Source organism: Pelecanus crispus, chromosome 1 (genome assembly GCF_030463565.1).
Source record: "Pelecanus crispus isolate bPelCri1 chromosome 1, bPelCri1.pri, whole genome shotgun sequence".
In the NCBI taxonomy this organism is placed as follows: Eukaryota; Metazoa; Chordata; class Aves; order Pelecaniformes; family Pelecanidae; genus Pelecanus; species Pelecanus crispus.
The window spans coordinates 69581622-69651991 of NC_134643.1; the positions used below are offsets into that span (position 1 = coordinate 69581622).

The following is a 70370-nucleotide window of genomic DNA, read 5'->3' on the forward strand; positions in this document are numbered from 1 at the left end:
AACCCCATGCCCCGGTACAGGCAGCTTTGCAGGAAAGGACCTTGGGATCCTGGTGGACAAGTTGAACGTGAGCCAGCAACATGCCCTTGCAGCAAAGACCAGCAGCCTCCTGGGGTGCATTAGGTCAGATTGAGGGAGATGATCCTTCCACTCTGCTCAGCCCATGTGAGGCATCTGTAGCACCATGTCCAGTTCTGCGCTCCCCAGATGAGAGACATGGACATGCTGGAGTGAGTCCTGGCAAGGGCCATGAAAATGATTACAGGACTGGAGCATCTGACATAAAAGGAGAGGCTGAGAGAGCTGGGGCTGTTCAGCATGGAGAGAAGGCTCAGGGAGATCTTATCCATGTGTATAAATACCTGACGGGAGCGAGTAAGGAATAAGGAGACAGACTCTTCTCAGTGGCATCTAGGGAAAGGACAGGAGGCAACTGGGCACAAACCAAGCCAGAGGAAATTCCATTTAAACACAAAAACTTTTTTTACTGTAAAGGTGGTCAGACATTGGAACAGGTTGCCCAAAGAAGTTGTGGAGTCTCTGGATAAGGTCCTGTGCAACCTCCTCCAGGTGATGGTGACCCTGCTCTGAGCAGGAGTTCAGATTAGATGATTTCCAGAGGTGCCTTCCAACTTCAGCAATTCTGTGGCTTTGTATTTACATGCAGAAAAAAATAGATTAAAAGAGTAATCAAGAATGGACTGCCCTGGGCTATTTGTGGAGCCTGGGAAGTCACAGGCACACACAGTCCTCATCTCCATCCCAGGAGACACCATGTTAGGAACTTCTCCCATAAAACAGTGTGTAGCAAATTAACTGTACTGTAGTGTTTCAGGGCACCAGAGCTGAGGTTTGATGCTCTTCTAGCAATGTAAAACCTGGAGCTTTGTGAGTTACCGGGGTCAGAGGCACACAGAGGACAAACAGCTAGTCCTTTCGCAAAATGCGGTAAGAGAGGCCGGTTGCTTTCATTCGCCTTCAGTTTTGGCAGAACATGCTAGAAATGGGTATTTTGATATATGTGGTTAAGTTGTATAAGGCAGTATGCTCATACCATCACGGAAAGGCAATGAAATTGAAGAGTCAGTGGAGCTCAGTAGGAATCACACCAGGAGCCTATGGAAAAGGTCAGTAAAACTTTGCAAAGAGGCTGAGAACAGAGTTTGGATGAAATCTCAGGTCAGCATGTAAATAACCAAGGTCAGATGGCATTTTCACGGGATATTTATTCTGGAGCTGGTGCAGGAATTACTGTGTGAGTTTCCTGTACTGAATTACCCAAGAGACGGATTGGACAGTCATTATGGTTCATTTGTCCTTAAGTTCATTAGGCGCTTGCTGGATGTGTGCTGAGCAGTAGGAACCCCTCTTCCTTGACTTATGGAAATTTCCAGTGTGATGGAAAGAAAACGATAATTTTGCGACCAGTCCTTGCAAGCCACATTAAGCAGTTGGCAGGGCGGCTTTAATGTTCTGGTAGAAAGCTGTAGCACGGTTAAATATTGCACTGAAACAGGATAGCTCTGTAAGGCATGTTGGCCCAGCTCCAAGGCGACTAACCCAGCCCTCTCCTTCTGGGTGAGGGATCACCTCCTGGAAGCCCTCAGGAATGCCTGCTGGTGGCAAGGATTGCTTGCGGAGGATGGGGGCCCCGCAGCAGTGTTTGGCTGGCCCCTGCAGTCTGGGCTCCAAAAAGTTCAGCTGTGTCTCAGCTTGCAAATGGCTCCAGGTTTGTTCTCTCTGAGAAAGAGTGGTTTCTGTGAATTCCTCCTGGTTCCCACTTTCTTAGTGATTTTTGTCAAGTGCATTGTGCAGGCTGGTTTGACACCCAAAGTAGGACATTGACGTGGGATTTAGTCAAGAAAGACAAGAAACAATATTTCAGAAGTTGGTATTTTGGAATTAGGTCATTGGGTAGGAGCTCTATAAAGAGAGTTTACACAACCCTGATTCTTCCCCATAGCAACCCATGTTGTGTAAATAAAGCCGGCCCAGAAGCAAGTGTCTGTGCTTTGCAGCCCTTCCCATTGCGCAGTGTACATTTGCCTGGAGGCAGGATGACCAAAGGGAGGACTGGCAGCTTGTTTTGTCCATGTGAATTTTGAGCCTGTGTTGTGGAGGAGCTTGAGTGTTGCTTTTGCCCCCTTTGCACTCTGAGGCTTGATACGGTTTTTAAGACATAGGTATATAGAATTTTCTGTAACATAGCAAACGGTTAGTCCATCTTGCATGTTTGTCTGCCCTGACTAGCAGTTGGTATTTGATGATGAGTCAGAGGAAATCAACGTTACAGATAGCACTTTTGCTGAATAGAGATGGTGGTGTTGGGTTGAGAGCCGCATGCACAGTTGCTCCACAAAGAGAGTTGAAGGCTGGTATTTAGGGTTGGAGGCCAAATGAAGATTTTGGCTTAGACTTGGTGTTGTCAGCATCTGAGGAGAAATTTCAGACGTTCTTGAAGAATAACCTGAAATTCCAGTGCTTTTTGCTGCCATTTTAATCAACATTTGATCATCTGTAAACCTGAACCAGACGCTGTAGTTTTGAATTTTGAATCAGCATCGTGGAAGTAAACTTCTACGCAGGGATCGCATCCAAGTTCCTGAAATTCCTGGAGTAGTTTTAGAGCCTCATCCAAAACCCGTTAACATTAATAGAAGGACTTAATCTGACTCAAAATTCAATCATCAAATTGTTTCTAATCTGACGTACCTAGAAAGCAATACCAAAGCAGTACCTCAACCACTGCGCTGTCAGTTTGTTATTTAGAAGACTTGTTATGTTTCTCTGGTTTTGATATTCATCAGCATGCCTGCTTTTGTTTCTTCCTCAGCATAGCTGTTAGAGAACTGTTGTGTTGTCGCACATTTAGGGGTGTCTCTGTCTTCAGGGCTTTGTTCTGTGTCAGAGCAGGGCATGCTATGCAGAGCCCTGGGAAGACCAGTCGTTCTGCTACCCTCAAGAACATAGGCAAATGAAAATAATTTAAAGAAATCGTAAGACATTTCTGGAGTGGCCATCACAAGTGTTGGTTTAGCTTGCTTCTTTGCCTCGAGGTCGGGTCAACCCTACCTGCACCATTTCTGGCTGATGTTTGTCCAGCCTGTTCTTTATCTTAATTCCTCTCTTCCTTTAGTCTTGTCCCTAGATTGCCTCCAGTCACCACTGAAACTGATAGCGTAGGGTAATAATTTTGTCGCAATGCTCACAGAGACCATGGAAACAATACATTTCAGCAGGAGTGGATTACTGCCTTTGAGGTGAATTCAGGGAAACAAAATGGCTCCAGCAGCTTTGAGCAAAATGGCAAATAGAAATGGCAAGTAGAGAAATAAGGTGTGGGGTTTTTTTTCATGGAAGCAGTGGATGACATTTTTTACAGCACAGAGTTCTACAGAACTTGACTGAAAATCAAGCTGCAAGCAGATATTTTGGGAATGCTGCATCCACATGGAAGTGGCAAGCTGCTGAGTCTTTAGGAAAATCCCCATCCAGGATAAAAGAAATAATGCTTTAGCTGTGTTTGGTAAAGCAACAACAAATGCTGACTTGAAGGTCTGTTGCACAGTTGATGTTCAGCTTCACATCCTAGACAGCTCCTGTATAAAAGAAATCTCTTGGAAAGCTCTTTGAGCAGTCTGTGTGCTGCAGTGTTTGGATCAGTTGAGAAAAATGCACTTACCAAAGCTTTCTGAAAGCTGCATGGATGACCTTGTTGAACTTTCTTGGGCACAGTCTTGTTGCAAAAAGGAAAACAGATGGCAAAGACTGCTGAACACAGAATTGCCATTTTCTTTCTTTATTTATTTTTGCAGGTACCTCCTTGTGCTCAGGGGAGGGAAGCCGCATACATATGTTGCTTCTTATTCTTTGCATTTATCAGATACCACGGACATCAAAGCAACAGATCAGTTCATGGTTGAAAGCATTTAGAAACATGCTGCTTCTTGCAAGAAGTCCTTTACTGCTGTTAATGATGAAGCTGTACATAGGAATGAAAGTGAGCAGGAAGCCTCCCAGGTCTGTCTCCGAGTGCAGCGCGTATGATTTGCTGCACTGAGCTGGTGATATATGGAGGCAAATGTTAGCTTTAATTAACTTATTACCACAGTAGAACAGGCCTTTATTGCCTCTCCTGTCTCTAAGGGCATGGCTTCACCGGTGCCTCCAGATGAAGGGGAGAGTGCCAGGAATACCACTTCCAGTGATCATAACCAGGTGGAACATGTGCTTTTCATGCTAGTCACCTTGAGGGCCAAATAGGAATTTTTTTTAAGTTGTTATTATTTTTTGGGGGGGAGGGGAGAAAGCAGACTTTACGCAAAACTGCAGAGTGTGAGTCAGCAGTTGAAGATGAGGTCACTGCGAGTGAATTGGTAGAAACCTGTGTAGATGTTCCAGGATTAAAGGTATTTTTGTCCAAAAATAATGTGAGATGTTACCATTTACCAAAAAAAAAAAAAGGGGGGGGGGAGAAAAGCATGAAACTGCAGTCCATGAAGTAGCAAATTATTTTGATCTTAAAAGCAGGAATAAAACCCAAAACTTAGACTTGTATCAAAACACCTGATTCTGTGCTCTTCTGTCAACCTGCCAATTTTTCCAAGCACTGCAAGTATTGTAGCTCAAGCAAGCCAAACATCGTGATTTCCCGTCAGTAAATGGTTTGGTGCAAATCCCATGCTTTGAAGACAATGACTGGCAAAAGCCTGGCTTGGTAAGTGCGATACGGTGATGTGAAGTACTCAAATACCCTTAATGACTGGAAGCAGCTCTTTTTCACGCCGGCTGTGGCTGTTTTGAGAAATCTGTTGCTGTGCATGAAGAATGTAAAAAGTGAGAGACTGCTTTTGAGGGTAGTATCTTACAAGGAGGCAGGTACAGAGTCAGCCTGCGTGTAGCACAGTATCTTGGGGACAGGCACACCATAATTGCAGGACAACTGCCACGCGTTCTGTAAATTAGAGAGTTTAACTTGCCAGCAGTTAATGATTTTAGTTGCACGGCTATTATGGCCGTAATTTTGAAAACATGTTTTATTATTTAAAAGCTTCTACATGTGTTTTGTGTGGTTAAGATGACCCGTGGATTACTGCGAAACAGTAGCAGAATAGAAAGCATTTCTCTCCTGTTGGCTGCGGAAGTTAGTAGTGCCAAAATCATGGGCTTTGTCTTGTGTTCCTAAAAGCAGCAGTAGGTGGTCTTCTCAGGCTTCATTTGAGTCAATGTTGCTCCCTCCCCTGAAAAACAAAACGCCCTGCTCTTTCCCCTTTCCCAGTCTAATCCTTCAGGGCTCCTTAGGGCGTCTTTGCAGAGGCAGAAGAGAGGAAGGTGAGGAGGGATTAAGTTGCATGGTTGGGGAGGTGAGGATGGGCAGGAGAGGACACTGTCTCCATTGCTCGGGGCCCCTCTTGGCTGTAATCGCCCTGGGCAGGGGATTGCAGCTGCGCAGGCAAAGCTGGGCCTCGGTGGCTGGGCACCTCAGCTGCCTGCAGGTCGTGGCTGCCCTTCCACGCCGGCATGGGCTCCTGAACCTCCTCTGCCTTCAGCTGGGCAAGTGCAGATAAGCAATAGTTTGCAATTGTTTTACTCTAGCACACACTAGGTTGAAATATAGAGGCATTTCTGGAGCTGACTTAACGAGCTCAGCCCCGTTATTTTGAAGGATAGTGCAACTGGCAGCAACATCATGGGCTTGCTCACTCAAACCAACAACACATCTCCACGTGCGTATCCTCGCTGAGCTTTCAGGAGGCAGGCAATATTTGCCAGATAACCTTGTAGCATAGGTGGATTTCATGATTTAACTAGGGCAATGGACAATTTTAGTGACAGAAGCAAGATTTGAATATTATCTTCCACAAACCAGGTTAATGCCCCAGCCATTGCTTATCAGTCCCTCCCTTCCTGTATGAAATACACTTCCTATACCTAGAAGGTAACAGCAGCAAGGTGTTAGTTGGTGGGTGAGCCTGGAAGTTAGACTGCATGAGTGCCCTGGGTAGTTACGTCTGCTCATTTTCCTCTCGTTCCTGAGCGCAGTGCTCTGCCTTTCCCTCCGTCATACTTCATGTACTTTCAGTGTTCTGCAGCTTATTGTCCGAGTTTGCAAACTCGCAGACAGCAAAGCCATGCAGTTTCACAAAGCAGCGAATCAGAGTTGTAACCGGAGGAAGAATGGAGTAATTTGTGTGTGCACTCACGGTCTCTAACTTGTGATTTATCTCTGGAGGAGGTCAGCAATCATATTTGCAGGGTTCTGTGCTAACCAGAAAAGGAAAGGTTTGCAAGGCTCCGTCTGTAACACTGGGTTTTGAATCCTCTGAACTCCAAGAGTGTTGTTCTGATCTTGATCTGAGGGCAAGGAGTTCACTCTTTCTGCCTATGCCTTTTATTGACTTAAATAAGTAACCAGAGAGACTCTCTTGGCCCGGCTCTACCCTTGAATGATTTTTTTTGATAGTTTCTCTGTCCCCTTGTCTGTGATTCACAACTTGACCTAACCTTCACTCACCACTATGGCCAGAAACCATTGGCTGTTCCTTTTCACTTTATCCTTCCCCCACATCTTTGTTTTTAGGACGTCAGTTTACGCCTCATCTTTATGTTTTTGTATGCTTGATGTTGTGGGGCTGCATACGTGTGTGTGTGGTAGACCAGGAGGTGGGTGCTGCTTCCCCTGCAGCATGGCACTAGCAGTAGGGGTTTGCTCTCTGGTCAGGGTGCATGAAAGGCACATCAAACTACCTAAATACCCTCTTCCCCAGAGCATGATCCAGCGCTGCCTTGGCGAGGTGACAAGGAGATGGCCACTGTCAGGCTGCAGCCACGAAACCATGCTGCCTGGGGCGCACAGCCCTGGTCAGAAATAATTTGGTTGCTGGACCACAACCTCACTAACCTGTGACACCTGGTGTCATGTCATGGGGTGAAGGCACTCCCAGTGCACTGCCTGTGTGAGTGGGGTGTAATCTAAATGAGAGGAACTGGGGCAGGAAGTAGAGTTGAGGTTCGTGTTCACGGCAGGCGGCTTGATGCGTATGCATGTGAGAGACTGCAAATAGTTCCCTGAGTTGAGCTCCTATGTCATGTTCAGTTTTAAGCAACCTTCCCTAGCATCTTTTGGACTAGCATGTTTGGAAGGCACCTACTGGTAATATTTGGGGGTATTGGACACTGCACCTGCATATCTGTTCAGCCAGGAATAATACTGGGAAAGACCTCAAATCGCATTGAAGTCCCAGGATAACAGGAAGTTGAAAAAATTCAACCAGGTTAAGAGGAGAAATCAGACCATCCAAAAGAGCGTTAAAACATCATGCCACACTGAGAAGTCTGTGGGTGCTGTGGGTAATGAAGAACAAAACCATGCTTCATGCCTACCACTTTTTTCTTGCCCTGTCCCTGCAACAAAAGAGGACAAGGATGGTCTCGGATCAGAAGGAAAATGCTTTTTGTGCAAACCAGCCTGTGGACCTCCTGTTTCCTGAGGCTGCTGAGTGAAATCATTTAGCAGAGTTACAAAAGGGCTGGATAGCATGTGGGCGTTAATAGCATTTGCAGCTATGTAAGCAGCAGTAACAACAGCAGAGTAATCAAATCTCATCCTTCAGAGGGGAAGCTGATCACCTGAGTGGGTCTGGGATTTCCCCCTTGCACAATTGCCAGGTACCTTCACAGGGTAATTGAAACATTGAGTGCCGGCTGGGGCCAGGGGCATGACAGTGGCTTAATGGATCTAATCTCCAAGCAGACAGAGCAGCTCTGGTCACGCTCCTGCCCAAGGCCTGATAGCTCCCCGGGTGCTGCTATCTGTTATCTCTGTCTGCGGCTTTCTGCTTTTTAAATTTTTTTTCTTTTTTTTTTTTCCTCTTGAGTCAGGCTTCAAGCGCATTGCTCTGGCAGTCTCATAACTGCTGGGTGAGATCTCCGCATCTCCACTTGCTGTTCCTGCAGCTTCCTTCACTGACTTTTAACCTGAGAGCAGTAAAAAGCATAGCTGAGAAGAGGCAGACATGGCCCTGGGCCCTGACCAGACCCAAGGCAAGAAACATCTTCATCTTATTTCCTCTTGTTACAGCTTTTCTGTCCCTTAACATTGGTCCGCTGACTCTGCGGGCAGCTGGCTCCAGACTGGCTGCCTCTTGCGGGAGTTTCTGCTGTAGGATGCAGCATCTGTCACAGCCTTCTCTTCAGCTTCTTTTCCTTTTCTTTGTGTCCACCTGCCTCTATTTCCAGAAACAAGCTCAAGTCCTGAGGGCTTCCCATCTCAAATCTAGAGGGGCAGCTGAGGCTCAGCCCTGGTGGGCATTTCAGTCCTCAGCAGGCAGCTGCCAGCCTGCCTGATGGAAACAGGGAGAAAAAGGACCCCTTTTTTTCCAAAGAACTACCCTCACTTTCCTGGGTGGTAGCTGGTCCCTGTGAGGCTTGAACCTTGGACCACTAGTGTGCAAAAGTAAAATGAAAGGTGGATCTCTGCTTGTAGAAAGGGGGTCAGCCAAGTGTCTGGTTATAGACACACAGGGAAGATGCCCTGGATGTCAGAGTGAGGATAAAAACTGCAGTTTGGGTGGGCTCTGCAGAAAACCCCTGGCATTGCCATGAATTTAGCTGTTCTTCTGTCCCTCCACAGTGCCTTTGAGAACATCTTGCTCCTCAGGTCCCTCTCAGCACAAAATCATACCAAAAAAAAAAAAAAAGAGGTTGTACTGGATGATCTGTTAGGGTCCCTTCCAACCCAAACCATTCTATAATTCTATGAAATCTCCCTGTCCATGATGCTCTGGCACCAGGCATGCCACTGCAGGCAGGGATGGCAGAGGGGCGGGTTTGATGTCACACCGTGTGCGGTGTAACAGCAGGTTGCTGGGAGCGTGGATGCTGCTCTACCTTGGCTACTGGGGTCTGCTGTGGTGCTTTTGTGGCCATCAGCCAGCTCAGCTGGGTAAGCTGGTCCAGCAGAAAGCCATGTGCCTTTCTTTGCTCTGGGCTGGATTTTGGATGAATCACTGCCCTGAACCGTCCCCTGTGGCCGTGGGCAGGCTGGTCCTGATGCTGAGGAGGGGGACTATGTGGCAGCAAGGCTGGCTGCCTCTTCTGGCAAGCTGCGCTTGCACCATAGTTGCCTGCCTTGGAGGTGTTTGGGGTGAAAAAATAGTGTTGGAAAACAACCGTTGTGCTTTGGGAAATGATGGGAGGTAAATGCCCAGAAGAGAGAGAGAAAGGCCAGGAGTTGGCTGGTACATCTGTCTGAAAGGCTAATGGCAACAAAGCCTGGGCCAACATCTTCAGCTTTTCACCTGGCTGTGGGACAGGCTCTTCCCAAGCCTTTGATTTCTGCCTTTACAGTTTTTTGCCTTTTCCCATCCTAACCAGAAACAGTTTTGTGGAGAGGCTGGAGCAAAACCATCAAAGCAAATAGTGCTGACATTCCCTCTTAGTAATACTGAAGTGTTTGCTGAGGTATTTTAGTTCCTGCCTACTGCTTTTTTTCCAGGCGTATTCTTGTTGACTTTAGCCATCAAGAAAGTACTCCAGCAGCTGGGCTGCGGTGCACAGCTGATGGAGACCTCAAGAACAGTGTGGTGGACCACGTCACTCTGGTGCTCTTGAGGCAGAGCACTGGATGTAGCTGCCCGGCTCTGCTCTCCACCTTTCACGCAGGAGAGGATACCTGCAAGGCGATGTCTTGAATCCTGTGGCGTGTGCTGGGGAGAAAACCTTTGCTGTGTCCTCAATCAGCAGTTGGTCTTGGCAGGCTTCTGGCTACAGGAAGCTGAAGGAGCTCTGTCTCTTTTCTATAGCTCCTTCCCTCCTCCTAGTGAGGAACACATGGGCAAAGCCAGGTTCTTCTCCAGGAGTGCCCCATGGAGATGCCCAGGGAAGAGCCAATCTTTTGAGAGGACCTGGAGTGCCAAGGACTTTCTCTGAGGGGAGTGTTTATCCAACTATTTTTCTGAAAATCATTTCCTCCCATGTTGGGGAATTAGCCTGCCAAAGTACAAATTACCCAGCAAGGAAATCACTACCTCCAGATTCGTAGCTGGTTTGTCACTTCTGTGTTTGGCTGATATAAGTGTTAGGTAAATATTTGTACAACACAGAGATTTGCCCCCCTTTCTTCTCTTTTCCAAGGGTCAGAGAAGTGTCAGCCATTGGCACTGGTACGCAGTCAGGCTTCTGTGTTTGCTGCGAGGCGGGCTCCGTGCCAGCCGTGTGCAGGAACCGAAGCGCAGACGAGCCCGGGAGTTGCCACGGTGGAGCAGCCGGGACAGCCGGCTGTGGTGGCCGGCATCCTCATCCCAGGAGAGGCTGGTTCCTGACGCTTTGTCCTGAGCTTATTTCTCATGAGCAGTGAACTGAGTTTCACAAGGAAATAATCTCTCTCTTCCACACAAAAGACAAAAAACTGCTTCTGTTGGTGCCCTCCGTAGGGGAGTGAACCAACTTTTATTCCTGGTTTGTTTTTTTGTGTGGGTTTTTTTTTTTATTTTATTCCTGTTTTACTTCATTCCTCTTTTATTTAGCCAGTCCCACTCTTCTGGCTCTCTCCTCTGGAAAAAAGTTTGCTCCCTTCTCCCACGAGTACAATGAGCCCTCGAAGTAGTGAGTGCTGAACTTCATGCGAACTACAAAGTCTGTTCCAGCCCCATTGCAAGTGGGGCCATGTGTCCAGCTGCAGGACACTCAGAAACAGTGGTTCCTCTCTTGTTGCTCTGAATGAGGTGGAAGCTCACCAGTTATACGTTATTCTTTGTGAAGACAGGAATTTCTCCTTCTTTCCCATGACAGTCAGTGCCTGAAGCATGCGATGTTCTTAGCTGCATTAATCAGTAGATTACTCACCCGGAGTGTCTGACTGAAAAATATTGTGCAGAAGATAAATATTGATGTTGAATATTTTTAGTCATAGACTTAAACCCATAGCTTCAGATCAGAATCTTGGGGTGGGAAGACCTAGATCAGAAATTTGTGGCATCTAACAAGGCCTGGATCTAAGCCAACACTCCTGTCAGGAAAGCAGGACACCCAAGTTGCCTCTGAGTCTTGTCTCTCACATCTCTGACTACTTTCATGTTTTCCACATTTCTTGCACTTTCTTTTCATTAATTGTCCCCTTTTTTTCGCCACATCATAGGAGGCAGCCTCAACATATTCGTTCTCTGCTCACCTCTGTCAGACCCCGCAGCACCCAGATTCAGGAGCAAGTAGAGACAGAGTTTTGCAACCCTGTTTGTAGGTGCAGTAACAGGCCAAGAGTTTAGCACAGCCAGGGAAGGGGATCTGTCAAAGGGTCGCTTGTGAATTCTAGTGTTTTGGGTTTGCCTTGGCCTCTACATAACTTGGAGATGTTTTGGAGCTGATCTAAGTCATGTGGCTTGTAAATGGCCCCCTCCAAAGCAAAGTGATGGAGCATGCTTGTACTTAAGCCGCAGTGAGCCTCCCATGCTGCTGGGTTGGGCGGGCAGCGTGAAGATGGGTGTGCTGGCTCCGAAACAGTAGAGGTTTCCCCAGCAGTGGGCCACTTCTGGCTGCGGGAGCAGTGCAGAGGGCTCAGACCATTCGTCTCAATGCTCAGACTTGAAGCTGGCGGGATGGTTCCCTTTATATACCAAGGCAGCCAGCTTCTCTGGACCTCCTAGAGCTTAGGGCATGATTTCCATTTTTAAAGAAAACGGGCAGAAAATGGCTCTGCTCCCTGATATGTGGATATTGAGCTGATCCGCCACCAGCCTGGGAGAAGCAAGTGCTCGTGGAGGTTTTGGCAGTTGCGCTCTTCACGATTAAGCTACCATGCGGTGTGGGCACAGTGCTGCACTGCTGGCAGGTTGGTTAGTTGCTGGCTCGATGCCAAAATGTCTAGCAGATCTGAAAAACGCATAGCGTGAGCCACCGTAACAGTGCTTGGGAGGCATGAGCTGTGCTCACCAGCACTGTCTTACTAGTGATACAGACGGTGGTTATGGAAAGCTACAAGGTTATGCTGCATCTGCTCGTCTTTGTCCCTCCTAAGCCCAGGAGGCCAATGGAGTTGTAGAAGGAAAGCAAAATTGATCCTGGCTCCTGGATTGAGCAGACTGGGAGGGGAGGGGATGTCAAATGAAGCTGCTGTGAACCTGGAAGCTGACTTCACTTAAATAGCGACATCCTTAACAGCATCACTACTAATATTTTAGGCATTACAGCTGAATGTCCCATCAGGTGCATTCTTTGCCATCGCTTCCTTCAAGAAAAGAAGATTGAAAACTTTTAGTGTGCAAATAGGTGCATATTCAGAATAATATTCTTTTGATGGTTAAACTAATTAGTCATCTGGTTATTGTCTTATTTATTTTTCTTTAGGATTGCTAGTGGAAAAAAACAAGATGTTCTTTAGTTTGACCAATGGGATTATCAAGGATCTACACAGAGGTTCCCAGTCCTGTGGTGATTAATGAAATCTCTGACATGTATTTTAGAACTATGATGAATCTTTAATATAATAAATTAATAAGAAGGAGGGAAGAGCTTTTAAGGAAGGCAAAGGCAATTTCTCTCTCTGTGTCAGTCTGCCAACTCCAAGTAACATAAACAACTCCTGGTCTCTGCTTGACCGTTCCAGAGTGTTAGAGGTCTCTCAGCCTGGTAAAGGACCAGTTTATTCTGGTGACTGCTGCGGCTTCTTTTTTTAGCCTGTGCTCTAACATCTCTTTCTGTTTCCTCTGTGCAGGATACGAAAGCTGGAGGGAGCTGGCTAAGGCTCTGGCAGACAGAAATGTCCCAGGTGGGGACGCAAGCCTTCAGTTTTACTATCCACAGAAGCTGGAACACCAGGTGAGGAGTCTTGGGATGTCTTCTGAATGTTTAGAAGGGCAGACCTCCCTTTCTGATGGTGGCCCCAAGAGACAGGTCTCTCTTCATGCAGGAGAGCATGCCATAGGGCAAAAGCTGAGCTGACTCACAGCGATGTGAATGTACAATGACTCTACTGTAGTCAGTTAAGTTATTTTAGATGTACTAAGCCACAGCGGTGGGCTGAAGCTGGCTGGGTATGTGGCACAGGAAGGCAGCGCTAAGCAAGATGGAAGCAGAAATGAAAGGTCAGGAGAGAGTTTGTAGCTCTCTAGTGAAGCACATGTTGGTGCTGTTGCCTAAAGGAAGTATTGGAAGAACTGTTGCTTGGACCTTTTTGAAACAAGGATGGGGAAAAAAATAGGGAGAATGACCTAAGTTTTAACTCTGTGCTAGCAAACAGGGGGAAAAAAATAGGGAGAATGACCTAAGTTTTAACTCTGTGCTAGCAAACAGTTCTAAAGTGCTGGTATCCTTCCCCCTCGGTAGCTCACCATGGAAATTTGCTGTCAAAAAAGCCAGGGAGCATTTTCACCCTAGTATGGCCATGATAGCTGGCCTGTCCTTTGGAAAGGGAGCTTGGGAACTTGCTTTTTTCTCACATGTTCTTGTGACCAGCTTTGAGCCCTCTTGTGTAGGTGTCAGTGCCAGGTCATTTATTGGGTTATTTTGACTTTCCTCTACTTGTATTTCAGAACCAAGAGCTGCAAAGAGGTGGGAGGAATAAATCAAATTATGCAGCTGTGGACAACCCTATCCCGTGGATGCCAGAGGTGGGTGCCTTTCTCTGTTGTCTTGTGTGAGGGAGCTGTAGCTAAAGACCCATGCAGCAAGAACGGAAGGCAGGGACCTCTGCCTGAAAATTCATTTGCTTCACTCTAAGTCCATTTCCTGTCACCCCCTCCTGGCATGATGACACTTACAGACCTGAGTAATCATCTGGAAAGACAGGAGTGTCCAGATTCCTGATAATTTGGGTCTCCACCAGTCATCAAGGCACCAAGGACCCACCCACAATTCCCTGAGAGCAGGCAGCCCACTACCTTCCTGAAAGGTGAAGTTTACTCAGGGCTGGGAGTGCGTAGGGCCAACCATTCAACAAGCAAATACATGACTGTAGCATACGGAAGCGTCATGCTCTGCTCTTGCTCTGGCATTTGTTTGCTGTCCAGCCCTTGCGTGTCACACGTAGATATTTCTCCACTTCAGTGATACTCTGATGAACTGAGACCTTCTCTGGTGACCTTTGAACACTGGGGTAAACATTTCCTTTATTTCCTTCATGCCTCGTTTATTCTTTCCTCCCCTGTTCTCTTATCTCACCATTCCCCTTCAGATAAGGGAGCAATGCAGCCTGCTGATAATAAGAGGGACACTAGCCAGGGGGCATTTAGGTAATGAACTCAGCTCACTAAATTCCTCAAAGTGATTAGAGACCTCAACAAATTAGAAGGACCTCTGTGGCTCCCCTGGGGAGGGAGCAGGCTGTTGTCCCTGTGCTCAGGGCACAAGATGATCACCGGCCAGCGGAGGGAAAGCAGCTCCCTCCAGCCATTGCACTGAGCAGTTCAGGTCCCTGCAGCACATGCTAAAGCTTTCCTGGAAGCAGCCAGCACCCGTCACCCTCCAGTGCCCAGAACCAGACCAGACCATTGATCTGTTCTGCTGCATCAGCTCTGGTGAGTGCCAGTCCCAGCTGGAGCCTGGGGACTGCTTCTTGCTGCAGAGCCTTGCAGGCAGCATGCAGGCAGGGCTGCCTCCCAGATGAGCAGCTGCTGGCAAAGAGCCAGCGGGACATCAGGGCCAGGACTGCTGTTGTGCACAGGGACGACACAGGGCATCTACTTCTCCCCTCTCCCACAGCACCGGGTGATACAGGCTCTGCGTGGCATCCCCCAGCTTCTCTGAGGCTTTGCCCAATGTCTCTGATCCCCTCCCTGGTGATGTCTCAAAAGCATGTTAGTCTTGAAACCTGCCGGCTGCAGTGTGCAATGAGCCTTTACTGGGTTAAAAATGCAACTGGCAGGCTACGTGCTGTGGCTTGGGTAAAGGTATGTGTTTAGCACAGGGCTGATCTGCAACACCTTCTGCTTTGCTGGTGGGGCGACTTCACGCCCTTGCGTGCGGCGGTGCTGGGCAGGACACCCACCAGCCTGCAAAAGAGCTGCCCCAGCATGGCGCTGCCAAAGGGGGAGGAACAGGAGAGGTGTGCTGCCCAAGGGGAAGGGGCAGGACTTGGGGCCACTGTGCAGGATGGCCCTGTGCCTGGAAAGGTGTTGCGTGCCGCCTGCCTTGTCCTGCACTGCTCCCTGTTGGGGAGGAGAGCTCTGCCAGGTAGCAGGGCTGTTGCCTCAGACCAACTGGGTTGGGAATTTGTGGGTGCCTCAGCCATGCTCTGTGGCAGGTGGCGTGCAGCAGATATGCCATGAGAAGACTTCGAGGCCCGGGGCATATGGATACCAGACTGGGCAGCTTGTTTGGGTGGCCTTGTCCTGCTCACACACCCTGCTGTTCTTCCCCATCAGCCCTCTAACGCTGCTCCTGTGAAGCACCTGCCTCCTTCACCAGTTTTCCCTTTGTAAGGCAAAAGTTCCTGCCCTTGCTGTGGCACTGCGTCTGTACCCAGAGGCAACCTGACTGCAGAGGCCAGCGGTTCACCAATACCAGCTGCAGATGACGGAGAGGGATCTATGGGCACAGCTCTATGTAGAGCTGCTTGCTGTCCTCTTAATCACTGGCTGAAATTTTTCCTAGCCTGAGGATTAAGTTTTTCTGTAACTCTGCCCAAATTAATTACCCAGGTTCTATGATCCCATTGTGCCCTCCCAGCAGCATCTCTAAGAACTTAATTGCAGCCTGATTCCTGGGGTGAGGGGCAGCAGGTTGCCTCCCACAGGTTGGGGAGCTGGGGTTAGTTTGAATAGAGAGGTATATTCCTGACAAACATGAATAATTAATGAGGTTCCAGGGTGAGCTGGTAGCCAGCATGGCCAAAAAAGGACAGGTTTCAATTTTCCACTTTCAGTTTCAGGAGATGAAATCGGCGGCTTAAGTCTTCAGCCTTGGATAGTGTGGTGGGAAAGTGCGTGCGTAGGAAATCCTGAAGGAAGTTATACCCGGCGTATGAGGGAAAGCAGGGTTCAGCCTCACTCCTGGCCTCCCTGAGGTGCATCCCCACTGCCACTGTCCCTTCCAGGCACCAGGACAAAGTCTGCCAGTTCCCAGTATCACCCACTGCCTCCTCAGGCTGGAGAAATGTGGGGCATTTTGTTTCATTAATTCAGAGAGGTGCCAGGCTATCGCCAGGGCAAACCTGCGCTGTGGGACTGCGAGTGCCACTGTTTGGCACTGCCGTAGGGATGGGGGAGGATTGTCAGACATGCGCCTCATCAGCCTGATCCTTCTCGTTTACCTCTGCAGGAGCCTCTGTTCAGCTCTGGGAGGAGAAAGGTCTGGGCAGCACTGGGGGACATTTTAAACATCCCCCCCCCCCCCCCCTTTCTGTCTGCGCAGCCTCAGGACCTCCTTCTTACTGGAAGGAGGTGTGAGGGGTGTCCAGGAGCACAGCCCCTTGCAGGCAGAGCCTGTGTAGGTGCATAGATGCTGCATGAAACCAGAGTGTTGTGCCAGGGCGTCCCCTTACCCCTAACCAGCCCTAAGAGGAAGCATCCTTTCCTTAAGAGGACTAAAACACAAAGCTATTCCTGCTTGCTCTGTCCCTGCCCATGTCCCTTCCTCGCCCACTCATGCCTGTCAGGTGTCAGGGCTCGGCGGGACAGGGGGACTTTGTTGCTAACTTGTCTTGATGGATTCCCGCAAGTGCCCGGCACAGAGCTTGCAGCGAAGACCAGCTGCTGGCTGCTGAATGTCACCCAGTCAGGGGAGCTGGGCCAGGCAGGAGGAGGGGCTGCGGCCGCTCTGCGGAGACAGAAGAGTCTTATGAACTCAGGAGTTTTGGCAGCACAATGTCGCCTTTCTTCCCTGGCTCAGGCCCTCTCTGTGCCCCGTTTATCATCCCCAGCGCTGCGCGTTCCCTGGGCTGCACGCAGCTACACAGCTGATTTGCCTCTGTGATGCCAAAGCCACCCGGGACTAAATTAGGAAAGGCTTCTCTTCTCCATCCTGCTCCAGTTACAGTGCAGCGGGTCGTGTCTCTGCTGCAGTCCTCCCAGCTTTGCTGCTTGCACGGGTCTCTGCTGCTGCTTCGCCTTTCTTCCCTGGGGCTCCTTGCTCGGGAGGAGCCGCTGGGTGTGTGGTGCCACCCCCCTGAGTGGTTTTGGCATGATAGGGTTTGGGCTAGGAAGAAAGGTCTGTGCTCTCTGTGTGCCTGATCCTCATTTACGGTCTGTTTTCCTAGGAGCGGCTGATAATCTTAAAATTCCTCACTAGAAGGAAGCGGAAATACCAAAGTTGCTTTATACAAAGGCAGGGCTGCAGGCAGGTGTGAATTCACCACCCTCAGCAGGAAGGGTCAGTGCTGGGGCTTGGAGCCCAGCCACCCTCCCAAAGCTGCAGAGGCTGCTGTGTCGGCGCCGAAGTGAGGGCCTGTCCCAGCTCTCGCCTCCCTGCGCTTGTCTCTGCCTCCCCTCAGGCAGCACCGTCGCGTTGTGTCCGTGGTGTTGGGCGCAGGAGGGTGTCAGCCTGCCCAGGCCTCCTTGGGAAGAGCGGCTCTTGCGCACGTGCTCCTGGGTGCGCTCGTGCCGTGCGGACAGTGCCCTTGGTGCCTGACCTGTGCCTGGTTTGGATCTGAGCTGGGTTCCTGCAATGCTGCTGTTTCAGCAGGGTGGAGATCAGCAACTGGGAGGTGGGGTTGGGATGGGGAGGAAGCCGAAGAGCAGGAGGAAGCCCTCTAAATGGGAAGGCACAGACTGCCTAATACCAGCTCCCATTTAAGGCCCAGACTCTTGGCTTCTATTCCTGCTTCTGGCCAAATCAGTCTATCCAAAATTTTCAAAGCAAATGTTTTTAAGGGGAGGAGGGGAGCTTAACTTGTTGCTTACCAGGTCCTGAATTTCCAGCCCTTTGAAAACCAGGGCTAGGTAGGTACAAGCTGGGAAGTCAAACTCAGTAGCCATGTTTTAGAAAGTCCATCAATGCTTCTCAGGAGCTGTGTGCATGAATTGGGAATGATGGTGCCGTTTATCTGTTGCTGCAATTTGCAAAAGCCCCAAGCAGGAGATTTTTATTGTGTGTTCCAGAGGGGACCCAAATAGCAACCAGAGGAATTTCTCAGCTGCCTGCAACGGGCAGCCATGAGGTCAATTGAAGAGACAGAGGTGATAGGGTTTCAAAACAGCTGCTACACTGATGACTCGTGGGGGCCTAAAATAAAAGCCTAGTTTGGTTTTCACTCCCAGAGCAGCACTTTGGGCAGCCAGCACTTATCTGTCAATACTGTTCTTCTTTTCCCTTTCAGAGGAAGCAGAGAGTAAGTTAGGCTGCTGGAGCTCAGCAGAAAACTTGTTGCTGTAGAAAAGACTCTGAAACCACATGGAAGAAATGCTTATCATTTGCCAGTAAATTATTTCTAATAGCTGTGGGCACAGGAAAGTGAAGTGATCTTACTAGCTCCTGCCAGAATCTCCTCTCAGGTGGCTTTGTAAAGACTTTGGAGACAGGGGTGTTGGGGTAGAAATCTCGGAGACCATCTCTTACAGCATTGATGGAGCACCTAGTACAGTGGTGCCTGCCTTATTTTTTTCAGTAGGCTGCCCTCTCCCTATTACTGCCAAACTCTGCAGTAAAGTATTGTATTAGAATGGGACTGGTCCAAGTTGCCTTTGCAAACATTTGAGCAAGTATAGCCACTCTTTTGGGACTTCCCTCATAAAGATCTGTTTTGGTGTTTGGGCTACCCCATGCCAAAGCCAGCCCAGCTCCATTGCAGTCCTGAGCGTCAAGAGCATCCCCTGGGTCTGTCTTTGCCAGGAGGGGACTGCAGCACCAGCCTCTCCACACTGTGGGAGTGTTGTGCTACATTTGATAGAGATCTGAGCCTGCTGTCTGCAGTGTGCAAACAATTCTCTGAGAAGAAAAACCAGCATCACTCGTGGACAGCAGCAGCCTGACTGCCAGAAGATGCACTTTCTGGCAGTGACTCGCTGTGGGAGCCTAGCCTGTTTGCCTCACTTCATGTTCCACAAGAAACAGCAATTGCCATCGTTTGATTTGGCTGAGAAAAGTACTAAGACCCTTGGGTGTGAACCTGGATTTGGCATATGGGACTGCCTAGTAATTTTGTTCCAATTCCGTGTTTGTCACATTTGCAGTGATTTATTTCTATTGCAAGTCCCTGCAGAGTCCCAGGTTTCTCTTGGCTGCAGCCATTGCCCTGAGCCCTGTCTGTAGTTCCTCTCTGATTTTGTGCAGCATCAGTCTGGCTAATTACATCCGCTTTGTCTCGCTGCTTTTCCTTTTGCCTAATGGGCAGAATCAAGGCGTAGGGCTGTCAGCAGCAAAGGAAAGAAGAGGAGATAGTAGTGGGGGACGACACGGGCTTGCAGACATCAGTCAAGCCCTGGCAGTACGGACACCAGTGAGAGAGGGCTGACGAGAGACCACTCAAGAACAGCAGTGGCTGCGAATGTGTTTTGCCTGGCACGCAGAGATGGTTTTCACGTGCATGACTAAAGCCCGCAGCTCGCAAGGAGCATTACTGCATAAGCTGGTGCCAGGCCAAGTCTGCTCCGTGTCCTTCCTTCAAGCCACGGTTTATTACAAAATGAAACCCCGACCCACTATCCTGGGAAAATAACTCTATGAAGTGGTTTCTCTGCCAGGAGTGCACGGAGGGGTTGGGCCCTCCTCCAGTGAGTTGCTTCAGCCTTGCTAGAGACTCCGCAGTGAAAACTAAGGATTTGCTGCCATCTGTAGACATTTGGGCGCTGTTCAGGTGGTTTCCCCAGCCCTGCTTGCACAGCCCTTATATAGGCAAGACAGCCACGGCAAAACGTCCCCGGCCCCAAGGCAACCTGTTCCTTTCTTCAGCATTTCCCCATCTAAGGTAGTTTTTACAGCCTCCAGCTTATTTATTCTCAGCTGTTGGATGTTGGTCCTGCAAGGAGGGTTTCAGCATCCAGCTTGACTGGTTGCAGGCAGAGAGCTTGGACTCTGCTGGGGGGCAGCCAGCTCCTCCCTTCTGAATGGCTCTGACAAAAAGCAAGTCTGTCCCTTGAGGACTGTATCGCTGAAATCCCACAGCAGCCAACAATCTTTTCCCAGCTTTTTTTTCCCAGCTGTGCTCCAGGTCTCTGTTGGGCACTGACAGCCTCTCCCAGCAGGGCTGGCTGGGTAGCGGGGACAGCCACCCGTAACCACACTGCACACCCTCCTACGCTGTCCGGGTGGGGACCCCTGCTCCCCCAAGCATTTCTATGTCTCTTTGGGCACACAGAGGTCGTGCTGCCCCCTGACCTGCCTGTGCTGCTGCTCCCCACCCTGCTGAGCTTCCATCTCCCTGTCCCCCCTGTCTTCCATGAGCTTTACCTTGCAGACATGCTTTGAGAAGGGGATCTGCCATCTCCCCTCCCTAGGGTGGCCACTCTTCCTCAGGTCAGTAAAATAGCCCTGAAATGGTGAGGGAGTCCAAAACACCTTCTTGGAGGACATAAGACCCTGCGCTGTCTTTGCTGGATCATGGGGGGCTATTGCCACCCTACAGCGTGTCCCACACCATGGCTTCAGAGCACAGCCCTCTGGTTAAACACCTCCTTGATGGAGCAAAATGGAGTGAAACCCAGCCAGTTAACTGAGATGTCCCAGACATTATCGCAGTTCCCTGGTGCCGTTCAGACTGTCACCTGTGCCAACCCTAAACCCTCAGCAGATGAGAAACAGAGGTCTGGACACACATCTCCTGCAGACCAGTCCGTCGCAGCAGTGGCATCTTCCTTTGCTCTCGCAAGCGCTCCAGTGCCGGGGACCATGGCTGAGGTTGGCAGAACAAGGGAGGGATGCAGGGGAGGGATGCAGCAATTCATGGTGCCCCGCTTCTGCCCCCCAGTTCCAGGGCCAGGCCAATCTGCACGTGTTCGAGGACTGGTGCGGCAGCTCCACTGAGCAGCTCAGGAAAAACCTCCACTTCCCCCTCTTCCCCCACGTGAGTAAGACCGTGCCACCCTCTGCCCCATGCTTCCCAGCACTGCTTCCCAGCTGGATTGCCCCTGCTCCCTTCACATCTTGTCCCTATGCCTCTTCATCACCTCTTCTGTCCTCCTACTCCTCAGCATCTATCATCTCCCTCTCCATCACCCCTCTGTCCTCCTGCTGAGGGAGCAGGAAGCTTTCACAGGGTTCAACGGTGGCAGCTCTTCTGCTGCATGGAGGAGGCTCATTTTACCCATGCTGACCTCCCAGGCTTCAGACACAGGGTTAAGGAGCCCTGTATTTAGTGCTCTCCCTCCAAGTGGCTAGCGAACGCCATGTCCTGTCCCCACCATCTCTCTGGCATCACCCATGCAGCTCACCCCTCCATAGCAGTACTTGCTCCAGTTCATCTCTCATGTGGCCTGGTCTTTCCTGCTGCCTCCGTCACACACTGTTCCCCATCCTCTTCCCAGAGCAAACCTCATACTTCCCTCTGCCCGCCTGTCCCAGGGGTTTTGCACCCCACTTGTTCCTGTTACATCTAGTAATTGTTATTATTTTTTTTCTTCTTCCACTTCAGACACGAACTACACTGAAGAAGCTGGCTGTGTCCCCAAAGTGGACCAACTATGGTCTCCGGATATTTGGCTACCTGCATCCTTTCACTGACGGTGAGGGCTCTGAGGCTGCTGTGCCACCACTTGCATCTCTTCTCACCTGCCCCTCCCTCCCCTCCTGGTGCTAAACCACTGGTGCCCTCACCCCGGCAAGCCCAACACCGGGTTCCTCACGTGGGCGGCCCAGCTGGCTGTGCATGACTGGCTGTGTCCTTGGCATGGGTGAAACACATCTGCTTCCCCTGTAGGGTGGAAAGGAAAAGCACAAAAGAAAACAGATAGGAAGTACTAGATAAAAAACAATGCTGTCATGAATGCACAGCCCCATGGCGTGTACGTGGGCATGAGCAATCCTTGAGCTTTTCCTCCCTCCCTTGCATGCACAGGACTGTACATGACATAATTTATGTTCCTGCTGCTCCCTGGGTGCATGAATACCATCTGACAGCAGCTGACATCTGTATTGCCCAGCTGCATGCTTCTGCCCAGAGCAGCCTGCTAGCAGTCACCCACGTCTCCTGGTCCCCTGGCCCTCAACCACCATCCTTGTAACCCTGGCCAGAACTCAAGCACCTCTCTCTGTCTCCCTTTGTGGCTCCATGTGCACGTTCCTCCATTCAAATGCAGCTTCTCACACAAAAATTTGCTCTGGAAACAAAAGGGGAGGCAGGGAGACTTTGCATGGACTTCTTAGCTTTCCAGGTTAGACTATCAGGTGAAGCCAATGCAGGAGGGCTAGTGAACCAGTTGCATCTGTAAAGTTTTGTTTTCAATTGCAGCAGCATCAGAGAATTCAGAGAGGTTCAAAGGGGTGGGGGTAGTAGTATCAGAAGGGAAGGTATGGTCTCACCAGGAAAAATGGTGAAGGCAGCATTTTAGAGGAGCAGAATCTGTTCTGTGCACAAGCCCTTGCCCCAGAGCCCTGCTTACTCCCTCCATCTCTCGACAGGGGAGTTTCAGTTTGCCATTGCTGCGGACGACAATGCTGAGTTCTGGCTGAGTCCAGATGAAAAGACCTCTGGTCTCCAGCTGCTGGCCAGTGTAGGCAAGGTACAGTGCATGCTGCATGGCTTCTTCCATCAAAGCTTTGCTTCTGTGGGGATGGAGACCTTCCTGTTTTACATACTTCCTTGGACTACCTAAGTTTCTTTTCCTGCCCAACTGCAGACAACACCACCACAGATGCCAGATGGGTATGACACGACACACCTTAAGCCAGTTACATATTGGCAGTGCTGTTGGGAGCCCCATGTTCATGATTAAGGGACTTAAATCTGTCCATAGGTTGTGGATCTCACAGACAACTTACCAGGAAGAGTAGCTCAATTTTCCCTCTTTATCACTCCCAGCACAGTAACCAGGGAAGACACTCATCTTAACTAGAACATTTTCTGTCTCTTCACAGACGGGGAAGGAGTGGACTGCACCAGGGGAGTTTGGGAAATTTCACAGCCAGCAGTCAAAGATGGTGAGGTGAGTGAGCAGAGCCCCTCGCTCCCAGCCACCTCTGCACATGGCCAGGAAATCACAAGGACAAGGAAAAGGAACCCAGGCTTGTTCTGAAGAATTTAGCAATATGGAGAAAGGGATTACTGTGGGGTATCGCCAAAGCTGAACTGACACGTCCATACCTGTGCCAGTTGCTTTGCTGATTTACTGCAGGAATGCAACACTAATTTTTTTCTTCCCTGGAGGAAGCAGCCACCAGCAGATCCAGACTCCTCTATATGGACTGTATCCCGAGCTTCCTGCCTTGGAACTGGCCAGGCTTCCCAGAGGCCAAAACCCAGCAGGCGAGGCTGAAAGGGAGTTATTCAGAAAGGGAGTTATTCAGAATTAACTGAGAAGGGTCTGGAGTGCTCCAGGTGCACAAGGGAAGCTACCTATCTCACTGTCAGCATCTGGATTTTCTTGGCAGTCCTAACCCTGCTCACCCTGAGAATTAGGTTGTTTCATGGGTGTGGTTGCTCTCCACTCATTGTCTGCTGACAAGCTAAAAAATGTTCCTTAATGCTCTTGGTGACAGACATGTTGTTCTTCACAGGTTGTCAGCTGCAGGCAGGTACTATTTTGAGGTGCTGCACAAGCAGGATGACAGAGGAACAGACCATGTGGAAGTAGCAGTGAGTGTGCAAATGGCCGTGCTGTATATGTGTCCCCGCAGAGCTCGGGAATTACGTTTGTAATGATTTCCCTCCTTTCCTAGACCCCAGCTCCTCTTTGCATGAGATGTATCTAATCCCTTCCAGATTGGAAGGGATGTGGGATAGCCCCGGCCACATTTGACACCGTCTCGCATAATATCCTCCTCGGGAAGCTGGCAGCTCACGGCTTAGACAGGCATACTCTTCGCTGGGTAAAGAACTGGTTGGGTGGCCGAGCCCAGAGAGTAGTGATAAATGGTGTTAAGTCCAGTTGGCGGCCGGTCACGAGCGGTGTTCCCCAGGGCTCTGTTTTAGGGCCAGTCTTGTTCAATATCTTTATCAATGATCTGGATGAGGGGATCGAGTGTGCCCTCAGTAAGTTTGCAGACGACACCAAATTGGGTGGGAGCGTCGATCTGCTCGAGGGTAGGATGGCCCTGCAGAGGGACCTGGACAGGCTGGATCGATGGGCCGTGGCCAACTGTATGAGGTTCAACAAGGCCAAGTGCCGGGTCCTGCACTTCGGTCACAACAACCCCATGCAACGCTACAGGCTTGGGGAGGAGTGGCTGGAAAGCTGCCTGGCCGAAAAGGACCTGGGGGTGTTAGTAGATAGCCGGCTGAACATGAGCCAGCAATGTGCCCAGGTGGCCAAGAAGGCCAACAGCATCCTGGCTTGTATCAGGAATGCTGTGGCCAGCAGGAGCAGGGAGGTGATTGTCCCCCTGTACTCGGCGCTGGTGAGGCCGCACCTGGAATACTGTGTCCAGTTTTGGGCCCCTCACTACAAGAAAGACATTGAGGTGCTGGAGCGTGTTCAGAGGCGGGCAACGAAGCTGGTGAAGGGTCTGGAGAACAAGTCTTATGAGGAGCGGCTGAGGGAACTGGGGTTGTTTAGTCTGGAAAAGAGGAGGCTGAGGGGAGACCTTATCGCTCTCTACAACTACCTGAAAGGAGGTTGTAGTGAGGTGGGTGTTGGTCTCTTCTCCCAAGTAGCTAGCGATAGGACAAGAGGAAATGGGCTTAAGCTGCGACAGGGGAGGTTTAGACTGGAAATTAGGAAAAATTTCTTTACGGAAAGGGTGGTCAGGCATTGGAACAGGCTGCCCAGAGAGGTGGTGGAGTCACCATCCCTGGAGGCGTTTAAAAAACGGGTAGATGTGGCACTTCGGGATATGGTTTAGTCTGGTCTACCCTTGATTAGTCTAGAGTGGGCTTGGTAGTGTAGGTTAATGGTTGGACTGGATGATCTTAAAGGTCTTTTCCAACCTAGATGATTCTATGATTCTATGATTCTATGATTCTATATCAGGACCCTTTCCTCTGCTTGCTTGGGATAGTTCTGCCCTCTCAGTCTCTGTTGCAGCTCTTTGTCCTTTCCTGCTTTGGATGTGTCCTGGGGGATCTCAGCTCATTCCCAGTATTTTGCTGCTTGGTAAACTCGGTCATAGTAAGGAGAAAGAGGAAGCTGCGAGCCCATCTGGTGACAAAACATCTTGTGCCTGTTCTGTTTGTTCAGGCTTGGTTAACTCCATAAGCACTTCATTTTAATGTGTTTCTCTGTTCCAGTGGAGATTGAATGACCCAGAAGCGAAGTTCAAAGTCATTGACTCCCAATACCTCTCCCTTTTTGCTAGTAAGTATCTTCACCACAGGTTTTCCCGAGCACCTCCCCATTCTTCCAAAACATATCAGCAGTGTTTCACCGTGAATCATAGTCTAGGCAGGCAAATACCATGCGTACAGATCATTGCAAGAAAGAAGTGGAGAGAGACCCCTGGACAAGAGTGTGACTCATTATTAAATATAGGAGAATTGGAAGCAGGATTGGAACATTATTTCAGGGAAACCTAGAGGCAGTGAGGAATGGCAGAGAGGAGAGTTTGCAAGGGTGAGAACTCTTCCAGATGCGAGAGTAACACGGGATGGAGGTTGCCCGCAGAGAGCTAGGGGGAACCTGAGGCCCATAACATGGGAGCTATGGGAGTGCACTGGCACTGAACATGACCAGGGAGAAAGGGGCTGCTGGAGAATTTCCAGGAGATTTCACTCTGGGTGCTGGACACAATGGGATATGCTAGTGATATTGGGGGATGCTGCTTTCTTCTGTATCAGTCTCAAGTCTCTCGAAGTTGCTGCTGGATTGCAGCATGCACATCAGCCCAGTCCTTCCTGTTTTGTAAACCCTTCTTAGCACATCAAATGATGCCTTTATCAGTTAAGGAGCTCCTTAGTCCTGTTTGCCCCTGTCTAGCTTTGTCAACATTGCTTTCCTCTGCCAGCATTCCCCCTTTCCATATCTACCACTGTTGCCTTCCAATATCTCTGGGCTTTTTTCCATGCAAGCACTTTTGCCCATGGAAGACTCCCTGATGTAATTGAGACATCTGTTTGCTGTGTCTTGGATCACAACCTGCTGCTGTGTTTTCTGAAATCTGCCACTTAGCCAGGACTAGGCTTTCCGTTAAGTCTTCTGTCCCCATCCTTTTTCCTTCTGCTCTTTTCTTCTTATTAATTCCCTGTAGAAGGGAAGACTCACATTCCAGAAGATCCCTTCATGGTTGGGCACAGTGCTGCAGTCTCATCTTTATCTGGCACCTTCTGACCATACAGTGTTTCCCTTTTCCATACCAGCCTTTGGCTGATCACGTCATCCCATTCCTTCTGGGTTCCCATGTTGTTCAGTACCCAAAAGTTGCTAAGAGTAACCCCAGTGCCCTTGGCAGCATATTGCTTTTCCCTCCTGGATATTTATTCAGTTCCTGTCATCTCAGAGTATGATCCATGGAGACATGAAGTCGTCTGGCAGCAGCACCCAAGAAGAAACGTAGCCAATACCCAGACTTGAATTTAAGCTTCCTGTTGCTCCTGGCTTACTGTGGGTCTCCATTCCCCTGCTGGAGCATCATTCTCCTCAGCCACTGAAAGCTTCACCCCAGGGTCCTGCTCCTTTTCCAGCACAGGAGAAAGCTCCGCTCCTCAAGTTTCTCATCCCTTTCATCTTTTCTATCTCCTTTTAAAATAAATTTAATGCTAATAATTCAGATGTGTCCAGTAGTTCCTGTCAGCATGGGGCTGCTTTAGCACACCACTGCTGGCATGTCCAAGGCAGGAGGTAATTTTCCTCCATTATTCATCACTGTGTTTGTTTGTTTTCAGTGATAGTCATGTTCTCACCCCACAGCTTCCATATTTCCAGCTTTCTGAGTCAAAGCCTTTCCTTCCCACAGTGTCTTTGCAGTGAAGCTCCTGATCAGCACCACTTAGGCATTGCTATGCCAGAGACAGTGTTAGTGCCATGGATGCAATGCCATTTGGAAAGGGCTGACACTGTGGAAGGGCATTTTTTGGGGACAAGGGACGAATTAGCCCTTCCTCCCCTTTCTGTTCTCTCTCTGGTTTCTAGACGAGACATTTTTAAAGGTGGATGAGGTTGGGCATATCCCACAGACGTTGGCCAGTCACAGGAGCCAGCCTGCTGACAGTGCAGGCAGCGAGACACACCCAGCTGACATGTTGAAGCCTGATCCCCGGGACACTCTTTACAAAGGTAAGACTTGCAGAGCAGTTGAGGAGGTAGCTGCAGCCTGTCACAGCACATGCAGTAGCACAGACGAGAAAGATTGTCCTCCTACGCCATGGTTACCAAAGGCCAAGCTTTTTTCTCCCCAGTGCAGAAGAGAGGGGCCACATACAATATCAGTCACTGTAGGAGGCAAAGCACAGACTAAACCCAGCTCCTCTTTCTTGGCATCCAGCTCACACGACATCCCCAGGCATAATATTTTAGTGTAAGTGCCATAGAGCAATGTAAAGAGATGAGCTGCGCAAGATAGTTTGCTTTATGTATCTGTTAGTATTTCACATGGATAAATAGAAACCAAGCACAGAAGTAGCTAAGCTGGTGCATCGGTTACAGCAGGGCTCCTCCAGCAGCTCTTGCCTATGTATTTCTTCTTCTCAGTGCCTCTGCTCAGCAAATCTCGCCTGCACCGAGCCTTGCCAGACTGCCCGTACAAGCCCAGCTACCTGGTGAATGGATTTCCTCTGCAGCGCTACCAGGGACTCCAGTTTGTAAGTTTTATTCCTTGAGCAAGTACTTGCCCAGGGGAACGCAAGGAGGAAGGAGGGAGACCCCATGGTAACCATGGGCCTCCACCGATCTGAAGCTCCTGAGCAGATTTGACCATCTGCTGTTCAGGTCTGAGCATCCCAATATATGCCGGAGGGCAACACCAAGAGAAGGGAGCGGGCTGCTACGCCCTGCTCACGGGTCTTGCTGGAGTACAAGTGTGTGCGTCTTACAGAGCCTCTCAGACCTCAAACCAAAATGCTGAGCTTGCCTTCGCATAGAGCCTCGCAATGGCTGAGGATTTTATTCTCCATGGGGTGAACTGTAGTCTTGTGCGGACTACTAAAGCCCGTGACAAGCTTAAGACTGCTCTTGAGGGGGAGCTCACATTTGTGGGGTATGCAACATAGCAGGGATTAATCCCCTGCATAGCAGAGCAGACTCTGAGGTCTGCTGGGGACAGGTCACCAGCACGGTTTGCCCTCCCTGGATGCCAGTGCAAGCCGACAGTCCCCGTGGGGCTTGCATCCTGGGTGGCCCTGGCTCCATCAGCCTTGCCTGGAGATCTCCCCACATGCTTTCTGGGCTCCTGTGATCCCCTGCATCTCTTCAGGAGGACTTGCCCACCTCTCTCCCAGCTAGTTCTTTCTCTGTTACAGGACTTAAACACACAGTTACAGAGATTGACAGACAGGTGCCGAGAGGTAGATAAAAAGGCACACCCCTGCACACATCCCAGCACGCTTCCTTCTGTTTTCTGTTCTCACAACCTGCTACCGGGTGCCTTGGAGAGGCAAAGAGTTAATGAGCAACCCATGCTCCCTCCTACAAGGACTGGTCACCCTGCAACTGTGTGTGGGTCACCTTGTGGGTGATATCTGACATTTATGAGGGTTTTACTTTATTTTCCTCCTTTCTTGCCAGGTTCATTTATCCTTTGTTTACCCAAATGATTACAGTCGCCTGAGCCACATGGAGAAAGACAACAAATGCTTCTATCAGGAAAACCCTTATTACTTGGAAAGGTAGGATGCTGCAAATGCAGATTTACTAGCAGGGAGGGAGGAGATGGTTTGAAGGCTGGAACTGGGGTGGAATTTCATACTTAGTTCTGTAGGACTCTCTTAATTCCTGAAGATGCCCTAAGCCTTGCAAAACGTTGAAGCATTTATAGTTTCTTTCAATAACCTGTGCTTCCTTTAAGTGAAAATGTGTGTAGGTCTCAAAGGGAAACTGCCGCTGCTTTTCTTGCTCTATTAACCCAGAAGCTGGGTCGGAGCATGTTTGTTTCACTACATCAGGGCATGGATTTCCAGCAAACTTTGCCTGCCAGCAGCTGGAGCCTCCTGATGGCTGTCACTGTGAAAGCCAAACCATGCTCACCACCAGGCATCTCTCTGGGGGAATAAATCCATGTCATTCATCTTCACTGGGGCCCAGCTCCCAGCGGTGGCCCTGTGAGGGAACTGCCACTCGCATGCTCCCCCCTGCCACAGGCAGACACCTTGCGTGAGGACTCCCCTCCGTTCAGGAGAACTTTTTTGCAGGATAAGGAGAGTCACTTTTCCAGTGAGATAACTGATGGTGGCCTCCCTGTGCTCAGGATTTCTTCCTCCCTACAGGACTATTTTGAGGGCTGGAACAACAGATCTATTGTAGGTTTGGGAGGGAACTCCTGGGACTGGGGTTCATAGTGAAGGATGGAGAAGGTGGCTGCCATGGGCTGGAAGGTGCCACCCAGGTTTACTGCTTTGACAATTCATTTGTATTGTGACAGGATGTGGGAACTGAGGACCCATTTTGCTTTGTATCAAGCACACATGGAGGGAAACAGTCCTGGAAATCCCTCCCAAAAGCTCGAAGCACAGGCATATGAGGGCAGCGCACAGACAGCGGTGGTACAAGAGAAGAGAGAGGGAGATCATTGCAATTACCTGCCTGAGCTGCTTTTGCAGCATGGTGACTTGCATTTGTGATCACTACGTCATAAGTGAGCTTTAAGGAGCAGTTTATGGGAGGCTGGAGAAGTGTTTCAGGGTACTTATCTTGGGATTTCCTCCTGCGCTTATGAAAAAGTATCTGAGAGACTGGGATGATAAGCAAGGAAAACTGACAACTTTGTCAGTGCAGAGTAAGATCTGATTGCCCAAAGATATGGAAGATGGTGATGATGATAGGAAAGGAGGATCTAGAGATGCTGGGTAGATGTAGTCAGAGTAATGGACCATCACCTCTGAAGCAGTGGCTATAACTTATTTGGAGAGGGCAAAGTAACTTTCATCAAACTTGTGTTTTGCCCTTTCCTCTGTAGATTTGGATTCTATAAGTACATGAAAATGGACCAGCCAGAGAAGAGCCTGGACTCTGGAGAAAAGACAGAGCAGCCAGGTAGGGACCCTAACATCAGAGCCTGGAAGATCCTTTTGTCTGTCACTTTTGTGTGTGATCTGCCAGCACCAGCTGAAAGAAGCTGTTGACTTTTTCTGCCAAGGAAGTCACAGCCTTTCCGTGCCAGATTGCTGTGGCTGGGAGGAGATTTTTGCTGCCACTTTCACTTCTCTTAAGGGCAGGTTGGGAGGTCACCAAACAGTGGGCTGTAGCGGACAACGTGACAATTACCTCTCAGGCCCGCAGCTTAGCTGAGGTGCAGTTCCAGCAAAAGCATGGGCAGAAGTGACAAGGGCAAAGGTGTGCAGCATGGCAGCCTATGCTGGCACCTGCTCTGCAAAGCTGTGGCCAGACCGACAGCTAAAGGCAAAGCCAGCCCCCTCCACAGCCTTTGGCAACGCTGGCTAATAGGTGCTGAGAAAGTTGGTACCAGAAAGATCACAGCTCCTGTGTCCGAGAGCACCCCTGTCCCTCTCAGCAGGAGAGACAATGCTGAGATGAGGCAAGAAGTAGCCGACCGCGGCGGGGCGGGTGCCTGGGTCAGGATGGGAAGGGCAGTAGGAGGATGACGGCGGTGTAACTGTGATTACTCCTGCAGGCTCGCAGGAGGGGAACCTGGATGACCTGCAGTACGCAGAGCAGGATGCGGAGAGTACCAGTCCCCCCGAGCGCCCTGGGACGGCAGGGGCGGAGCAGGCAGGCAACGCTCCCAGCAGCGTGGTGGGCAGCAATAATGTTCACGAGGACTATTCCCAACGGGAGCGCCGTCGGCTCCTCTCAGTGACGGGTGGCAACATAGGAGAGGTGCTACAGAGGAGAGGGACGAAGAGGTCTGGTGTCAAATCAGCCGTGCTGGCCTCTGCCAACCAAAGCCTCAGCCAGGCTGGCCTAGAGAGGAACCCAATAACGAAGAGACCCCATTTAAAAGCTGGCGTCAAAGACAACTCCAGGAGCCCTCCGCAGCACACCAGTGTTGTCCAGAGGAGAGTGCCCATCAAAAAGGCGAACCCTCCCCCTAGAACCGTGTCTCAAAGGGAGCAGCCTCTTGGTGGCCCCAGGGACTCAGGGGTTTTGACTCCCAAGGGGGTGAGACCTCAAGGAGACCTCAGCGCCACTAAGGTTGGGCTGCAGCCAGCAGGCACCATGCCAGCCGGGAAGGGAGGCCCAGTCTCTGGCAAAGCCAGCAGACGCACTGTGGGCACTGCCAGCCCCAGCCAGCAGCCTGGGCTGCAGCAGTGGCTGAACCAAGTGGAGTCCTACATTGCTGAGCAGAAGGTGGCTGACGGTGGGGATGTGGGCAAGGGAGAGGCACAGGTGGCATCTCCTGTGAAGGGCAAGTCTAGACCTGTGGCAGCAGCAGCAGAAGAGGAAGAGGAGGAAGGTGAGGAGGATTTTGATTACGTACCAGTGTTTGACCAGGTGGTGAACTGGGAGCAGACCTTCAGCACAAGCAACCTGGACTTCCATATGCTGCGCACAGACTGGATTGACCTGAAATGCAACACGTCAGGAAACTTGCTGCTAAGAGAAAGGGAAGCCCTGGAAGTCACACGTGTATTCCTCAAGAAGCTCAACCAGAGAAATAAAGGGTAAGGCACAGTGTAAAAAAGAAGGGGCAGCATCCCGGAGCTAGTGTACCATGCTGCACAGGGAATACCTGTCGTGTGAGGAGCTAGTGGGAATCAGAGGATAAACGAGATGTGGGAAATAAGACTTCAGGCAAGGAATCTGTGTAAAAACCTGGGCTTTAAATAGCTCTTTTGGCTGAGAAATGGGAATTGTTGGACACCAGACCATGTCTGGGGGCTGAATGTCACCCTCCAGCAGCTGTGGCAGTAAAAGTGAATGATTGGAGATTCCTGTCCAGCTGGCATCACTGGCCTTTTGCTGCCTTCCTCCTTGCACAGTGTAGGTATTGAGAGCACATAGGAGCATTTTACCAGCTGATGATTAAGAAACCTTGCTGATACGAAGTAGGACTGGATCTCCTTGTGCTTGTGGTTTGATGTCTGCCACATCTCAGCTTGTGAATCACTTAGGACATAGGACCAGAAGGGACCCATCAGATAATGTGGATCAGTACGCTGACCTCAGAGATAACGGAGTACCCTACACTGTTATCTGAATGTGTGCACCTTTATCTTAAAACTAGCTAGATTCTAGGTCCTAGTACTGATTTGGGAAGATGTTTCAGCTCCTCGCTGCTTTGATGACCCACTGGAGATCAGCTTTTGCTGGTACTCTGTTTCTACATGGTCTTGATATGGTTCTTTTTCTTCTCAAGACTTACCATCTTGATTGCCTTTCTGGCAAACAGATGTACCTCCTCTGAGCCTCTATAAGCTAAGCAATCCAGCTCCTGACCCTTCTGTTGAGTTGGCCTCTATTTCCATAATTTTCCTATCTGTCCTTCTCCATGCTGGTTTCAGTTTGGGTTACTTTTCCTGTATATAAATGACCAGTATCCTGGATGTTTTATAGAATGGGTGTTACTAGTTCCCAATCCCTGCTGGAAGTAGCTCTCATCCTACATCTTAAGATCTCTCTTGGTTTTTCAGGGCCACATGAGTCACAGTCATGGTGTAGCTGATCAGTACACGCAAGCTTTTCTCAGCATTTTAAACTGATGAGCGTCCATTTTACAGCAGAAACTCTTGTTATGATCCAAAAGGGCATGACCTGGCATTTCATGCTGTTTTGGCCATTCTGAACCTACAGCTCACCCCAGTTTTTACTGTATGATTGCTCAGTCCTACTCCACATTATGGGATGATTAGCTGTCATCAGCCAATTTCACTAGCCGAAACATACTCCTTGTGCCAAGATCGTTGTAGGAGGTGTTGAATACACTCACTATTACCAGCCCTACAATCATTCAGACGCATTTGTTATTTTCTGTGTCACCTTTATTTCATTTCCCTTGCCAACTATTTTCTCTTGGCTGGAATCCCAGATCTAATCCCAGATGCTTGTGGATTTAGGAAACAGGTGCTTAACCTTCCCATGGGACTTTGGAAGCAGTGCAGCAAAGCCAGGGGAAGCTAGGGACAAAAAGGTTTGTGCTAGCCAGCAGGAAAGAGCCTGGTAGAGCTGAACGGGTTGGAGGTGGGAGAGGGGCTGGTGTTTGGGGGACATGCGTGCTCCAGCTGTATCTCCCACAGGCAGTTCCAGCTGCAGCGTATCGTGAATGTGGAGAAACGCCAGGACCGCATGCGAGGCAGCCGCTACCTGCTGGAGCTGGAGCTGCTGGAACAGGGAGAGCGGCTCGTCCGCTTCTCCGAGTATGTCTTTGCACAGGGCTGGCAGGGCATTGGCAGCAATGAGGAGGAGGAGAGGAAGATGAGGAACCTGGCATGGGGTCGCCACCGGCACCTGATGGCTGTGGCGAATGAGCCAGAGCTGTGTTGGCCCCAGGGCTTTTCCTGGAACCACCATGCCATGGTTCACTTCGTGGTACCAGGTAAGGGGGACCTGCCTTCCTGGGACATCGAGGGATGGCATGGCGGGTGCTTCCTGTGGGGGCAGCGTGAACAGTGGGTCTGGGCTGGCCTCAACTGTCTCATTTGGGTCACTTCCAATTTCTGTTCTCACCAAGTTAAACCCCGCCCAGAGATATGACAGGGCCCAAACTCCCATGGCTTGTAAGCTCAGAGAAAACTCTCACCACACACTGGGGAAGAATTCACACTGGTTCCTGGGCTCTTTGGTCCAGGTTTTCAGACTGGGCCTATTTCAGCATCCCTGCAAGGTTAGCAGGGTTTGAGGGGGAGGCAAGAAGCCTTGCCTGTTGAGAAGCCACGTTGGCTTTGAAATCAGTTGTACTTTGATTCTCTCTCTCTTGCAATACAACCAGTGAAAAACCAGGCACGCTGGGTGTTGCAGTTCATCTCTGACATGGAAGAGCTGTTCCGAGTCACTAAAGATCCGTACTTCAGCATCATCATCGTAGACTACAGCAGCAATGACATGGATGTAGAGAAGGCTCTGAAAAGGTCTACCTTGCACAGGTGAGAGTACTGCTTGGTCACAAAAAACTGCTCACATGCATATGTCTGCAAACAGAGCACATGTGCCAGTCTCTGTGTATTGACCAGCCACAGCCTCCTGCAGCTGGAAAGCCAAAGATGACATCCATCCAAACCTTGCACATATACATACATATTTTGTTGTTGTAATGTACATACATGTATAGTGCATATAATTGTGTTATAAAACTGTAAGGCAGTACCTATTGCAGTCATCCATCCAGATGCATCTCTCTTCTCCTGGCCTTTGTTCAAGTTTGCAAGAGAGGACAGAAAGCAAAGTCTCACAGTTACGGAGCAGGGGGAGGACGGAGAAGACAAGAAAGCTGTGAGAAATAGGACAGGGAGTGTGGAGACCTCTGGGGACCCCCCCCTTGCTGAAATAGCTGTCTTGCTTACGCTACTCTCACCTGAACCAGCCTTGACTGGTCCTTTCCTTTACCTGCCACGGGCTCCCAGTAACAGGTCTAGTCCTAGGACAGAGCTGGACTACAGCTGAAAAGACTTTTGCTAAGGACTGCCGTGTCCTTGCTGTGTGAGTGGGAAGACCCTCAGGACACACTGGGACATGGAGCGGCACTGAGCTTGCACGCTCGCACAGCAAAGGCTTTCCTCCTCCTTGGGAGGGTGCACGGGGGCGGGAGGCAGCTCTGCAGCATAACACCCGCAGTGTACTTCTGATAGTGGTGCTTCCTGTGCTTGCCAGCATGCACACACTGAACTTCTTTTTCCGGTCTGACCCCCAGCTATCGGTACTTGAAGCTGACAGGGAATTTCGAGCGTTCTGCTGGGCTGCAGGCGGGGATAGACCTCGTGAAGGTAAGCCTGGGGAACTTGGGGTGGACGGGAAGGTGGATAGTATGCATCCAGTGCTACCTCTTGCCTTTCATACAGAACATGCTGGTTTTTAAGAAAAGGAATAGCCTTGCAGACCAGATAAAATATAGATGTGTTTTCTGTCCCTCCAGAGTAAGAGTTTCACCCCTTACTCCAAGGAGACTGTGGTCTGTTTGGTTCTTGGTCCACCTGCTGGGACTATCAGACAGGAGGGAAATCAGCAGTAGCAGCTTTGTGATGCTGGCTCTACCAGGTCATAGTATTTCATGCCCATTGTTCAACAGCCAGTTAATGGCTGTTTTGCCAGCCCCTGGGATCTCAATTTATGATCTAGCAATGAATGGCTCTTTAATTCACTCCCATATCTCTGTCTTCATGTCCCTCAAGAAAGACTTATTTAAAGTCAACCTATTTTTTTCCCAACCGGTGTGGTCGGTTCCAGGACCCACATAGCATCGTTTTCCTGTGTGACCTCCACATCCACTTCCCAGCTGGAGTCATTGATTCAATCCGGAAGCACTGCGTGGAAGGCAAGATGGCCTTTGCACCCATGGTCATGAGGCTGCACTGCGGCATGTCCCCACAGTGGCCTGATGGTAAGAAGGAGTAGAGCCTCTTTTGGCTCAGACTTCACGGAATGGGGAAAGAAGCAGGTTGTCTGCCACCTCTAGATTTGTTCCTCCGGTGCTATCAAGGTCCAGAGCTTAAGGTACTTCCAGGGCCACTAGGTGAGAGTGCTTTAGACAGAGGATAGGGTTTAACAGTGTCAGGTACCTGGAATTTGAGATCAAAGAGCCAGCAGAGCCCTTCATATGACATTTCTTCTGGTCGTTTCCTAGGGCTCTCTATAGATCTGAGGACCTTGGAAAACCCCTCATTTACTCCTATCTGTCATTTCTCTCTTTTCATAGGGGGCACAGCCAGTCCTGAGGAGAGCTGGTAGCCCAGGGGTGAGGGAAACCACGCCAAGTCAGGGGGAGGAAAGTGGCATGGATCATCTGAGCATAGGATTTCCTTTAGACAGAGGTGGCCATCCTGAGCCATCCAGGCACAGGGACAACTCTTTGAAGCTGGGACAGTCCAGGTACATTAGGTGCTATGCTACCAGACAGGAGATGTGAGAGGCTCTGCTAACAAGTTCATAGGACAGCCCATGTTGTCTGTCCGCAAGCCTTTCTCACTTCCCAAAGCTTTAATATGGTTGTCTCTGCCTTGGTGCTGAGTCAACTCTCTGGTGTCAACATTGCGCTAAAAGTAGCTTGGGTCTCACTCCAGCAGCCCTGCTGGAGTCATCAATGGTTCAAAACACCAACATACCTGTGCTTCTTCTGTGCTGTCCTCAGGCTACTGGGAGGTGAATGGGTTTGGTCTCCTGGGCATATACAAGTCCGACCTGGACAAGATCGGAGGCATGAACACAAAAGAGTTTCGGGACCGCTGGGGAGGAGAGGACTGGGAACTCCTGGACAGGTAGGCATCCATTGTCATCATTCATGCGCTCAGGAGGTGAGACCCATTAGATCCTGGAGGACCCATGACCGGGGGAATGGGGATCTGGGGAGACTAATGCCACCATAAGCTTGGTGAGTGAGGGAGTCCTTGAGCATGTCCTGACCTCAAACCTAGTGGGCGAGTGGACCCAAAATACACTACTACAGCCACTGATAAGAGAAGAGCCGTTTCCTGGTACCTTCCAGCCGCACTGCTGGTTGGCCACAGCCAGATCAGGCACTGGTGGTCATGAAGACTTTATCCTCTTCAAGCAGTGCCATGCACAACGGGTCCAATTTGGGTCCCTCAGACTTTCCATACTATGTATAGCAATTGCCCAGAAGAGCAACTGTCAGACATTTAAAGATCACGAGGTACAGTTACAATTTCTGAGAAGTTTATGATGAGGGATCTCTGCTGTACAAATTGTAGGCGTCTGGGTTTGTAGTTCTAGGTTTTGGGGCCTCTCCTGTCATTCCTGTCGGATAACTGCAGAAAAGATTAGCATCCTGAGTAATCCCATGTTGCCAGCTGTCTTTTCTCCTAGCCTGGTGTGTGCAGCCCACTCCCAACCAGTCCTGCTCTCAGGGGTGCAGAAACACTCAGCAAGTGTCATTAGATGCCTGCTTATAGATATGAGATACCTCTGAGCTACATGGGACTTTTCAATTTGATTGCAGTCTCTTGACAACAGGATGACTTAAAAAAGATTTCCTGGTGCCGACCCCCTGGTATCTTTGTGATCAAGTTTTCCCTAAATTTATCTTTCTCCTTTGTGGCAGGATATTGCAGGCTGGGCTGGAAGTGGAGCGTCTCTCCCTGAGAAACTTTTTCCACTGGTTTCATTCAAAGCGGGGCATGTGGAACCGGCGCCAGCTGAAGACCCTGTAGCCTTCAACCCCAAAGCTGCCAGGCAGTGCCGTCCACCACCTCGTCTTGACCTGCACTTTATCGAGGCACACAGCCGAGCACACAAACCCTTCCTCTGCCTCCAGAGCCTTCTGATGGGATGGCACAGCTGAGGAAGGGATGGTCAGGCTGGAGGAGCAGGAGCTTCTCTCGTGAGCCGTTGCATCCAAGATGTGGGATCCATGTCTTGCTGGGAAGGCGTGTGGGGGAGATGTTGCCAAGTGAAGGACTCATATTCCTGCCATGCAGTCTGGCGGATGGTACAGTGGGAGAGGTGCCATATTTCCCGTTGAGTCTTGCATGGTGCAAACCAAACAAACACAAATCCCAGCTAAGCCCAGAATGGTTTATTACAGTAATGCAGCTTCTTTTTCAATACTTGAAGGAAAAAAAGAAAAAAGGAAAAAAAAAAAAAAGGACCCTCCCCATTTCCCCTCATTCCCCATCTCTCTGGTATCCATGCTCTTGGACAGGGGACCAAAGTAAGTTCTCTGAACTGTATTGTGTCCACATGCCCATGTGCTGACCCAAGGAAATCTGGATGTGGAGGAGCTGATAGGCACTTTAGGCTGCTGGTGCTTAGACGTTTCTCTGTGCTTTTCCCTTTAGTCATTATGAAAACCTGTGCTCATATTCAGCAAATTATGGGCCATAGATGGAGATGCAAGTACACTTCCCTTATGAGAGCCACGTTTGCCTGCAGCTGGGCGAGGTGGCAGGGGTTGATGTTACAACTCCACCTAAATTATTGATCCACTGCCTGAGGATAGTGGAGGGGTTATACAGAGAAGCTAGGAGAGCATCTCAGGAGGAACTTTGCAGCCTTATCTGACAGACGTGTGTTTGTCCTAATGATATCAGGGAAACCCTAGCAGGGAAGAAGTGGCAATGTTTTATTAGTTGAAATATTGTGATTTTGTGAGAAAAAGAGGAGACAGAATATTCTGCTCTCTAAATCTTGTACATTTATGCAGCATCTAAAGGTTAATTTAATAAGTTATGGCCTCACAGTTATGTTTTGTCATAGTTTGACTTTTATGTAAAGAGCAGACTTCTTGGTTGAAGAACTGGCACAGCTGTTGGTGTTTCATCTCTGGAACGGGCCTGGGAGCCCTGGCCCAGTACAGAGGAGGTGGCCTCAGGCCTTGGCACTTGCACTAGGTGCAAAGAACAGCGAGGACAGAAGAGGGTTGAGTGAATAAAAGGATGGGCAGACCCATGCTGGCGTTGATGCAAGAACTGTGGAAAGACCCCCTGTCCACAGCGGGCCTGACACTAGAGGGAATTCTCAGCCCCTAAAACTCCCATTTGTGCAAGGCAAGATTTTTTTACCCCTGTAGCCATTTTACAGGACTATGGTAACCCAGAAATCCCAGCACAGTCAGTGCTCTGCACTGGAGCTTCAGTGTCCCCATACCGTGCTGAAAAGGCTGCTACTGGTCTCAGGCTTCCGGGCGTGACATAGGATGCTGCTCATGACACCCAGGTCTGTGGGGAGTTCTTGAGAAGTGAGTAATGGAGGTATGCAGGATACAAGCAATGCTGACACGGTACTAGAGTTGTTTGCTTTTTACGCTGATGGAGTGGATGCCAATTCAGAATAGGCATTCATTTATTACTAATTCTGCTGTGCTTGAGAAGTCCATCAAGTTCCACTATTGCAGTAGAAAGCTGAATATGCAAGTTCTGGCACGTGAGATAGAAATCTTGTCAAATCATCTGCTTGCCTCAGTCCGGGTTTTGTGACCGATTGAGTCAGAAAAAGTCAACCAGATTTCACAAAGTTTCGCTGTGCAGCTATGGTGAGAGGTACATGAGAGAAGGCTGTGCCTCTGAGTCCACAGAGCCTTTGTCAGAATGCAGACACTGAAAGTCTTAGAAGGGGCAGCCTGAGCCTTCTGCCCAAGCCAGAGTAGTCTTTTTATTGAGGTAAAGTATTTTCCCCATGTAGAGACTAAGAAATGAAACCTTGCCGTTGGGGTGAGAGGGAAGAGGCTGAAAACGGTAGACACTTTTTTTTTTTTTTTTTTTTTTAATGTGTCACAGGAGTTTAGGAGGCCAGAGCCCTGTGATGCAATGTTGCAATAAGTCCTGTTTCTGCCTGGAATGTGCAGTGTCAGTCGTGCTCTCAATGCGTGTTGGAGCCTGTGCTTCACTCAAACACAGGCACAACCCCATGAGTGTGCAGGTGAGCTGCTCTCCAGGCTCCGGGACTGCGCCTCCGCAGCCTGTCCAGGCTGGCTCTGTCACGCAATCCCTGTGGAATGGGGAGAGGCTGGCGGGGAGGGCGAGTGCTGGGACGCAGCGAGGTGTTAGCAGGAGCCAGCTGTTTGGCCACATCAAGCAGAGAACGGCTTGATGCCTGTGTTGCAGAGGGAGAGCTGAGGGATTTGGTGGCAGCCCTTATGTCATGCACAGGGAGGAAGGGTTATTTGTATTGTGCACTTTCACATCTGGCTTAGATGTGGTCTGCAGCACCTAAAGTTAGCAGCTGGCATTCATCTGCAGACACTGGCAAGAATTAGGTGCATCCAGAAAGTAACTAATTTGGCTTAAATGATACGAGTAACCTGTCTTCCTCATCAGAGAGGACAGTCAGCAAAGAGTGGACTGGAAAGTAGAGTGCAGCCCTCACTCCAGCACTGCCAGCAGAATTTGAGGATTTTGCCCCCATGCTTTAGCTGTGACTGTGCTCCTTCCTTCACGACTTGTAACCCAGGCCAGTGGCAAGCAGAACTGTATACCTCATGAGGACTCCTTGGTGGAGATGTAAGGAGTTGGTGGGCTTCAGTCCAGTTTCCTGATGGCCAGTATCCCCACTGCCACTGTCAAAGTTGCCATCACAAATGTTCTTCCCTTTCTGGTACAGTGGGGATTCTTCGTTGGTATTTAAGCATTGCGGTAGAAAACGTGATTAATACTAATTGGCACTAGTTGGCAGCCTCCATGGAGGAGCTTGGAGAGAGCCCGTGGGGACAAAAGCTGTCGTCCAGCCCACGTGCTCAGAGACCGCTGCGGGTTGTAGGGAGAGAAGGGGCTACATGCTCCTCGGCTCGCCAGCCAGCAGCAAATCTTGCAGGAGCGGCACCAGGCTTTGCTCTGAGGCTGCTACCCCTCTTCCAAAACAACCCGCAGTTTTTCTCCCCAAACAGAATCGTGAAGAGGGGGGAGAGCAGGGAGCGCAGCAGGAGCAGGTAGTCCCGCAGCCATGCAGTGAAAGGACGTGGCCATCCAGGGCGATGGCCAGGCCACCGTGGTCCCTGATCGGCAGGTGGTTTGCCCCGACGCTAGCTGCCGCTGCGAGGGGGGGCTTGTCTCTGGGTCCAGCACAGCTCCTGGAGAGCAAGAGGGAACCTGGCTTCACCACAGCTGGGAAGCTAACTCCCCCTGACAGTCGATCTCATTTCTGTCACCAGGATCTTTTTAGGAAGCTGTGCCTGAGTTTGCAGTGAAGTTTGCCCTGAGTTTCTGGCCTTCATGTGCATCCTGGCCGTGTCCTGCCTCGACGGCAGGAGGAAATCGGTTGCATGGGATTTCCCGTGCATCAGGCAGGCAGGCAGGAGGGAGCTGCTCTGGTAGGTCTCTGGCTGGGGACATGATGGGCCATGCTGCAGAAGACACCTTTCCTGGCGCAAGATGTAGCCAGGCTCCGGACCCTGGGCCCCCAAGCGCAGGGTGCACGGCAAGGGGGCTCTGCCCACAAATGCCGACTCGATCTTCAGGACTGTGAGTTGTGGGGCTGAGGCTTGTTTTGCAGGTCAGCAAAGGGAACAAAGAAGAGCTGGCTTTTATTCTGAGAGAAATGTACTGTGTGAAAATTATAATGTGACTTGTTTTGTCATTGTCTTTAACATTTGCCCGGTATGAACATCTCGCCTTTTCTCATTGCCTATAAATATCTGAAGTTGATTGTTTTTTAGATACCAATGCCTTGTGTTAAAAATCTGAATTGTACATTTGAATTAACTGCCTTAAAGTGGCTCTGTGCCTTCAAGATGACCCCTTGGCCACCTTTCTGTTAGAGCTGGGGGATATACTGATTTTTCCTTACATTTTATAAATACATTGTCTTCCTACAAGAGCTCAGTTCTGTCCGTGTGTTACTCATACCTGCATCGCCATGCAGCAGGGATTAGAAACCAGGTGTTGGTCCTCTGGGTTCATATAACCGAAGGCGTAGGCAATACCAGAAAGGCAGGTCACTCTCTGCCCAAGCCAGCAAGAGCTCCGCAGCAAGGGGCGTGTGGGAGATGCAGCAAGCAAGGTTAGCCAGGAGTGTGTTTCAGTCCCCTCTAGGACTGTAGAAAACGGGATGGCAACAAAACGGTTTTTCTCCTGTCTTCCTGGGTTTATCATTCATGGAAAGAGTAGTCAAGCATTGGAACAGGCTGCCCAGAGAGGTGGTGGAGTCACCATCCCTAGAAGTGTTCAAAAAACGGGTAGACGTGGCACTTTGGGACATGGTTTAGCGGGCATGGTGGTGCTGGGTTGATGGTTGGACTGATGATCTTCGAGATCCTTTCCAACCTTAATGATTCCTAGTTTTTACTTTCATTAAAAAATAATCCAGCCACTAAGCCAGGAAACATGAAATTACTATTCTACCCTAAATTGGTTTAGTGGTGGACTTGGTAGTGTTAGGTTAATGGTTGGACTGGATGATCTTAACGGTCTTTTCCAACCTAAATGATTCTATGATTCTATGATCATGTGAAACAAAGTAGAAACATTGGCCAAGTACGTGTCCCAGCAAAGCACAAGTGCGATGTGATCATAGAGGATGCGGAGAACGACGTGGTCCCTCTTGCAAGCAGGGGACAGTTCCTGGAGAAGACCGCAGATGAGAGCCGAGACCTGAGCTCAGTACTTGGCACGGCCTACAGCAACGGGAGGTCAGCTCTTTCACGGCAGCTGCTTATTGAGGTTCAAATTTGGCCCCTTTTCACTTCAACTGTGCCTCCTTTGAGTATAAAAAGCTTGGCAGGAATGGGAGTCAGACATGGAGGGGGAAAAAGGCTGCCAAGGTTGCTAATGAGTCTGATTCCATTATAATGTCTTCTGCTCTCCCGGGCCGGGTGACGGGAAGCCCTCTCTGCTCGGGCAGGCCTCGCGCGCTGCCGTACCGGACCTGGCAGCTCTCTCAGACGGTGATGTTGAAGTTAAGATCTGGTAATGACATTCCCCTCTCTCCTTCTTTCCCAGCTGAACCTTTTCTTTTTTTCCTCTCGTTACATTCAGTCATCAATGCTGATTGCTTTGCCTCCTGCTCCGTGAAGCAATGAGTCACAGGATTTGGGATCTGCACACGGAATGCGTAATGTTTTACCTTTTCATGAACCCAGCCGGCCAGTAGTGGCTGAAAGCCCTTAGCTGGTGGTTTTGCTTTGGCTAGAACTAATTTTGCTGCCTCTACGGTGAAGCCTTTTTCTAGAGGAGAGCTGGATAACAGAGGCTTCCCAGAAGCAGCTGCCCCTGATTGCTCTTGATCTCAGGAGAGACCGAGGACCGAGATAAGCAGCAAACTCAGTGTCGCTCCAGACCTGCCATCCCCTGGACAAAGTGGAGGACGAGTCTTCACCTGCTTCACCAAACAGATCCCAGACTGTCCTCAACTTTGCTGATTTAAATTCTGGTGAATGCATAACTGGTATTTTCCACCCTACTCTTTCTATGCAACTTTCCGTCAGCTGCAAAAAAGCCGCTGTCATTTGCAGGTACGAGCTGATGGTGACCTGTAGGCTTACCCACCAGCCTTTGTGGGCAAGATCATTCCCACCCTCTCCAGAAAAAAGCACCACCTGTGACTTAAAGAGAAATTTAGTTCTTTAAAGTCAAATACAGAGTACAAATGAAATCTGGGTGGGTTTTTTTTAATGCGTCAGATACTCCCAGTAGCTCCTGAAGACCAATATGTGGACATTTTTGTGACATTTCTTTCTCAGTGGTGGCAAGAGTATGCAAAATGAAAAATCCATATTGAACTCTGATTCTGCTGTACAATGAAAAAATCATTTAATAATCAGAAAAGCGTGTCATTATTTAAACAGGCTTACACCAGGCTATTAAAATACCAATTTTTTTAGCATGACTACAGAGTTACAAAATTTAGGATTGAAAATTTTTACTCTTTCCAAAAAAATCTGAAAAATCATTAATTCAAAGACAGTTTTTTTAAGGAAAGAAATAGTTCTAGTACAAGAGAATTCCCAGCATTGTCAATATAAAAATGATATATTTAAAAACATTTATGTTAGTGATAAGACCTTAAATTCTAATGATGATTTTTTAATAAAGTAATGCACCTGTCATTTCTTATTGTGGCAATAAGCCTAGAGTGTCTCCTTATGTATAAGGTTTCTTCATTTTCTACTAAATATTGCCAGGCTATTCTGACATCATTCCTGATAGGTCCCTGGCGATGACATCAGACCATAATACCTATTTTCTGTCAATGTTAATTTTCCAATGCTGGAAATACCTGATTGTTTTCTTACCTGTGTCGCATTTAATTTTATTTTTAAACAACTAGGAAAACATTTGAACTGGTTTTAGCTACATTGACATATGCACTTTTCTATCCTTCCATAAGAACTTTTTTTCTTAGTTTGAGAAATCTATTCCAACACTTAGGTGGTAAACTATTAGATAGCATTGCTTTAAGTATAGCAACTTACGCTTGAGACAAAAAAGCTGGACTTTTCTTGTTTATTTAGCCTATAAAGTCAGTTGTTCAGTCTTCTCTACAAAATGAGCCAATATTGAATATATGAAGCAGGCAACTAAAATAAGAGATGAGATTTACAGAACTGTGCTTTGAAATTGTGTACCTGCTGCTGTTCCTGCAGCTTTCTCTAGCAAAGTTTGCTCTAGCTTTGAAAGGCAATGTTTTCACCCCTTCAGAACTGCAAAAGCGTTATGGTAAGGGGCCGGTATACGATGACACACACACAGTTTTGAAAGTTTAACCCAGTTCTCTGGATTCATCGACGGGCTCCTGCTGAGGTCAGTGAAAACGTAGAGGAGGAGAGCTTTCCCTGCCAGCTGTGCTGCTCAGATTCTGCAGGGAAGACAAGAAACGCCAGTAAGGTCGCAGCAGGCTCCTCCGCACTGCACAGGCAGAGAGGAGCAGCCACGGCGTGCTGGGTCGCTCGGCACCACAGCCACCCCTGCGGGTGCAGGGTGCTGCTCTTCAACACTCGCACCCTTCTGGATCCCAAACCAGCAGTGTTTTTATAGAGGGTTTTGCCCTTTGCATCCTCCCTCATCATATCATACATCTATCAAGCTTTCTTGCTGGCTGTTGCCCCAGTATGTTGCATTTAAACTATGTTTACATCTTGCAGGTCATGTAAGCAAGCGATGTGAACTTTCCTTCTTGACGTAAAGCACTTTTGACCTAAGAATATGTCATTCCCTCATTGACCTGGCATGGGAACCGAAGCAGTTGGTTGGGCTCTTATTCACAAGACTCTCTCTTGAAAATGAGTGTTAGATTCTTAAAACAGCCCCTGCCGAACCACACTGGCTGTTGTGAAGAGCTCTTTCACACCCGCCTCACCAGCACCTTTTCTTCTGCTCAGATAACGCTGCCATCCTTGGATACCTCCCAGAATGCACCTGGTTTCCTTTCCCAAATTTAGCTGCCATCCACAACTGCTATCCCTATCTAGCTTGAGGTCTGCAGCCTTCTGAAAACCACTTGCTGCTGATAAATCCCAGCAATTGGGATGTTTGGTGTTCTTGCTTTAAAGACCAAGCAAGGAGAAATCCTCCTCCTCTGTGAGGGAATTTGCTCAATGGCCCCAGATGCTTGTGGGACAACAACATGCCTCTGGAAAGGCTTCGTTAATTTGTGCAGCTTTGCCTTCTCCACCTTGCAATGACGTTTTCTGAGACTGAGAGCCCTTCCAGGAGCTGGCAGGGAACTCACCCCTTTCTTACCTGACTCCATTGCCCCATGACTTAATAAGGTCGAAAATTTCTGGTAGGGTAGAGACCAGTCTTCTGCACCCCAAAGGCTGTGATGAAGATGTTGAGGATGACTGTGATGAAGATGAGAGCTGTGGCAGTGTTGTTGAGTATATTCAGGCGGGGTTGCTTTGCAACATCATTCAGGTTCAACCGAGCTGTGCAATACAACGCAAAAAGAAAGGGAGATTTGTAGCTTGAGTCCAAGTCCCCCAGCCCCTGCAAGCCTTCCCTGCCTGGTGAACATCCATGGTGCCCCTGGGCACTGTGGCCACAGAGCTGGGGGAGTAGTCCCAGGAAATTTACAGGGGCCACAGCTTGCCCTAGGACTATATAGGAGGATGGAGCAGAGGAAAAACATCTTTTTTTTTATGTCATGTCTTTGTTTTGGTACGGAGATGCCATAGCCTTCCAATGGGCCAACCCTAAATAGCCAAATTACTGCTGCATGCTAGCCAGGCATGTGCCATGTGACCCCCTCACTGCATGGCCATGGGACATGGCAAGGGAAGGCTGAGCAACATGGAAAACAAGGTCAGCAACGTTGTACTCAGGTTGGGAGGCCAGTTCCTCCTTGACACCCAGATCTCACATATGTGCTGACACAGCTATCAAGCCCCTCCTTGCCCCCAGACCAAGAGGTATCTGGGTACATGAATGGGATCAGCCCTAGCTGATGGGCATCAATCAGTTCAGACATGGGAATGCCCCAGTTACTGGGGCTCTCCAGCCAATAAGCCATGCGAATGGCAACCTTGTGCCTCCCTGCCCTCAGTCGTGGTCCCCTGTCCCCTTTCTCCTCACAGCTGGCTCCAGCCACCACAGCTGCCAACAGGAAAGGCTGTGCCATGTGGGGCAGGGGAAAAAAGACGTCACAGGATTTCCTGTAGCCTCTGATCCCATGTCCCACATAAAAAAACCACATAGGATATACAGGAAAAGCCAGCATTCTGCAGACTTTCAATACTGGGCATGTGTTGGAGGCTGAAATATAGCAACTTCTCTATCAGATGGAGCACTGGGCAAGCCTGTCTGAAATGCTGGTGTTAACGTACTGTCTGTATGGCACTAGGAGAACTGTGGGATTGGTTAAATGTGAGGTTAATATAGGAAATACCTCTACCTAAATTGTTCTGTTAAGCCCCAGCTTGAGTGAGGCAAAATATACAGCTAAAATGTAGTATCTTCAGGAGCTGCATGAAGGGGCATGTTACAGGATGGGCAGCAAGAGGTCCAAAACCCACCTTTCTCTCTATGACAGGGATTCAGCGGTGAGGAAATGAAAGAAGAGTAGTGCTCAGAGCTGTTGTGCAAGAGAAAAAAACAACCCACTCCCCGCTTTGAAAAGCAGTAACAGAGACCTCCCCACAGCCCACGTCAAGCTGTCTTCAACCTTCCTGCAGCCTTGGTTGGAGCCAGGGGAAATGGTTCAGGGGAAGAGATTTCTCCCTCCCACCCCCATGCCAGCCAAGCCATGGGGTGCCCTACTGCAGCAGCACCCTGCAAGGGTGCACACACCTCGGTAGCTGCCTTACCAGTGATAATGAGGAGAATCCCGATCATCACCTGGAAGAAGAGGGAGATGCTGATGAGCACAATGAGGGTGGTGTAGTACTGGAAGGAAGTCCCCTGCTCCAGCACCGCTTTGAGCTGCGTGACATTCGCCATGAACAGCGCCACGTCCAGCATGCTCTCTGCCACGCTCTTCTTCGTTGCGTAGTGGTTGATGTTCATCGGCCCGTTAATCCGGAGGTGAGGATTGACGCCCTGGGGAGACAGGAGAAACCACATGAACTGGTTCGATTGCTAAGCCAACAGACCTGTCCATGTTGAATGGGCTGCTGCCTCCCCACGGGGTTTATCTGAAAAGCCTGGGAAAGAGTCAAAGTTGCGTGTTTTAAATGTGTTGAAAGCACCCAGTTTCCCCTCACAGTCGCCTCGTGATGTTAATAGGCAGAAGATACTTGAAGTGATCAAGAGCTCAGCAAGGTTAGAAAAATACTGGGTATTTTTGTGGAAAACAAGCTTGTCCAGGGTTACAATAATGTAGATTACCCAGAGCCAGGGATTTTCAAGGAATATTAAATTCTCTTCCTTCAGGGCACAGACAAGCCTCAAACTTACAGGGGATTAGAGAGAGATCTTCTCTTTGGGTTGGGTGTTCAAAGGACTGTCAGTAGCTGGGCTTTATATCTCCTCTGAACACTCTTTGCTGACTACTGTCTTAGACAAGATGCTAGAGCAGATGGGAAAATCCACGTTTTTGTTTCTGAAACCAGGGGGGCTATTCCTTCAAAACATCAGGCACTGAAATGGACCGAGACAAGGGGTGGGATCCATCACACCTAACTTTAATCATTCAGGCACATTTTTTGTCAGTGGAAAGAAACAGGTATTTATTACAGGAGGTAAATCACCTGGTTGCCTGTAGCCTAATTACAAGCTGTGGGTCATTTGGCTGCTTTTAGCTACCCACCTTTTCTCTATCTTTCTTGTTAAGTGGGTTCCCCTGTTAGCTGTCTTGACCCGAATGATGAAAAAAAAAAAAAAGATAGAAAAGAGAGTTTTCAATTCACCCAGAGTGTCATTAGCTGGTAATAAACCACCAGCAAAGGCAACAATTACAAATGATTTGGCTATATCTGCAGCAAGCTATGGCCTTCTTTCTTAAAAAGAAAGAAAAACAACACTTCCACATAGCAGACAGGCCTCCGTTCTGAGTAATCAGCCTCCTGCCAGCTGTAGTGAAGACCAGCAGCCTTGCCCTCAGCGCTGTCTGGTGAATAACCCTTCAAATCTGGAGATAAGGGCCAGGTGTGGGCCTGAGGTGACCTCTTTTGCTCAGAGTGGTGAAAGAGATTTCTCCAGGTGCATACTGGAAGTAGGGCTGTGCCTGTATCAAATGGTGAGTCCTATTTTGGTCCTTTTGTACCCTATAAAGTACAAAATGTAATCTTTCCTCTATGCTCTGGGCATGACACTAGAGAAGGGTTATGGTGAGTGCTCCGTGCTGCCGTGTCTGGTCTCTTTGTGCATCCCTGGGCAAGAGTGGCTTCCTTTGTGCCAGGGTGGGAGTGTGAGCAAAGCCAGCAATTCTGGGAGAGTGCTGCATGTGGTTGTGTGTCTGATAGTGAAATTGGGGCTGAGTTTTGGAAGGGGGTTTTGGCCTGGGCCAGCTATCACCCTCATGTGAGAAAGATGCGTAGTAAAAAGTGGGCAGGAAGGACTGTGCCCAGTGTGAACTATTGGTGAACTGTGATACCTAAGAAGGGGCCAGCTTGGGGTAGGAAGGTGCTTTTGGGGAATTTTTTTTTTTTTTTGACAGCTTAAAGCATGTAATTCTTGTGGTTTCTAACAGTAAAGTTGCTGTGGTTAAGAGGCTCCTTTGCAAAGCCTGTATTTCTTGCTGTGGAAGCTAGAAGTTAAAAGATACTGGAAGGAGATAAAAGTAGAAGTCTAGAGAGCCAGTAAGGACTCTAAGGCAGTGCGTAGGGGTTCAGGACTTCTTAAACATTATTGTCTGGGGCAGAATAGAGGTATCTTGTGTCTTGGGGAGAAGAGGCTGGCAAAGGTCTGATCCCGGGAACAAAAAACCTAGATTTAGGTACTGCCCCCTCTCAGCTGGCTTAAAAGCATGTGATCCCGTTGCAACAGAGTGGTACCCATACCAAGTGGTGCAAGGTTTGAGATTTGACCCCTTTCGTGTGTTTTCTTCCTTATTCCTGAAGAGTCAGCCCTCCTCCCTGTAGCGTCACAAAGCTGGGCATTGATAGTTTATCTCTGCGTAATGATGAGTTAAGGGTGCGAGAACAAGGACGCTGTACAAACAAGACAGAGCTTTTGTTAAATTAGTGACTGGTACAAGGAGGCTGAGACATCTGTTCCCAGTTGCTTATGTGGAGACAAATAAAGCAAGTCAGGAGCTCTTGTTGAATGAAAACACTTCCTCCTTTTGAGCTGCCCCCACGCTCCTTTACCTGGAGTGTGAAATGGGGCAGAGCTGCAATGTACTGAGCTCTGTGTCCCAGATGATCAGGCAATGAAAATAGACAGCTTTCACATGGGCTTTCTCGAGTGGATAAGCGTGATGGCATGTTCCCCTGTCTGGGACATGATGCCACAGGCAGGAACGGCCATAGCTCTCCGACGCGGAGTCACCGGATCTGGGAAACCCTTGCACTGAGCAATGAAAAACTGTGATTCCTGCTTCAAAGTTCTGTCAGCCCAGGCTTAGTAGATCCACAAAGGTGGCCTAAAGGTTACTGGATAATGAAAACTGGACACCAAGCTTTCACTTGGGTAGCTAAACAAGCAACCAGTTTGCAGGAGTCCTTTTAACAGCAGGTAAAGTTAGAGAAATCCAGCTCTTCTGTGGATTTGGCCCTTACAGAGTATTTTGCCAAGTCCGGCAGCTACGAATGCAAGCCTGGAGTCTCAAATAACAAGAGGCTTAAACAAATCAGGAGTCTTCAGAGACCCAGCATTTCAATTAATGCAGGAGGATGGCTTTGATTGGGATGCCTGGTGCCATAGCTGTCCCCAGCTAACCGCTGCATCTGTGGGATATGAATGCATGGCTGTGACTTTTTTTGAGCTGCCACAAAGCATGCACAGCTTTGCAAAATGGGACCATTTCTGCTTTTGCTTTGTCTTAAAGTTCAGTCCTGTAAACTGCTGCAGCTCAGGAGCTGATTCACAAGCAACTCAGGATTGCCCATACAGCTGTGGGAGGTTACGTGGGATCACTGGGAAGATTAAATGATTCCCTTTTGGCAAACAGAGCCCTAAGTCAAGTCACAGGACATTCCTGAAGGCTCATCAAAGTGATTTATGTCATCAGGCTAGAGCTGGTGTCTTTCTAGTCACTTTGAAAGCGTTCCCCTTCTGAGGGTGGGGATCGCTGCCTTTTCTTCTCCATATTGCGTCAAAGAGAGGAAACCTGGATCTGGCAGTCAGACACCAAGTTCATCTTGCAAGCGTTGTTGCAGAGCCAGCATATCTGCTGGAAAACAGTACCTACCAGTATGCAGGCCTTTCCCAAGGTGGGGATGTATCATTATTGCCTACTTCTTAAGGATAGGGAAATTAGGACTTGAAAAAAGTAGAGCCCAGTCACACAACAGCGCTGGCTGAACTGGTGCTGGGGCTCTGTTCCCGTGTCCCATTTCCGGATGTTTTGGCTTTCCCTATGAGACAGCCTCTTTCCCTGCAAAGACTCTGCTGGCTTCAGTCTGACCTCAGGCAAATCCCCTTTCTGCTTCCTTTTGTGTAAACGTGGCACAGCGATACAGATCACTACAGGGGCTGAGTGAGGCACCCATCTACGTTTTGTAAGTCAGAGGCTTTATTCTTACTCAAAGCACACCACCGCCACCACCACCAAATATTTAAATCTCATTTCTATTATTATTATTTTTAATTTTTGTATGAATTCTTATAGAAAGAAGGATGACTATCACCACAAGTGTGGGATATTTGGGGTTTTTTTCTTTTTAAACTTGATCTCTGGTTTTGCTGCAGGGAGCTGGCAGGTCCCAGGGCCTGTGAAACCTGGCTCTGGCACCAGAGGGCATGCTGAGCTCCGCAGCTCATTGAAGCTACCTGAAAAATTTCCACTGAAATTAGTTTTCAAGGGAAATTCTTTGCTTTTTATTATGCATTTATTTTTACAAGAAATAGCTACTTTCTTCTGAAAACTTTTGGAGGAGGTTCATCTAAATATTTCTTTCCAAAGTTTGCAGACTTTGGGCCAAGGGGAGCACAAAACCTACAGTTTCTCTTGTCATATTTTTTTTCAGGGCGGGGGCGGGGGGGGAATTGCAGAGCAGATCTAATTGCAAATCTGCCTGCTTTGTGAGTTTTGTGACCCTGTCCCCAGGGGAGAACAGCCTGAAAGAGACAGTGGGACGGTGTGAGGCTCACAAGTATGAGAACGGTAATCCTCTTCATGGGAGTGCTCTGGCAGAGGGGGATGTCTGAGGAGAGACTATAATATTGGCCATTAGTTCCAAGGGAAATGCTGGAGGATGCCAAAGAAAACAGAGACATGAATACAGGCCGTGCACTCGGAGGGGTAGGTGCAGAGACGCCTGCCACGGGGATCCCAGCTGAAAAACAGCCAGCCGCACGCAGGCACGCACATACACAGCATCAGGCACCAGGGAAAATCCAGGCTATTTTTCCACAGTATTTGCCAGTTGGCAGCTTTAGAAGTACTTTGTAAACATCAGTTGATGAAGGTTAAAGCACACAGAGAGTCATCACCTTGCAAGGTAGGAGAGGAGCACGGTTCCCTTTCTATGGGCAGAAAGCGGAGAGATTAAAGGCCCTGCTCTCAATCAGTACTTCTACTTTTAAGTGCACAGTTACTAGCTACTCTGCTTTTCCAGAGAAGCTCACTCCCTGCATCTCCTGACCACTTCACTTGGGACGAAGGGAGCCAATGTTAATATTTTTGGCCTATACGCCATGCCTAGGCACGGACAGCGCCGGTGGCAGCACCGGGAACAGCAGCGATCAGCAGACGCCTTCCCACCCAGCGGGTCGGAGTTCCCTCGCAGAGCTGTACGTGTCAGCCTGCAGGCAAGGAAGCAGGTTTGTGCACAGCCGCATGTGTGCAAGAGAAGGGATACGCAGGGAACGCTTCGGTCAATACCAACTATACGGCGAACTCTGCGAGGCAAAGGCTGTTTTTCTCCAATCTGGCGCAACAGCAAGCGTCTTGGCTGCGTTCCACGACCGAAAGTAATAGTAAACCTCGTCATGGATGCTGCAGGCAAAAGGAAAACTGAGTGTTTGGGGCCGGTCCCCCTCTTCAGCCTCTGTGAAGGCTGTCAGCTAGGCTAGTTGTGCTTAGGGTTTTTTTTCCTTTTAATATAGCCATCTGTTCTGCTCGCTAGTGGTCCTGTTCAGAGCCAAATGCTTGTGTTGCCTTCAATTCATATTGGATAAATCCCAGAAAATAAATCGGGGATGCTTTTCTGGTATCTCGAGCTCTCCCCATGTATGGGAGTGGTCCTGATGGAGAACCTTCTCCGAGGTGTTCCTCCATTTCTCTGACAGGTCACGGCTCAGTGTAACAGAGGGCTCGCTGACACCAACTGTTTGGGTGGGAATTCTCCAACCAAAAAGTAACTCCCAGGAGCTGAGAGCCAGTGCCCCTTCAGAAGTGGAAGCCTAGGCAAAGGGCAGGCACACATCCCATGTGCTTGCCAAGCACTGTTCATCTCATCTCACCAAATTCCCACTCTCCATTTGCTTTATCCACCTCCTGTGTCTCATCTCGTACCCGCAAGCAAACCTGGTGAGCTCTCTTGGGCAGAGATGTCACCATGGTGCAGCACTTAGGACCTTCATCCTTGAGCTCAGGGGTGCGGAGGTAGGACGCTGCTATCACCAAAGGGACAAAAGTGGAGTTGGGCGAGACTGCCAGCAGAGCCCCTCCGATTTACCCAGCTGAAAGGCTGGCCTCAAATTCTCACTGCAACTTTCCAAAATGAGGCCACGCCAGAGCAGGGGGCTAACACCAAAAGCTAACACCGCGTAGAGCTGAAGAGTTGGAAGTGGGTAGGGAAGCCGGGCGGTCCCCTGGCTGTGGCTGGCAGGGGGAGCGGAGCAGAGGAGAGGAGCGGGGGTGATCACGAGGTAGCAGAGCCCCTCGAGAGCCGGGGTGCCTCTCCTCGCCCTTGCCCTCCGGCTGACACGGCAGACGGTTCTGCTTCCCGGCTGGCTGCGGCACTCGCAGCCTGCAGAGACCCAATTGTCGCGTCAAGCGTGCGTGCCCTGCTCTCCATTTCTCCCTTTGCGCAATTCTTCTCATCTCTTATTCATCCTGCAGACCCTCTCTGCCCCCGTCTGCATTTTCTGTTCAGCTCCTCCTCTCTCCTTTCATCCTCTTCTCTCCTCTCCTTCTCCATTCTTTTCTCACCCTGTGCCTTTCACCTTGTCTTTCTTTCACACTTCTTCCTGCTGTCAAGCTCTTCTCCTCCTTCATGCACCCCCTTCCTTGGGTTGCTGTCTCCTTTTTCTCCCGCACTCTTTTCCCCCTTTGGCACTCTGCACTGCTGTATGGCGAATTTCTTGAATCCGTTCACTCTCAGACGCCACTCATGGCTTCCTGTGCTACAGGGCACCATAAATTATGTATCGCTCAAATAACTGTCTTACCAAATCTATATTAAACTCCCTCGTTAAGTGTATTTATGATACTGAATTTAAGGGATCCAGGAATCGACTGGCAGGCTGCAGGGCTGAGCTGGAATAGAAGATAATTTTTCTTTTCCACATAGCTGGGATGAGGACAAGGTGGGAAGGGCAGTGACACTGGTGGAGGAGCCTCCATCCATAGCTCAGAAGCAGTTACTGGGTTTGGGGGCTCAAGAACTGCTTGGCACCAGCAATTACAATGTGCTGATGCATGATCTCTGATTGTTGAACAGAAGCACTTGGGTGTGTATGTGTGTGGTGATGGGGACAGCTCTTTGAATGTATGGAATTGGCAGCACACTCAAAAGGATTAGCGGGAACAATTACTTCCAAAGCCAGGATATAGAAGCTGGAGCCTATTCAAGTCAATGGTGTTTAGCACCCAGAGCAGTTTTATCCCAGTGTTTGGGAGGCGGGGGGAACAACAGGGTGAGGGAAGACTAAAAACAGCTTTACAAGAAAAAATTAAAAGTAGGTTAGCAGAGAAAATGAGTTTATAAAAAATGGAAGAGCAGCCGGGAGGCACAACAGTAACTACTGCATTGTGCTTACAAAGCTAAACACGTTAAGATGAATAAATCCCCAAGCTGGATGGCTTATGGCCCAAAATATTTAAAAAAAAAAAAAAAAAAAAAAAAAAGCTGGGCCTGGTCGCAGGCTGCTGCCAGATCCAAAGAGCAAATGTGTTCATATAAATCATTTTAATAAAAAACATTCCTAAAGCAAGGTCCTAAATTTGAACTTCTTCCAAGTCTAAGGGTGTTTGCATCCAATGCTGAGGGGTCAGACTGATTTCTAAAACTGAGGGAACATAGTAACAGCTGTACTGGATCAGACCAAAGGTCCAACTCCCCTCTGACTGTGGTCTGTAGCAGATGTGTAGGGTAAAAAAAACCCAACCAAACAACAACTTAGGATGGGACAAGCATATGGCAACAGTCCCTTGTGCTCTATTCACCCAGTGACCTGTGACTCTGTATACAGAACCATCCCAGCCCTGGTCTGATGTCACTTTCCATGTGAGGAAGCCCAAAGTTAATTTGTCGTTTGCTGTGTAGCTTAGGGCATCCTACTTGCTCTCCCTGGATCTTAGTTTCCCCATCTGTAAAATAATGAGAATGCTCACATGGGTGATATCTAGGGAGATGGCTAAGATCTACTGTAGAAGTGCAATATGTGCCCATGTTATGTATATAATAGACATGAACTGAATCATTATGCAGGTAAGCCACTGAAGCTGATGAAATTAGGTAGGTGATTTTTTTTTCTTTTTTTCTTATTCCCTTTACATTTTACTTTACATCTTGCAGTGTTTCCCAGATAAACCTCACTCTAAGGCACTGGAGTTCAGGTTCATCTGCTGATTTTGACATGTATGTGCCCCTGGTCACCCTCTGAGTTCTCGGGGCTCTCCACAGAAAGGAAGCCGTGAGAGTCCAGGTGGAAAGAGGGGAGACCATGACTGAGGGTTTCAATAGAGGCAGAGCTGATAAAATCACATCCATAAACAGTGGAACTCAGGGGTTTCGGTCCCTCTATTATTTCTAAAGTTTTTCATCTACAAAGTGTTTTTTTTCCAGTTTCATGTGTACTAGCACTCACAATGTCTTTGTCCTGCGGGTCAGTGTCTGTCTCCTATTGCAGTGCTCCCCAGCATCTCCAAACAGACCCTGCTCATTTAGTCTCACCTGGGTGCATAGGATTCTCTTTCTTCAAAAACTACCAGGCTTAGCTTCCTTCTCTGCCAGGAAATTGAGCTAATCTCTGGATCTAAAAAAGCTGAATCTGCTGATTTTGTTCAGAACTGGCACACTCTGAGTTGTGTCAGTTCATAGCTGAGCATCTGACCTCATGCCGCCAGGAGAGGTTAAAAAAAAAAAAAAAAAAGGTGCTGTTGCCGATCAAAACGTTCATAAGCTTTTAATCCCAATTGTTTGTATGGTTGGTTGGTTTGTTTTTTAAAGGCTGGCCAAACTAGGTCTTGAATACTGAAACTAGTGAGATAGTAACTGGTGTTACTGGGGCAGATAATTGTAGTCAGCAATGGACTTCAGGGCAGGGAACTCCGCAGAGCAGCATCTCAGGTCTGTGCTAGGCTGCTTGGGAATGTCGTGCTTAGAAACAACACCAGCTGTCACTGGAAAGATTTTAAACACATTAGGAGTGCTCTAACAAATGGCTGTTGCATTTTAACGTGACAAAATGCAAAGTGATGCGTGACTGTCACTGTTCAGATACAGTTTGTGTGAACGCCCTTCCATTAAGCTCTGGCTTGCGGGGCTGCCCCTTGCTTGGGAGCCTGCTGTGCCAAGGGAGGCCGCTACCGCCTCACCAAGGCTGGGGCGATGGGTGACCTGGAGAGGGTGCGAGGTGCCATGCTTGAAAGCAGCACGGCTGCGTTCTTAGCAGCGTGCATGGGAGCCCCTGCGAGTACCGCCAAGCTCATCCATGGCGTCTCTCTGAGCCCAGCTGAAGAGCTGTCATGTTTGTTTGCTGTGCGTTTAGCGTTGCTTTGTGTGGGGTGAATACATTAGCATTTCTGCCTGCGGTTTGGTTATTCTCTGACTGAGGCTATTGCTCCTGGTCTTGGATTGATTATGGCAAGTCATGTAGCTACGCTTTAAAGTGTTTCACTGCTGCCCCGGCTAAAATGGACAAGAATGGGACTGTATGGGTAAAGGTACTTCTAGGAGATGAAGAGGTCTAAACTTGGTTCTAAGCTGTTGAATAATTTCTGTCTTGGATTCTTGGTAAAAGTGGGGATAATAAAACTATTTCAAATCTCATATGTTAAGAGCTTTCCAGTGCAAGAAAATGCCTCCCTTTTTGTGCGTGTGTGCAGAAACTAGCACAATAGAGTTCTGGTCTCAGTCAGAGCCTCTTATCCTAACTCTATTAGAGGCAAAAAAGTAGAAGGTTCCTCAAAGTTTAACTGAACTTTAATAGGATTGTTAGCTTGTGCAGAGCATTTACACATGTAACTATTACCCATGTTTTAATAAGTGAACCAGCTGAGGAGCCAAAAGGCATGATCAAAGATCAGTGAAGGATGGCAGAGTACAGAATGAGACCGGTGTCCTGCCTTTGAGTCTCTTGCTTTCACTACAAAGCTTCACCTACTTGACAGCTATGTTATGTTATGTTACTTGACAGCCATCCAGTTATGGATGGCTACCAGCAACCAGAAGCACTATTTTTTTCATGACAAGACATGAACGTAGTTGATTTCTAAACTACCCAATATGGGGCATCTCTTTCTCCTACACTTGCTACACCAGCCCTTCAAGGTGTATATTTAAGCTTCTTAACTGAGTATGGATTCAGTAGCTTAAATTTCATTTCTCCTTTGAGTGGCAAAACATTAAGCAATTGTTTAGGCATGCATTGCTTCAAAAAGGGTCAGTATGAAGCAAGACTGAATCAAGAAGGTACTTGAAACAAATTCCCACTAGGGAAGGCAGCTATTTTTCACCTATATCCTATGGACCATTGGAGATGTCTGCTTCTTAGGCACCATCAAAAGGCAGCTAAAAAAAGTGAGCTCATGTATGTAAGACACACCTTGAACATAAAAGTGATGTCTCTGAAATGGCCTGCCACTCTGCTGGGAAACATTTACAAGTTCAGAGTTTTAAAGCAGTGGAAAACACTCGGTGAAATGCCTTAAAGATGCCTAGAGGTATTCCCTTCTAAGCAGCTGAAGTTAATCTGCTGCTCTGAAGCCTGTGAGCAGGTAAGGTGTTGAATGCAATGGCTCTTTGCTCATCTTCTGGAAAAAAATTGTCACTGTAGTTCAAGTCAGGAAGGAGATACCTCTGTTGCAGAAGCAGGGGATGTGCCCCACAAGGAGGGGATGCTATTGTTTTCTGTTTCAAGTGGCACCCAGACACCTCATCACACGTGGGTGTCCTGTTATGACAGGTGCAAATAAACCTGCTTAGGAGCACACAGGCAGCCTGCAACAGAAGTAACCCTGGAAGTGATCTAGTTTTCTGACAGACGCGGCATCGCCTCCCTCCCTTCAGACTGCAGCTTGCTAAATCCTTGCCCACTGCTGGAACCAAATAATCCCTCCCTTTGGATCTTCCTCTCCGGTTTTCCTCTTTCATTGGCATGTCTGGTGTCTTTTGTTTGGGGGGGGTGCAGGCATTGTTTTGGGGATGATATTGCAAAGGAAATGCTCAGGCTTCTCTGCAGTCTTGCTGTTGTTAGCTGAAGTTACATGAATCTGAACCAACAGGAAAATCTGGATGGGGTCAGGGTGAGTTTTGTGCCAGAACCTGTTTTTTTGGCCATATGTGACAGAAACCTGAAGCAGCCAGAACCTTGAGGTGGAATCACCTCACATCAAAAGGCAAAAAAAGCCTCCAGTCTGTAAAACTGGATTTATGAGAACAGTCTATGAAGCTAAAAAAAGGGTAATTCTTTAATTAGAGAAAGCATTGGGTGAGACACATTAACTTTTAAAACAAAGTGTCTTTGCATGGTGAGTCTATTCCTTCAGTCTTGGTTTTCTTCCCAGCAACTTCCACGGACTATCTGGTGTGTGTGAACCTGCTGGTCTCCTTAAAGTCCCCAGGAGAGCCTTCTCCCTGCTGCTTGCTGAGTTACTCATCGTCTTTCCCCTGCATAGCCCTGTGCCATGTGCTCTGGGTGTGCTTCCCCCTCTTCTAGAGCATTCTGATGGCCAAGGGAATAACAGCTGGCACAGGACAAATGGGCAGCCGTCCTCCCACGCCACTTCCCAAATGGGGAAGTGTGTCCCAGCCATGCCCTTCTTGGTGAAGTATGCAACTTACAGTCTCTATACAGTAAATTGGAAGCAACCAAGCTAAGTGGTTATGCCATCTACTGCAATTAGTGTTTGTGGAATTTCATCCTGAAAGAAACTAGCCCTGTGCAAGACCCAGCTCTCCCACCCAAGCTCGCGTACCAACCCATGCAGTGAGTGCCCTTGAGGAAAGGCAGCAGCACTGGGCTCTGTGGGGTATTCTCATGTCCCATGCAAGTCCCTGGAGGCAGCTGCTTCAGCAGGCTGACCCTGACAGTGGGAGAGAGTAAAGGAGTTGAGGGCACCAAAAAGATTGCAAGGAGCAATTTTTTTTTTTTTTTCCTCCCTCCTCCCTGGTGCAGATTTTTGCAAACCACACAGACCCAATGAGATCTCAAACAACATCACAGAGAGGGTCCAAGCTCTGTAATTAAGTCCCCGCAGAGGCTCAGCTCTTGTAGGGGACCGGGCATTCCCAGGCAAGGTGTTGTCACTAGAGAACACTGGGGCCCAGGGACACAGCTAACTGGGTCACCAAGGGAGCCCTTCCTACATTAGGAACAAAAGAAAGATCCCACATGACATACTTACAAAACGCTGGATACAGGAGGAAGATCTGAAATCAGCATATCTAGCGTCATGTTGCTTTATGTGGGTTTAACAGCTTGAGGTATCTGAGTTGGGAAACTTTGACTCTATTGTTCCTATTAATAATTTAATTGAAAGCTGGGCCAAGGCCCTGCCTTAGGATGTACAGTAAAGCTCAGGGAGGAGGTTTACAGTGGTTATAGAGTGGAAGATTTTCCTTGGTAATTAGAAATATTAAGTTTGGCTTTCCCTTGCCTTCCTGGAGGAATTTCTAGGGTGGAGTCATCCTGTTGTTTCGGTTTATAGCTTGCTCTGTTGACAGGATTCATAGGATGGGGTTGTTTTTCCTTTTTCTTTCCATCCTTCGGTGCAGGCTGATGGTGCTGTAACAGCTAGCTGTACTAAATTTAGGGCAGTGATATAGTGTGCCATTGGTCTATCAGTAATATTACACATAAATTGTGAATTGTTGTTGGGCAGAGATCAGAAATGAAACAGCTGGTGGCCAGTAGTATCTCCCACTTCTGAAATGTGGTACTAGGACTTCGCTGTCCAACTTCCACTGAGTTAAATGAAAGTTAAACAATTAAAACACTTATCTTTGGCCATCTCAGCTTAAGTTAACAACGTTAAATTAAATTATACTCCAACAGTGTGGTTCTGAAAGCATCTCCGTTAAGATACTTTATAAGATCAAAGTGTCAGAATTGAAGTGCCAGGATCAGATTTTTTTCATAGTAGTATGTAACATGCCTGTTCCTCTTGGAAAACTGGATTAAGTAGTTAATGTTCTACTGAGATCACCAGGTCACTGGCACAACAGAGGAACTATTTGAGAAAATCAGCAACTTGCATTTCAGCTAGGGAATGCTGGAGAGATTAAGGCAAAATCCTATGTTTCGGGGAAAGTCAGTTAAAATGAGGAGAATGAGGCACACAGGAATTCAACAGAAAATTCTGCTGCTTTTGCTTTTTATGTGAGTTGAATGCTTTTTGTTGGCCTCTGAGACGGCCTGGGGAGTGGACGTGGTGGGGAGGGCCGTTGGCCCACTGCCCCCTGTATTAGGGGGCTGCAGAGTTTTGTTTCTGGTGGCACTCCAGCTGTGGCATCACAGCTGCCTCCACCTTCATGTCTTGGGGGGTTCAGAAGCTCAGCTTTGAAATCTCAGGTCCCATGTTACAGCACCCAGCTGTAACATCTACATCAGTATGTCTTCCTAAAATCTAGGATCTGCTCTCAGGATTTACTGGGTGGAGGGTGGCAGGAGAAATAACCAAATTAGATGAGATAACCAGCAGGTGGTGCTCAGTTGTAAATGCAAAGGGTTGCTCCATCATTAAGATGGTAGCAAGAATTTTTGCAGTGCAATCGGTTATCCTATGCTTCTGCGAATGTGCTAGCAATTTTTTCCAGTGGATTATGAATTTAGATATAATGGTGACTAAGAGGGATTATATGCTACCTAGATAGAGTCCTAGGTTTGGAAGTATTGCAGAAGTGTGTTGTATAATTTGGAAACTTCTCTGACCAGCTGTGAAGTAGGGATTGAAGTCTAAGGGCAAAGAGTTCAGAAAGCATAGTTGTTTGGGCTTCAAAGATGCCCGATATAACTTATTTAAGATACAATGCTGTAGGAATCCACGCAGTAAAAGAAATATGCAGCAACTGTAGAGCTCTCTCCCCCTCCTTTTCCCTCTATTAATCATCTATTTTAGAGTTAATTTTTTTGCTTTTATGTTGTGTTAAAATAATACACAAGACCCTGGACTAAGTTGTGACTGAAAGATTATAGTGAGTAATGTTTACAACAAAGCTCAGGAGGGGAGCTCTGTAAAAAAAAAAAGAAAAACAAAGAAAAAGGCTACTTCAGGAGTTGGTCATGCATGTAAAACTGGCTCTTATTAAATTTGATATTTTTTTTTAATGGTTGCTGTAGCCCTAGATTCTATTCTTTTGACTACTGAATACCAACCACCTGACATACGTTCTTCCAGTAAAATTTCTCTTCAGCTAAAACTGTCTTTCCTGCTTTAACACACTACATATTCTGAATGTCAGTTGTAGCCTCCTGAAGTCTTAAATTTCTCTTCCCTGTACCACAGGAAGGACACTGCAGTAGGGCTTGGAGAAGTATTATGTTTTGGGCTTGGTCCCTTATACAGCTGTTGCTGTGGCTGTTCAGTTTTATGTAAAGGCAATACTAAAGGTCAGATCAGATAGCGTTTCAGAAATAAAACTAGCCTTGACCTAAATCCTGTGCAACCCTGCTTACTGATAGTGCACAGAATGCAAGCAAGCATATACTTAGTTCTCCTGTTTCAGTTTTTAAAACAATGATTTAGAGCAATCATGCTCTGGACGGAGTGTTCCCATATAGCTTTAAGTGATGAGGGTCTACCTGTCTCAAATCTGGCAGGAGAAGGAACATACACCACTGCTTTCTACCCCAAGACACAGATAACAAAGCCTAGGGAACAATATCTCAAAAATAGACTAAGTGTCCCAGAGAATGGGGTTTGATGCTTCCAAAAGTGGTGAGAGCTTTCTACGTGATTGAATAGAAATGAGTTAGTAAGCATTCATGGGCTACTAAGAAAGCTCATGGGGCTGAAGTTGTGCTTGCGAGAGGGCTCTGCAAACAGCAGGCATGTGTGGGGAGGAAGATCAGATGGCCGATTCCTGCCTAGCTAGTGGAGCCAAGGTGTCCTCTATGGGTTTGTCTCCGATTGCAGCGGTAGGGCACATCAGACCTTCTTCTTGTTACCCATCCAGTCCAGCATTCTGTCTTAAAACTCATGGAAGCAATAACTGATTTATAAATCCTCCACTTCAAAATTACTAGTGGTCTCCCCTAACCATTAAGCTAAGCGCTGTTCCTTTTAATGATCCTACCAGGGCTGGAACTTCTAGTATAACCAGTGGGAATTCCTCAGCCACAATACTTTGCTTAGGCAGCTGTTCCAGGCACTAGTGCAGCAAAATACTGCTCTCTGAAAATTATACTGTCTGAGGTCTTTCTAGTCACTTGAAAGGCGGTGGATGGAAATAAACTCTGAGCTTCGTTATGCTGATATATCTAAAGTGCCACGGCAAGTGAATTGCATCAGGGAAGCGAAAGCAACATTTAAGCAAATAGCTGTGGAATGGCCTTTTGGCTGCAACCAGCTTCAGCCAAGGACCTGTTTGACACGTACCTGACTCAATGGCCAGCTGTGTTTCTATTGAAAGCTGTGGGGAAGAGAGCTTCCACTGGCCTCCCAGGGGAAATGGGAGCAGGCAGTCAGTGGGCAGCGCTAGGGTGTGGGTTTCTGTCCAAAGGCACTGATTAATAACTCCTATTGACTTTGGTGGATTTGGCACGTACTCAGCATTTCTGCAAGTCGGACTGGGTTTATGTGCATTTGAGGCAATCTTCTCTAGTGTAATAAATTAATTAAGAAAAAAACATTTAATTAGGCTGCAGAAATGAATTAGGAAAATCGGAGCCCAATTCAACTGAAGCTGTGCTTGCTTTTACAACCAAAGCAATGCCATTGAAACAGTTCCTTGTGAATTGATCTCATTGAGGACTTTCCCTGTTAAGTATCCTTGCTGACAACAGACCTGTCATCTGCAGGAAGGGTGTCACATCGGTACATTGGGGGGGGGACCCCCAAACAACAAAGAAACCCCCCACAAACCCAAAAAACCCATGAGACTAGACAAATCTAGAACTGTAACTTGGTCACTGGACACACGTGGTAGTTAGAGGAAGTTTTGTTAGTGATGTCTAAGATTACAGTAGCAACTATGGATGCTCAAACTGAATGAAATTATCTTTGCTGACAAGCCGAGAGAACTCAGATGGACATCCAGATCTGTCATAGAGATTGCATCACTCAGATGTATCATATCTTAATGTGGAAAGTGAGATGAAAAATATTAACTGTGGCCAGGAAGAAATTCAGGAATGGTCACTGTCTCTAGCTGTGCTGTCAGCTCCACTCTAGCTGCTGATATGGCACCTGCACTTTTGAATTTGTATTCTCTTATCACTGACGCACTCGAGGGTTTGGCAGGTGATTCATGTACACTGATTCACAATTCATCCTGGGTGATGTTTGCAGCAAGAGGTATTGTCTTTGGTGTCATATATATGGGGGGTAAAAAACACAACCCATGGTCAGATTCTTCCCTAGTGTAAATCTTCTTCACTGTGACCTCCAGACTTCTGACTTGCTCCACAGCCTGTGAAGTTAGAATCCAGATTTTTGTTCTGGCAATTTACACACCATCATCTCTCACTTATCTCTGGGTGGTTTATTCAGGTTATGGATTAACTGAGCAATCATTTAGCAACACCCTGCTCTCTATTACTTCCAGTCTGACGTGGTACAGCTGCATGACGCTATGTGGGGCTGCACAGACTTACTGACTTGGCTCAGTGCTGATTTAGGAATCTCTACAACCTGCTGTCTGCTGTATTGCTGAGCTTTCTTTTCTCCTTTATACTTTTGGTGCTTGCTCTCACAGCCTGGATGCAGCAATGCCCTGCTACAGCAAAACATCACTTAAGATAGTTACCTAGAAAATAATGAACTGACTGTATCAGCAAATAGTTTTATTTTTTTATACATCCGTCTGTGTTTTTGTGGGAAGTCTATCCAGGTCAGAAAACCCCAACAGCTTCTCCCTTTTCAAACGGTTACTTTTGATGAAAGAACTGTGGAGTGACTCCACAGGAGGAGGAAATGGCCTGCAATAATCATTGCCTGTCAGTCCAAGGACTCCCAAGACCAAACCCAACAAAGCCTCTCAGCAGTTCTCAGAGTGCCAGCATGGTTGGTGGCTTTGAAATGCCAGCAAGAGCTGTGCTGGGGCATCCTCTGTACTTTCTTATAGACACTAGAATGAGAGCCACAGACCTCTCTGAAGGGATGGGAAGGTCCACATATCAAAAGTACTAGTTCTGGATATTACGGTCTTTGTGCAAGAAGATTGTCACAGAAGTGGCATTGCTGTCCTGTTCTAAGCCTTGAGCTGTTGTGGGACTTGTACATGAAGGCTCGGGGCCCCAGCCAGACTCCACCGGCATTAATGGAATGTGTAATTGATTTTGTGGTGAAGTAAAAAGATGCATTGTGCAACCTGGTGAGTAAAGAGAGGTCTATTCACTTAATCAGGCAGGATTCAGATGCACACAGTCCTGGAGCATGTCAGAATGATCAGCCACTTTCCCAAAGCCAGCTTACGCTATCATTCTGAATGTTTATCTTCACAGTACAAACAAAAAAGAGGTGTATTTATTGATGGGGTAAACAGGTACACTTTTCTCCAAAGAAACCAGTTTGGTTAGTCAGCCTGGGTGTTGACAAGAGATGGAAGGAAATCATTAAAAGAGACTGCATAGTAGGTATGTTAATTAGCCATGTGGTTGGTACCAAACAATAGAGGCTTATGTGGAGCCTAGGGAATGCGGAGAGATGATTTTACCTTTCCAAACAGGAGGGCATCAAGCTGTGCTTCCCTGCCTGGGAAGTAGGTCAAGAGGAAGTGTGCTTTCAATTCATATGCATCTCATAATTATTTCACGTATTGAAGAACAGCATTTCTGTCAAGGGGAAGATGCCTTTGTGGCCAGTCTTATGGAAGAACAATCCTCCACTTAAAGCAACAAGCATGCATATTTGACACTTTCAGCATCAGCTCCCATCAGCGCTGCCTTCCGCATGAGCTCTCATTGCACTTCTGCTGTTAGTCCTGATCTTGCCAAGCTTCACAGTCACTCCAGCCATCACCACCAGTGGATCCAGAGTGCTGGATCCCAGCACGAGAGTGCACTGCTTCACATTTGCCAATGGGACTCAAATCAGATGTGATGTGCTGTTGCTCCTGATGCTAAAGCCAGTCGTCCTCTTTCACTGACACTACAGGAGAAGCAAGTGGTCCTGGCAAAACATTTGTATTGGGATGTGTGTGTTAAACAGGAGACCATTAAAAATGTCTCTTTTTTTGACTCTTAAGAGGGGAAAAGAGAATACTTTAACTGCATTTGCTTATTTTCATATGTAAGAGAGAATAACTTAAGTTGGAAAGGAGCTTGGGACGTCATCTGGTCCAACTCTCTGCTCAAAACTAGGCCAATTGTGAAGATACATGAGGTTGCTCAGGGTCATATCACTAAAGTGTTAAATGGATGGAGTGTCCAAAACCTCTCTGAGCAACCTAATGCATTGTTTGACGACTATCATAGAGATTTTTTTTTTTTTTCTTAGAGGTTTCAAAAATGTGTTTTAAAGACGGATGTCAGAGGTTAAGTAAGGAGAAATCTGTACTAGTCTAGGTAGAGAGCAAGTGTTGTATAGTCATCTATAGTATATGTTCTTGGTTTTTTTGATATATAAGAACTATGTTTCTGAAGTAGAAGAGAGCCTTTCCCAGCAAAATAAAAATCAAATACTTATGTTCAAAGTAAATTTTCCCATGATTTGAAGGAATGTGTAAAGCAACAGTGAAAAAAACCAACCAAACAACAAAAAAAGCCAAGCAACAGTGTCCTAGAGAATGATGACAACATGATGGCTCTAATTTAGCATTCAGCTATAGAGAAATGTAAACATAAGACTAAATACAGCCACTCCAATTTGACAAATCTTCTGTTGTATGTTGAAAAACAATGTATGTAGGATGTGAAATACTATCGTTAGCACGCTGCTTTCAAGCTGCAGTGTATAATCTCCACATATGCTACTTACTAATGTTTCTTAAAAAAAAAAGTGACCTAATTTTAAAAAATAATTGCCAATAGCACAGAAAACCAAATCTGCTGCACCAAATTGTGTATGTTCCAGACTTTTTTCTGTAGTAAAATATTTAGTAGCTAGTTCTATTCTCTGCCTCAGTTAAAAAAAATTTTTTTTCATAAAACTTTCTTGGTTTCACCATAACCGAGAAATAGTTGCAGTATTATTTCATCATGATGCTTTCAAGATAACTAAACTGAACTCCAGTGGCGATAGGACACTAGGGGTTTTATTTTAGTCTGGAAAGTTGAGACTAGTCCTTTATGCTAGTTTTTGCCAGCTAAGGAAGCCAGTAAAATCAGAAATTTCTGAACCTCTTCTTATTCAAGATTTTAAACTTAAATATGAGCTAATACAAGAAGGCTGATTTGGTGGAAAAAATCCACTTCTTTTATTCCTCTATTGGAAATACTTCCCCTGTAATACTATAATTAAAACACAAAACTCAGCCCTTGCATCAGTTATATTGCCTCAAGTAACAGTATGACTGCAGACGTGCCTGGGATGAATCATTCTTTTTCTTAAGGTTAACAATTGCCATTTTCCTTCTGACAGACCCCTGACTTCCATATACCCCAAAGGCCTGACTTCGCCCTGCTATATGTTTAATTTTTCCCTGCTGCCAGCTATTTTTACCTGTTTTCTGCTATAACTATTTTATTTTCCTCACAAATAGCAGTACCAAAATCAAGTAGGTTGCTATAATGTTGTAGCAAAGTTTGTATAATGTTTATTAGGAAGACTATTTTCCCAAAATTTTTTTTCTTTTTTTTTTTTTTCCCTTCCCTCTAGCTATTGCAGTAGATTTGATTTAAGAAAAAAAAAACAGAAAAAGGTATTTAGGAGTTGTGTTTGTATGTGGTTAGATGCTCCTTTTGTTGTGTATTATCATATTTACCCTCAAACAAAAAAAAAAGTCTACCAAGAATTAGCTTTGTATTCATACCACATCTTTGCTAAATTGACACTCAATTGTAATCAAGACTCTAATCTCATAATCATTAGCCCTTTCAGTTCTAGTCAACTTCCGTATCATCAGGAACACTTGCTCTTTGCTTTCCTATTATTCTCAAACATCAGCAATTAAATAGGAAGGGAAAGCATCAACTGAACAACTTCATTTACCTGTTCTTAGGTTTTGGGGTACCCTACATGTTTTGTGTCATTCACCAAGGTACTCCAAAAAATCTGGCAAGCTAATGCTATACCTTAGTGTTTTCCCCCAGGGCTCCCCAATCCAACACAGCTCACTAACAGCACATCTAATCATCATTACTGTTAATAAAGCACAAGCTTCTGAAGGGTTTAATAGGAGTAAGTAAGTACTCAGTATTTTAGTGCTTCTTTGAACTTCTAGTCTTTTTAATCAATTCTCCCAGTAGCCTCTAATTTCTTTGGTAATGGTGCCTAACAGATTTCCAATAATTTTTGAGCTGAGCAGAGCTGGTTAATTCCTAGAAAAGAGACTGCCAGGGCAAGCCTAGTAACTCCTGCTAATGACTAAGTAATTAGACTAAATTAGAACAGGAGCTGAACCCTAGTCCCAGAATATGCTGAAGCGACATTGAAAATAATCTCCTTCTTTCTTGTTAGGATGTTAAACTAAGAGTTTTCCATCATGCTTCTAACCTGCCCAAGCAAAGACACAAGATTTACTTTCTATTCTGTTTACTATATCTCTGTTTAGTCATATATTTGGTGCTCCCAAATGGCTTATTTCCCGAAGCAACCAGGGAAACAATGAATGAAAGTGATTGGGAAGAGAAACTTGGACAGAATTAGTGAGATTTAGACAGGAAAATATGAATGAAAACTGGAAATTGTTCTAGGAAAGTTTACTAGATGACTAAAAACCACAATTTCATAACTGTGAATAAGGACATCTTCAGTTAGTGGCACCTCCTTATTAAGTGAGGAAGTAAAGGCAGCTATTGAAAATATATCAAATAAACGGGGAAGAGGAGAAGAAAGAGGAAGGAGGCAGCAGTTATGTAAACTAGGCGCTATGGAAATATAAAGAGGGGAAAGATTTGAGAGGGAGCAAAAGAGGCTCTACCTTGCAGCCTAAGGGCAGTAAGGCATTTTAAAGGATAATAGCAATAAAATAACTCCTAACAATAGTATAGCTCACTTGCTAGAGGAAGATGGTGAAAGTCTTAATGATTCAGGGAAGGCAGAAATACTCAGTAGTTCTCTTTTGTGTTTGGAAAGAAGCAGGATGATGTAATCATGCATCATGGGAATGCAGAAGTACCTTCCAACCCTCCCAAGTGACTAAGAAAGATAGTAAACAGCAACTATAAAGAATTAAAAAATAAAACCCAGCATGCCTAGGTAGCACCAGATAAGCAAAAGAGTTGTGCGAGATGCATAGCCTTCTCTTGCTAACTTGTAATAAGTCTTTGAACGATAAGGAAACTTTTGAGTCTAGAGGAGAGTTAGCTCAAAGAAAGGCAAAGCAAGATGACCTGGATAATCCTGGTCCAGCTTGTTTGATAGTAGAGGGCAAATATTGAGAAAGCTTGATATGGGATTCAACTAGTAGAGGAGGAAAGGGAATACACCATATTGTGCCTAGTATAAAGTGAGGTTTGGGTTTTTTGGCATTATTTTTGTTTCAGAAAATATTATTTGAAAAAGTCCATTATGTTATATGATACCCTGCCAGATTTATTGCCCTTTGCAGCCCTTTATGAGCCCAAGTGACGTGGTGGCCGGAATTAGTTGGTGCTGTACCTGGATTTGGCACGGATGTTGAATGCTAGAGCTGGAACCATCCAAACTAGGATCAACATGCTAACTGCTGCTGAGACAGTTCAGTGTTTTTACCTGTGTCATTTCTTGACCCCAAAGATGGCTTAAACTAAGTGTTGTAAAACACCCTTGCAAGCCTGTAGAATAGAATATGTGAGAGGTAGCCTGTGATAGAAGGCATTTGGGCCATGAGGCTACAAATATGGCTAAGGGAGCATGTGAGACTAATATTTTTTTAACAAAAATATATTCATTTTTATTTGTGGGCATACAGAAGGCAAGAGGAGATCATTTAACTTTGTGTGTCACAAAGTGAAACCTGCCTCAGTTGAACTGATATGGGTAACTTGATTCTAATCAACATGCTGATATGCCAGGTAGTTTTGTCATGCCAGTTTGCATTGATTTGGCATGAAATAATAGATAAAGGTAACACTAATAATTTTCATATCTAGTGTTTTTATTAATCGCTAGGTACAATGCAAGTGAAGTACAGCTTATGAGCATTAAGGACCATACAACTGGAAGGCAGTGATTTGGAAATGGATTTAAGGGTCCTAATGGAAATAGACCTGAACATGAGCTTGCTGTGGGACATGGCAGTTCTACAGTGATGACAGGAGCAGGGCTGTGTTCATAAGATTCATTAGTTTAATATCAGAATAACATGAGAAACTCTCTCACAGCTGAGAAACCCATAAAATCTGGAGAGTGCACAGGAAAAGAGCCATACACATTATGAAAATACTAAAAAATACCTTCCAAGGGGAAACTGAAAGAGATCCAGCTGTCCTGCTTGAAAGAAGACTTGATTCAGACTTAATTAGTAGCAGAGTCTAGATGGTACTAAACCAACTTTGTATTATTGCTGGAGAAAGCCTATAAAAATCCTGTAACAGGAAGCTGAATCAAGGTAAGTTTAAATTAGAAATGAAGACAGCGAGATAACTTGCCAAGAGAGGGGCGTAAATTCTCCATCTCTTGAAACCTTCAAATCAAGATGTGACACCTTGTATGCTCTAGTCAAATACCAGTTACTGGATTCAGTACAGAAGCAGCAAAGTGATACAGCATCAGCCTTACACAGAAGGTGACACTGAATAATTCAGTGATCCCCGAGGACTCATGAGTATCTGTTACTTTTGAAATGTATTGCTGTACACTGGTAAACTTGAGTCAGCTTTGGTGCTGATATAGCCATTATTCTATCAATCTATTACACTGAGGGTAAAGTTAGACTTAGTCAATTCTTTAGTTTAATCAAGGAATCTGTGTAACATTTTTGTTCAAACAGCTCTGTGGGATCAGGATATTGATGCCAGAAAGTGTAAGTTTAAGAGATTCCAAAACCAAGGGTGCTCATAAGGACCTTGCCACATGATGATGATACAGTACATTTCTCTTAAGTACTGGATTGGGGTTTTTTTCTGTATTTTCCCTGAAGTGACATCTCTGCTTTTGCCTAGCTTCCTGCCAGAGAATAGCACACACATTCTAAAATCTCTCCCCATATATCTGTACCTTCTATTATTTTCCTCTCTAATTAATCTAGTGTGACTTGAAAAGACAATAAATTGCAGAGTTAAATAGACAGTGAAGGCAGTGTATCATTCGGATCTGGTTATGTCCTGACATCAAAAGTTTCTTTTATTGAATTGATTCACCTAGCTTTAATGAAATCCCAAAGATGTAAATGGTTGGTCAGTAGGATTATGCAAGGCTTAAATAGATTTACGTCCCTTGAAAAGGCTGTGGAGCTGTACTAATACTATTGCAGTTGCATGACAAGCTGGATGGGTATTGAACCACCTGAAGGATCGGCCTGTTTTGTCTTTCCCTGTAATGGTTACTTTGACAGAACACAACTATGGAACAGAACCTGAAGGTGTTGTTATGTCCAGC

The 70370-nt window shown here is 47.5% G+C and overlaps 2 protein-coding genes across 2 annotated transcripts; one reads left to right on the forward strand and one right to left on the reverse strand.

Moving 5' to 3' along the window:
* Positions 1-11793: 11793 nt before the first annotated feature.
* On the forward strand, positions 11794-37381 carry B4GALNT3 (beta-1,4-N-acetyl-galactosaminyltransferase 3). Its single transcript, XM_009488473.2, has 20 exons — positions 11794-11827; positions 12710-12813; positions 13527-13604; positions 20834-20929; positions 21497-21587; positions 22483-22583; positions 22939-23006; positions 23578-23656; positions 25247-25313; positions 27084-27227; positions 27642-27751; positions 28674-28774; positions 30061-30137; positions 30736-31726; positions 33299-33597; positions 33991-34144; positions 34909-34981; positions 35442-35595; positions 36343-36469; positions 37273-37381. Exons 1-20 carry the CDS (start codon positions 11794-11796, stop codon positions 37379-37381), a joined length of 3057 nt encoding a protein of 1018 aa, XP_009486748.2.
* Positions 37382-45361: 7980 nt separating this feature from the next.
* Positions 45362-47128, reverse strand: NINJ2 (ninjurin 2). Its single transcript, XM_009488474.2, has 2 exons — positions 46903-47128; positions 45362-45525 (listed from the first exon to the last, which is right to left on the reverse strand). The coding sequence occupies exons 1-2, from the start codon at positions 47099-47101 to the stop codon at positions 45362-45364; spliced, it is 363 nt and encodes a 120-aa protein (XP_009486749.2). The 5' UTR covers positions 47102-47128.
* Positions 47129-70370: the final 23242 nt, after the last annotated feature.

Excerpts from the sequence above, each read along its gene's own strand:
- B4GALNT3 (XM_009488473.2), top strand. The coding sequence starts at position 11,794 with ATGCGGTGTGGGCACAGTGCTGCACTGCTGGCAG. Across the intron at positions 12,814-13,526 it reads CACAGAAGCTGGAACACCAG|AACCAAGAGCTGCAAAGAGG; the intron begins GTGAGGAGTCTT and ends CTTGTATTTCAG. Across the intron at positions 23,007-23,577 it reads CAGCAGTCAAAGATGGTGAG|GTTGTCAGCTGCAGGCAGGT; the intron begins GTGAGTGAGCAG and ends TGTTCTTCACAG.
- NINJ2 (XM_009488474.2), bottom strand. The coding sequence starts at position 47,101 with ATGAACATCAACCACTACGCAACGAAGAAGAGCGTGGCAGAGAGCATG. Across the intron at positions 45,526-46,902 it reads GATTCTCCTCATTATCACTG|CTCGGTTGAACCTGAATGAT; the intron begins GTAAGGCAGCTA and ends TGTATTGCACAG.